The 72,089-nt window shown below is 34.6% G+C and overlaps 3 protein-coding genes across 6 annotated transcripts; all 3 read right to left on the reverse strand.

The window, feature by feature from the left end:
- Nucleotides 1-366: 366 nt before the first annotated feature.
- Nucleotides 367-3,201, reverse strand: LOC135598238 (uncharacterized). The gene has a single exon (XM_065091776.1). It carries the CDS (start codon nt 3,199-3,201, stop codon nt 367-369), a length of 2,835 nt encoding a protein of 944 aa, XP_064947848.1.
- Nucleotides 3,202-9,880: 6,679 nt separating this feature from the next.
- Nucleotides 9,881-15,497, reverse strand: LOC103973306 (probable inactive receptor kinase At5g58300). 4 transcript variants are annotated; one of them, XM_009387834.3, is made up of 4 exons: nt 15,212-15,497; nt 14,921-15,012; nt 12,539-13,884; nt 9,881-10,714 (listed from the first exon to the last, which is right to left on the reverse strand). In XM_009387834.3, the coding sequence occupies exons 3-4, from the start codon at nt 13,809-13,811 to the stop codon at nt 10,086-10,088; spliced, it is 1,902 nt and encodes a 633-aa protein (XP_009386109.1). In that variant the 5' UTR covers nt 13,812-13,884; nt 14,921-15,012; nt 15,212-15,497; the 3' UTR covers nt 9,881-10,085. The 4 variants fall into 4 exon arrangements, with proteins under 4 accessions (XP_009386109.1, XP_009386110.1, XP_009386111.1 ...); XM_009387835.3 differs by having other exon boundaries at nt 15,095-15,232; XM_009387836.3 differs by lacking the exons at nt 14,921-15,012; nt 15,212-15,497 and adding an exon at nt 14,514-14,803.
- Nucleotides 15,498-25,578: 10,081 nt separating this feature from the next.
- On the reverse strand, nt 25,579-29,208 carry LOC135598240 (uncharacterized). The gene is made up of 3 exons (XM_065091778.1): nt 29,143-29,208; nt 26,344-27,480; nt 25,579-26,181 (listed from the first exon to the last, which is right to left on the reverse strand). Exons 1-3 carry the CDS (start codon nt 29,206-29,208, stop codon nt 25,768-25,770), a joined length of 1,617 nt encoding a protein of 538 aa, XP_064947850.1. The 3' UTR covers nt 25,579-25,767.
- Between the last annotated feature and the right edge of the window lie 42,881 nt (nt 29,209-72,089).

A 72,089-nucleotide genomic window follows, 5' to 3' on the forward strand; every position in this document is an offset into this window, starting at 1 on the left:
CCCTTGGCCGGTTCCAGACGACCCATCCTGGGCTGGAAGTGGAAACGGATCCGTTTGTCTCGCATCCAGAGGATTTGGATGTGGACATGCCGGAGGACGTTCCCTTCGATGATGGCATGGGAGGACCAGACGGTTAAGGCGGCCCGGAGGTCAGCTCAGCCGAGCAATTTCTATACTTTGTAATTTTTGTGACCTTCGGGTCTGGTTACGGTTGTAACACCTTGCCTTATAAAGAAAACTTCCTTCCAATATGTCTTCCTGTTTTGAAAGTTGAGTCTTGTAATCCCATGCTTCGTGAATAAAAGCGTCTTTTAAGCTCCGGACATTGAATTGCACAACTTCGACTTGGGAGCCGGGGCATTGGCCTCAGACGAAGAACTTCTTAAGGTTCTGGATGTTCCATGTCCTCGGCAGGGAGGAACCGTCCATCATGGTGAGTCGATAAGTACCTGGTTGAACCACGCCGGTAACCCGGTAAGGTCCCTCCCACTTGGGAGCCAGCTTCCCCCTCGCTCGGGTTGGGTCGCTGACTTCGGCTCTTCGTAGGACTAGGTCGCCTAACCTGATTGGCCTGGGTCGTACCCTTCTGTTGTAGACCCTTGCGATGGCTCTCTGGTAAGAGAGGGCTTTCAGGTGTGCGTCAGTACGTCGCTCCTCGAGTACGTCGAGGTTGGCGCGAAGTCCCTGGTTCGAGGCCTCCTGATCATAGTTCCTCGTCCGAAGCGTGGCGACAGTCAGCTCGGGCGGTAGGACGGCCTCGGTCCCGAAAGCCAAGCTATAGGGGGATTCTCCGGTCGCGGCCTTGGGGGTGGTGCGCAGCGACCACAGCACGCTAGGGAGCTCGTCCGCCCAGGTCGATCGGGCCGCGGACACTCTTCTTCTGAGGCCATCCAGGATGGATCGGTTGGTTACCTCGGCCAGCCCGTTCGTTTGAGGATGGGCTACCGAACTGAACCTCAGTTGAATGCCATGGCCGGCGCAGAACTCCCGGAACCTCGTGCCGGCGAACTGTGGTCCGTTGTCGGTGACGATGGCTCTGGGCAACCCGAACCGGGTCACAAGCTTTTTCCAGACGAATTTCTCCATTTGGTGTTCCGTCGTCGTAGCCAGTGGCTCGGCCTCGACCCACTTCGTGAAGTAATCTACTCCCACGATTATATACTTCCGCTGCCCAGAGGCCGGTGGGAAGGGACCGAGGAGGTCCAGTCCCCAGCGGGCGAATGGCCATGCGCAGTCGATGGGACTGAGGGGGACCGCCGGTTGTCGGGGCGCGCGGGCGTGTTGCTGGCAAGAGCTGCACCGCTGCACGTAAGTTTTTGCGTCTCGACACATGGTTGGCCAGTAGTAGCCTTGGCGATGTATCTTGTGCGCCAGGGTCCGCCCGCCAATGTGTTCGCCGTAGATCCCCTCGTGAGTTTCAGCCAGGACGGTCTGGGCTTCGTCAGGCTCCAAACACCTCAGGAGGGGGTAGGTGAAGGATCGTCTGTACAGCCGGCCACTTTCCTCGGTGTACCAAGCATGTGTGCGGCGCAGACGCCGAGCTGCGACTTCGTCGAGGGGGAGGGCTCCATCTCGCTTGAAGCGCAGCAGCTCTTGCACCCACGTGGTCAGCGCACTGCCTGGGGCCGTGGTAGCTACCTCAATGGCGTGAGCGGGAAGCTCCTCTATCTCTGACCACGCTTCGGGGGTTCGTCTTGACGCCAGCTTAGCGAGCGCGTCGGCCCGTCCATTCTCCTCCCTCGGAACGTTAGACAATGTAAAGTAAGGGAATTTCACGGTTAGCTCCCTTACCCGCGCTAGATATTTGGCCATGGTTGCGTCACGAGCCTCGTATCCTCCGCTGAGCTGTTCGGCCACGAGTTGCGAGTCAGTGAGGACGTGTATTGCGGCCACCTGCATTTCGAGGGCCAGCCTCAATCCGGCTAGGAGCGCTTCGTACTCCGCCTCATTGTTGGTGGCTTTAAACCCGAAGCGAAGGGAGCGCTCGAACGAGCGTCCGTCGGGGGCGAGAAGGACCAGCCCAGCTCCGGCGCCCCCTGAGTTGGCCGAGCCGTCCACGTGTAGGGTCCAAGTCTCTGGTGTTCGCTCGAGGTCTTTGCCCACCCGAGCTAGTTCCACGATGAAGTCGGCTACCGCCTGGGCCTTAATGGCGGTCCTGGGTACGTAGCTGATGTCATGCTCTCCGAGCTCCACCGCCCATCTGAGAAGCCGACCTGCAACATCGAACTTTGTTAAGATCTGCCGGAGAGGTTGGTCGGTGACGACTTCCACCGAGTGTGCCTGGAAGTAAGGGCGCAACTTCCGGGCTGAGAGCACCAGGGCGAGTGCGAGTTTTTCTATTGGCGGGTAGCGCTCCTCGGGTCCACTCAGGACGTGGCTGACGTAGTAGATCGGGAGTTGTGTGCCGGAGCTTTCCTTGACGAGGACGGAGCTAACCGCGTACGGGGAGGCCGCCAGATAGAGCCCCAGCTTTTCGCCGGGGAAAACAGAGGCGAGTCGAGGGAGGCTGGCCAAGTGCTGCTTCATCCGTTTCAAAGCCTCCTCGCATTCTGACGTCCATTGGAAGTTCTTCGGGTCTTTGAGCGCCTTGAAGAAAGGGAGGCAGCGATCGCCCGATCGGGCGAGGAAGCGAGACAGGGCGACCAGTCTACCGTTGAGTCGCTGCAGGTCTTTAACTTTTCGGGGGGGCTGCATATCGATTATTGCCTGTACTTTCTCCGGGTTGGCGTCGATTCCTCTCTGGTGTACAATGAACCCCAGGAACTTCCCGGAGGTGACGCCGAAAGCGCACTTCGTGGGGTTGAGCCGCATGCCGAACTTGCGTAGCGTGTCGAAGGCTTCGGTTAGGTCGGCGAGGTGTGTCCCGGCCTCTCTGCATTTCACAATCATGTCGTCCACGTAGACTTCCATGTTCCTCCCGATTTGGGGGGCGAACATCTTGTTTACTGTCCTCTGGTATGTAGCTCCGGCATTTTTCAACCCGAACGGCATGACCCTGTAGAAGTATATCCCTTGATCGGTGAGGAAAGCCGTGTGTTCCCTGTCTTCGGGCGCCATTCTGATCTGATTGTATCCTGAATAGGCGTCCATAAAAGAGAGGCGCGCGTGCCCTGCTGTTGCGTCGACTAGCTGGTCGATCTTCAGGAGGGGGTAGCAGTCTTTAGGACACGCGCTGTTGAGGCTAGTGTAGTCAACGCACATCCTCCAGCTTCCATTGTGTTTTTTCACGAGGACTACATTGGACAACCACTGAGGATACTTGGCCTCTTCTATGAAGCCTGTTGCCAGGAGTCGGTCCACCTCCTCTTGTATGGCACGTTGCCGGTCAGGTGCGTGGCGACGGGGTTTTTTGCTTTACCGGTCGGGCGTCAGGTGGGATGTTGAGATGATGCTCTGCGACCTTGGGGTCGACTCCCTTCATGTCCGATGGGGACCAGGCGAAGATGTCGGCGTTCTCCCGCAGAAGGCCGACGAGCTGTTCCCGTTCCCGCTTGGGTAGCTCCGAGCCGACCCTGACCGTTTGATCCGGCCGTGCTCCCCGTAAGGGGATGTCAGCAGTGGATCTTCTCGGCCCAGGGTGAGGGGCCGACTTCTTTGCCTCCCGGGGATCTTCTAGAGGTGATTCTCCCTTGGCCCTTCTGCCCAATGAGACAGAGGTAAGGTAGCAGCGCCTGGACTCTTGGGGGCTTCCGGTGACTTCCCCGACCCCCTCCTGAGTCGGGAACTTGACGGTCCGGTAGTAGGTCGAGACGACGGCTCTGACCTTGTTGAGGGTTGGCCGGCCAAGTATGGCATTATAAGCGGTGGGAAGGTCGACTACCAGAAAGGTGGTCATGACCGTCTTTGATTTCGGCGGGGTTCCCAGAGTCAGAGGGAGGGTAATGGCCCCTAGAGGTGATATCGAATCTCCCGTGAAGCCGGTGAGTGCCGAGCACATAGGGCTTAAATCTTCCCTGGCTAGGGCCAGCTTCTGGAAGGCGCCAAAGTAGAGTATGTCGGCCGAGCTCCCCGTGTCGACCATGATTCTTCTCACTTGCGCGTTGGCTACCCTGGCCGATACTACCAGGGCGTCGTCGTGGTGGGGTCACTCAGCGGCTCCGGTTGGGAAGGTGATCTCGGGCTCAGGCTCACGTCCCGAGGCTTCGTCGGGGGCGGCCCGGGCGTAGGCCTTCCTGCCCGACATAGAGCTTCCTCCGGATGCGGGGCCCCCGGCTATGACATCGATGTGTCGCTCAACGGGGCCCTCCGGACGAGGAGACTGCTCTTTGCTCGGCCGGAGGTACTGGCCGAGATGGCCTCTGAGGATGAGCTCCTCGATTTGTCTTTTCAGCTCGTAACACTGTTCCGTGTCATGCCCGTGCTGTCGATGAAATCGGTAGTACTTTGAGCGATCTGCGAGCTCTCGCGGGTTCTTCATGGGGTGGGGGTCCCTGAGCAGCCCCTTCCCCTTTTCGTGTAGGAATATCTCCGTCTGGGAAGAGTTCAAGGCGGGAAGAGGGGGCCTGGGGTTAGGCCTGTCCAGCTTTCGCCGGGAGGTGGTGGGTTGCTGCTGTCGGGGCGGTTCCGACTTGACCTTTCTGTGTTCTTCTCGCTTTCCCACCATCCAGGTTTCTGCGGCGATGAACTGGCTAGCCCGTTGGAGCATCTCAGGGACCGCGACGAGGGGCCTCTCCACAAGCGACCAGAAGAACCTGGAGGGCCGCAGACCAGTCATAAAGGCCTGCATCAAGAGGGAGGGGTGAGCATCCGGTAATCCACGGATTTGCGTCGTAAACCGGTTCACAAAGTGAGAAAGGGGCTCATCCTCCTTCTGGTTGAGCCCCAGGAGCAACGCCATGGATGGCTTCGGTCGGGCATACGCTAGGAAGTTAAGCTCAAAATCCTTGGCGAGCTGGTCGAAGGAGGCGACGGTCCCTGACTTCAGGCCGCTGTACCATGCGCGGGCTGGTCCTCGCAAGGTCGTCGGGAACGCCCGGCACATCAGGGCGTCTGAAGTCCCGAACAGCGCCATCTGGGCCCGAAAAGCGGCCACGTGGTCCGCGGGGTCGGTTGCGCCATCATACGCGTCCAGGGAAGGGAGGCGGAAGTGCGGCGGGATCGCCTGATCCTGTATCTCGGGGGTGAACGGAGATCCTTGGTGTCCGTCCGTCCCGAGTTCTCCTTTTGATTTACGAACCTCCTGCTGTACCTCATCCAGCCTTTGACTGACGAGGCGCAGCTGGGCCCGCAGGGCGTTCGTCGAATCAGCAGTCGGGGCCTCCGGCTCGGGGCGGCTCGCCGTGTCCTCGGCTTCCCTACCTCCCGGTCGAGTCGCGGGGTTTCGAGGCGAGCCCGGAAGCTCTGGGAGTGGTACGTGGGTCCGGGCGAGGGTCTCCTGTTGCTGCGAGGGCCTCGCCGCATGCGGAGGGGTTCGTTGGGAGACAATGGTCTGCACCATGCTTGTTAGAGTTCGAACCTGGTGGGCGAGGTCATGAAAGGCCTCGGGCGACACTTGCGAGGAGTCGGCGGGCGCGCCGCCAGGGGGTGACAAGCCCGGGTCGTTGAATAACCGCCAATAGCGTTCTGACACCGCTGTGGGACGTTCATCGTGGGTTTCGTCACGCCGTTCCCCTAAGGCGGGGAGCTCCGCATTTGAGGATCCGCCGGGGTAAATTTGCTGATCGCTTGACATTTGGATCGGGCCCTCCTTCTAGCGCCAATCTGTTGTGGTAAATAACTTTCGGGCCGCGACTTTGGGGCTGGCGCGGTTGGTTCTGGGCTCCAAATGCCTGGGATTAGAGGTGTCCCCCTTTGTCGGGCTTTAGGTGGCGGATGTGAAGGATCTTGCTCGAGGAGTCCGCCTGGGCGAACCGGGTTGACGGCGGCTGGGTACCTGCACACAGGTCGGGTCGGTGGCTCGGCCCGACCCCTCCGATGATCAAGTCAGCGGAAGGGAGTGTTATGTTGGTTGAGAGAGAGAGAGAGAGAGTTTTCTTTTCCTTCCTTTCCCCCCTCCCGTGGCGTGGACCCGGGGGGGTATTTGTAAGGGGGGTTGATGTTACCTGATGGGCCATCCTGCCAGAGCAGGACCGTACCTCTGACGACGTCTGTTGCCGCTGTGGGCGTTGCGTGGAGAGCCGAGCTGCCGCAGGGTATGGGGGTGTCAGCTGGCGCCTCTGCCTGCCTCGGCCGGCTGCGAAGAGTCAGCCGAGGGGGTTGTTTGGGTACGGTGGGTATGGGCGTGCGTCGCGTCGTAGTTAATGCTATTTCCGTGGCAGAGCGCCGTACCGGGCGTCCGACGTGGGGGGGGGTGTATTACGTCAATTCTGGGGTGTTACATAAAAGTCAGTTTTTTACCCTTATCAATACCGATCATAAATGTTGTCTTCTATTCGAAGTAGTTCTCATTGTACATTGGCTACTCATGGAGCTGCTAACTCAGAGATTAGTAACTTTATTACATTTAATGCTACCAAGTTTTCGAGGATTTAACACAATATTTGTCAACGTCTTACAAATTCTTTATGATATATAGAAGTCAGAAGAGGAGGCTTGCTTCTTTATATAGAGAATAAAAAGGAAGAATACATGCATCTAGAACCTTTTTTTTCTCTTATATTTTAGTGAAAAGAAGAGACATACGAAGACATGCATGCCTACAAAAATAAGACCCTCGAGAAACAAGTCTAGCTTTTGATTGGTAAGACTAATGAAGCCTCTAAATTACGTACATAGGAAGCCGATCAGCGTATGGATGATGCTATTTTAGTACTGCCTGCAGCAGTCAATCGTACCTCCTGTTGTAAAAGAAGAAGTCACCTCGAAGGAGGTCGATGATGGTAATGACGACGATGGCTTTTGGACTTCTCGGTACGTCGGTGCAATGAAGGAGGATAACGTGGATGATGCATCAACGTCGACGGCAATTAGCACAGGAATGATGACGACACTTGTAATGTCAACGCAAGACGAAAGCATGCACCGGTTTCCACGTTCTATGAGCTTGGCATGGAATTGTTTGTCCCCTTGGCCAAATATCTAAGGTTGCAGGAACGGGGAAGAAGGAATGGAATATGACCGTGACTCATGGCTTCCTCACTTGGGTGGGACTCTCTAATGGATTCATTCCCATTGGTCTCCATCGTAGCGTCAGATGGATTACTCCGATCTTGTTCTCGAATTAATAATACATCATCATACTATTTATAGATTATTGTAATTGGGAAAGATCATTCGGACTTCGAAGTACTTCCATGTACATGTACTCTTGTTCTGGTGTTATGTTACCACCACCAACTCATCGAGATGTAACCTCGCATCACATTCACACACCTTGTCTAATACAAATATTTGACTTGTCAAGAACATGCGGATGGATGATTGGAGTGGATATTTTGTTTTCAGAAATAAAAGAAATCCAAAACAAAATTATAGTATTTCAGTTCAATTGAAATAATTATAGTATTTCAGTTCAATTGAACCATCTATAATGAATTAAGAACATTATAGCTCTATTCAAAGATGTTGTAACTCCGTCTTAATTAATTCAAATTCTCACAAACATTAATTATTAACCTTATTATATTTATTAAATTATATAAAATATTTTATTTTGAGAGTTCTTGAGTGATTTTGAATTGAAAAGTAGAATATTTTGACATATTCCAAAATAAATGGTGATAAGTTCTCTTTTTTTGTTTTTTACATAACCTTAGATTTAGGTATATAATTTTAAAAAATATTAAATATTTATTTTATTTAAAAAATAGTTTCTAATTAATTTTTTTTTAATAGACTTACAATAGCTTTATCAGTAAATTAAAATATCATAACTCTGATTTTAAAAAAACGTTGTAATTAAGCTTCAATTAATTGACGTTTTCACTAACAATAAATATCAACTTTACCATAGGTTTAGAGGTATTATCAAATTATTAATATGATAATTTGAATGATTTTGGATGAAAATTATAAATGTCTTGGCATATTTCAAAAGAAACTATGATAACAATTCTATTTTTTTTCCATTTTATCTAGAGCTTAGATCTAAATAATTTTAAAAAACTTATAATATTTATAATAATTTATTATGAAGGAATGATAATAAAAAATAATGAAACATTATCTAGTTTTTCATCTTAATTTGGCTCATATTATGTCTAATTACTCCATTGACCTAAATTAAATTATGTTAACTATTTAATTCTAGATAGCTACGTAATCAACAATCCAAAATATCTTATATGAACTGAGCTGGACTTGTTAATTGGTCAATAATGTATCAATTATCATCTTCATTTCGATCGATTTAACATGTAGATGAAAACAATCCTCGATAAATCTACTTGGACATTTGCTTTCTTAGATCCGATAATTATCATGTGAGTTTGGTCAAACTTTTTTTATTTTTTTTATTTTGCTTATATAATGTATCTTTTCCCTTTTTTTTCTATTTATCCTAAATTTTCTCTGTTTTTCAGATTTGGTTGAACTTTTGTCTCTTTCGTTAAGAAAAAGAGCCGGTTATAATAATAGTTCATCCAACTTGTCAAGAACAAAAATATGTTTTCCAATCATATGATAACAACATGACATCATATATCTTTTTTATATAAAAATAAACTATAAAAATATAAAATAAAGTATAAATTTTCACAAAGAATCTCTTATTTTACTTTTTTTCTCGATTACCACCCCTTTATTTCCTAATGGATGAGATTACCCTTCGCCTCCGTCTTTCGTCGTCATCCTCGCTTGCATGCTCTCATCGTCATCCTTGTCCGTACCCCTTCACCCTCATCGCCCATGCACTTGAGATGAGAAATGATTATAGCTTTTGGCTTTCTACAAAAGTGTTGGACGGAGGCAACAAGGCAATCCTCTCCTCTATGATAAAGTTTCAAACGTGAATGATATGCCTCACCAACGGTGTTTGGGAAGAGGAGAAAGATGGACGAGTATAGAACAACATAGAACAACATAGGGGCGATCGAAATACAATGGTCACTATGAGAGTGGATAATGAAGGTGGGAGCGAGGGTGCTGATTGAGGTAGTGGAGAACAGCAACGAGGGTGAGGTAGCCACGACGAGAGGCGAAAGCACAAATCAAGTGAAGGAGCAGATGTAGCATCTAGCAAGGAGAAGGTTAGGGACAATTTTATCCTTTAGAAAAAAAGAGGCACTCTACGAGAATAGTGAAAAAAAGATTATAATCGAGAAAAAAGAAAAAAATAAGAGACTTTTTTTAAAAAATAACCCTAAAATAAAAGAAAAAAATAAAAAAAAGAAACTATTGCACCAAATTTTTACTCTATTTTGAAAAACTTGTCCAAATATAGCATATTTGTTATTCTAAATTTTAATACAATCTATGTAAACCCCTCAAAATATTAAGACACTTTACATCTTGCCATTTATATCCATTCAAAAAATTCAATTAGTTTATTTAAGCCAAAAAAATGAAAAATAAAATACATTAGAACTCTTGAATTTTTAACATCAAAATCAGTTATAAAACTGTTAATCTAAACTAAAATTTTAACTAATAGATAATATGTTGTAGCTAATTGAGATTAACTAATATGAAAAATACATACATACATATAAAATGAATATAAAAACCACTGACTTTTGAAGGGTTATCAGCTGCCAGATTTATCACTCTCAAAGCCTTATATTTCATGTATCAACTCAAAAAATTACTACAGTTTCATTTCCCAAATCTTAATTGCCAAATTCACACACACACACAGCAACCTTACCATAAGGCTACAGTGACCATTTCTACAAAAAATGGTAGTTTTGTATCAACTTTGGAAGGATCCTTCAAGTATTACTTGATCTCCTTCAGAATTTTCCATGTCAGTATGTGAACGAATCAAATATAATATGACATGATGGAAACAAATAGAACAATGAAAATTATCAACCACAGTGTGTATAAATAAACCCAAAGCAACTACGACATTAATCAAGCTCAAAAGCCATGCATGTGTATCTCCCCAAGCACTCGTGCTATTATTTTGCTTGCACAACAAGTGATCAAACAAAATGAGATTTCTTGATAAGCAACTGCTAAATCACTGAAGCTGATACTGGCAGACCTCATGGTGTTAGGACATTGTCATCCTTAGCCTTCCCCTCCTCCGAGGATGGTCGGCTCTCTGAGTTCGAGTGCCGAACATCCTCAATCATCCTAACCACATCTTCCATCGTGGGTCGTCGATCTGGAACTCTTGCAACGCATTGCATTGCAACATGAAGCATCTGAACCATGTCCTCCTCGATATTGGGATACTTCATCAGCTCCACATCAAAAACTTCAGCAGTCCACTCTTCTCGGACCACAGATTGAACCCATCTAGGTAGGTCTACCACTTCATCATGGCCCGGAGTCTGAACTGGAGATTTCCCAGTGAGTAGCTCAAGCAGGAAAACTCCAAAGCTGTAGACATCAGACTTCTCAGTTGATTTTTGTTGCTCAAGGACTTCAGGTGCGCGGTAGCCCATAATTCTTGACGGTGTTGCTGCACAATTCATGAGCAGGGCAAGACCAAACTCAGAGACACAAGCACTGAGTTCTTGAGTCAGAAGCACGTTTGCTGATTTGATGTTGCCATGGATGAGCTTTCCACCTCCTTGAACATGAATATGGGCAATTCCTCGTGCTACACCGAGTGAGATCTTCACCCTGGAGTCCCAGTCCAAGGGAGCTTTTGCAGCATCTCTACTTCCTGCACATTACAGTGGACAAACAGGAATGATCTCTCAGATATTCAAGAATTATGGTAACGCAGGAAATTTGATGTTTAAAACTCCAATCCGAATAGCAATTCATTCCGTTTAAGTTTCATTTTATATGGAAGTAGGTATTCTATGTCAAAAGAGAAATCTTCAAAATTCAGTATAAATGGAAACTCTGATGATAAATTACACTTGGACATATCTTATTAACATGGTTCATCTAACAAGCATAGAAAATATCATGAAGCATGAATTTTGGTTGAATGTGCATTTTACATATTATATCTCCGTCGTTTATCCCATCTGGTCACAACTTATGTCTGACATTCCCTAGCAATTATAAACTAAATTTCATTTTCTATAATTTCCCCTCTTGAGTTATATTTGAAAAGATTATGCATGTATTACAGACACTGTTAAATATCCGCAATTCAAATCAAAACCAATTCAACTTGGGTTTGATTGTGTTTTGTAAGGTGTGTTCGCTGAAAAGGTACCCAAGCAGACCTTAATAATATGTACACTTAGCAGCTTCAAGTACAAACATGTCTTCCATGAATTAGATCCGGCTACTAAGACTCCTGACAAGTTTTAGATGTTTAAAATTAGTAGTGGATAGGAACTTGGATAAAATGTAAGACCTTGTTCCAGCAGATCTACAAAGAAATAGCAAGAAAAGGAAGCAAAATTAAAATATACTGGAACCTCACTAGTGCATCTAAGAAAGTCATTCTCCTAACAAGGACCCTGAAGATATAATAAAATAGACCATATGATCCTGCATCAATGATCTCAGCTATGGAGTTTCATCACTCTGTTTTAGCAGAAAAAGATGCTCCCTTTTTCTTAACTAGCTCACAATCCCTTCAAATGAAGAAGAATACATTAAATAGCAAGTAGGACATATAAATTACAGTAGAAGTCTTGAACAATGAATTAAATATAATGTAGTCCAAAATGTGATGAGAAAGAAGTCTCAGTGACCATAAACGACATTCATGTCCCAAGTGCAGATGATACTCCTCTTAATTGAATTATGATTCAAGTATGATAGAGGCTAGAGATAAATTGTCTAGAAAGTTGAAAGGTAGGAGTAATTCTGAGATCCTCCTTTTTATTTTTGTGTTTGATGGATTTAAGTATTCTGCATTTAGCTTTGTGCTAATTTGGTGGTCTCATGGTAGAAATGTTCTAAGTTCACAATAAAAATGATCCTGAACTTCAGCACCCTAAACAGCAGAAACTAATGATTTTAACATGCAATTTGCACAAAAGAAGTTTCTATGTTCAACATGTAAATTATCGGTATCTTCAATTACGAAAATGCCCTCAATTATTGATGTACTTGTTTCCACACTAGAAGGTAGAATTATGATAATTTGTTAGTTAAATGGAAAATAACATCTATCATACTGAATCATTATTCTATGGGTCACAAAAGAGAGAGAGAGAGAGAACATGAGAACTTGCAGGCATCAAAGAGGGTCAGCTTAAAGGTGACTTAGTAACCATGCATTCTATTGGGTGAGGAATCTTAGCATTCATCATATAGAGAAACACAAGCTTAGCATAATGTATGCAAAACAAAACTCAAATAACATAATCAAACAGCCACTATATATATCAATCAGACTTCTAATTTTGCATAGTAATTTCATATAAAAGCAGGAGTATTTGACTCTTATATGTGCAATTTATGATGCAAACTTGGTTAAGAACTTCAATGTAACATTAAGGGACAGCATTGGTTTCAAACAAAATTTTTATCAAACTAAACATTCGAGAGAAGCAGAGTAGGTTTTTGGAAATTATACCATGCAACAGCGCAGAGAGGTTCCCGCAAGGGGCATAGTCATAGACCAAAAGCTTCTCATCCTTGGAGTAGTAAAAAGAACGAAGTGGCACTACATTTTGGTGTTGCCCAATCCTTCCTATTATTTCCATCTGCTGCTCAAACTCTCTCTTCCCCACCCCCACCTCCTTTAACCTCTTCACCACCACTGTCACCCCATCTTCAAGAACGGCTCTATACGTTGTCCCATAACTTCCTTTTCCAAGAACTTCAGCAGAAGCTCTTAACAGATCTTCTAAGTCAAAACTGTGAGTACATCCCTCAAAGAAAACCAACTTATTCTTCTCTGCCTCCATAGCACTACTGCTGTATTCCTCAGTTTTCTCACTTCTTCCACTGACCGAAGCCTTTCCTTTTGGTGCACCACTGCCATCTTTACTTTTTCTCTTCGAAAGGCATCCCAGGATTATAATCAGCAGCAGAAATAGAAGGCTTGATCCTCCAGCAGCAATAGTTATTATAACCCCTGTGCTTAGTTTCTTCCAAAAACTCTTTTTGGGCTTTATAGGTAGTGCAGTTGGTGATAATCGTGGAGATGGAGGAATTGCAAAGCATTGTGCTAGAGAAGTCCCACAGAGGAGAGGGTTCCCCAAGAACGACTCGGCAGGGAACTTCTGGAGGGATACTGGTATAGGCCCACTAAAATTGTTGTAGCTTAGATTCAGATGCTGTAGCATGGGAAGTTGAAGATCAGGGATGGGTCCAGAAAGAGAATTGTTCTCGAGATACAATGCAGTAAGCTGAGTAAGATTTCGAATTGTCAATGGAATTTCTCCGATGAAAGAGTTGTAGGAGAGGTCGAGGAATGTGAGATTGGAAGAGAGGGAAGAAGGTATAATTCCAGATATATTATTGTGCTGAAGATACAAAGAACGAAGAGAAGGAATGTATGGGACATCGGCAGGGAGATCTCCAACAAGGTGGTTGGATCGAAGACTTAAGGTATCCAGGGCACCAAGCTCACCTAGTGTGTCAGCAGGGATTTGGCCAAAGAGCCCAATCCCTGGCAGATGGAGGCTCCGCACACGGGTTCTATCTGGTGTGCATGTGATGCCAACCCAAGAGGTGCAGACCGGTGTCCGAGAACTCCAGTTTAGTTTCCGGCCATGAGGTACAGATGCAGCAAACTTAAGGAGGGCTTGCATATCAGAAGTCAAGTTACCAGCAGCCGAAGTTTGAAGACATAGCAGGAGGACAAACAAAGGAATCGATAAGAAAACAATCCGGTGATCCATAGCTAACCAGAAGTGATTGACACGAGAACATCAACTGCAATCAATTGAAATTATACACATTCATCCCTGACTACTGCAAACAGAAGAAAAAGAAAAGGAATTAGAACATGCTCACAGCAGTAGCGTCAAATATAACCTTAAAAGAAATAAGTCAGAAGAAAAGAGTGATCGAATTCATTAAAGCTAAAAAGTAGCCCTACTTGATTGCCAACACTAAAGAGAAGTATATACTTCTACAATGAATCTATTAATCAACAAAGAAATAAAAATATTTCACTATAACAATGACCAGTACCTATATTATCTCCAATTCTCCTTCATGATCTTCTCAAACATCCTAAGTTCTACTTCCCTGTATAAGCACAAAGTTCACTAGCCGAAAAAGATCCTCTTTACGAATGTAAATACACTTTTCCTAATAATTGCTAGGTGGGAAGCCACCTCAAACTGCAGATTGTTCAAATATTTATTTCCTAAGAAAGCAGTCTTCTCTTTGTCTGGTATCTCTAGTATTCCTTAGATAACCTGGTCTAGTTGCACTAGATTATGAACTACTAAAGGGGAAAATTCATCATTTTTTGAAGATGAAGAACAAGATTCTTCTCAAAGAGAACACCAGAATTTTAGGTAAGGGAGAAAAAGAAGCCACAAATAAGATTTTGATTATAAAGCATATAGAAAGCTTGGCCAAAGAATTTGTACCAGCATGCAACAAGACGAAAGAGGAGCAAACCTGCAACAAGCCTTTCCACATAATCTACCCTCCGTTGAATCTAATCCACTAAAGTGAAGCGTCATTTGAGAAAAGAAACAATCACTACACTACAAGATCATCCTATATCAAAAGCAGAGGCATATTCTTATTTCTCTTTTCCCCTTTTCTTACCAACAAAAGGAAAAAGAGCTTGGAGTTTGCTTTGGACCAAGCAGGGGGACTCAACCAACCGATGGATGTGGTAACATGAACCAGCCTGGCTCATGGTAGACCCACCCATCAAAAAGGCACACAGAGAAACCACCAGAGAGAGAGAGAGAGAGAGAGAGAGAGAAGGATAAGCATAGTTGAATCACATTTTCTAATAGAAGGAGCTCAAGCCTTGGACTCTGACCTGATTCAAAGAGGAGAACATGGTCATACAATTGTTTCCCTTAAGCATTTCGCAGAGGAATCACCAGTACAGCTCTCGAGATCTGCAGGAACCTGCAAGCAGAGACGCAGACGTTCGAGACACATTCGAAGAAAGAAGACTGTAAAGGTCACTGAACACTGAATTGGAACATACCGACCAAAACCTTGAAGCTGAAACTAGTAAAGAACTATGAACAGACCAGCGCAATATAATTGCTCCACAGTTAGTGTACTCCACCAAGATACGAAGAAAGAAACGGGGGGTTCTTACCGGAACCTCGACTTCGCCTCGAAAACCACACCAATCACCGTAGAGTCCACGGAGCTAATCTAAAAACGAGATTGTTTAGAGCTTCCGATCGGCCACTGGAGCCGAAATGGAAGACGTCTCACGGAACCCGCAGACACCGCATCAAAATCCCACCTTTAGATATCTCCCCACGGCCCGAGCTACGAACGAAGCTTTCCCGCCCTCGAGATCCTCTTTCCACATCTCTCCCGAGATCCGCTCCTCAAGCAACCGAGTCCACCACCGGAGCTCGACTCGGAGCCGCTCTAAAGACAGAAGGGTGGTAAAAGGAGACAGGCGGCTTCTCAGGAAAATGCCCGAGAAAGATAAGTAAATTACCATTTTGGCATTGCATTCGATCACGTGCATGACACGAGTCGGAAATCACGATACGGAGGTGATCGTAGCCGTCAGATTGGCGACCTTTTGGTGGTTACGAGTCATGGACTTGGTGGTAGTAGTAGTCGTAGTAGAACACAACTCATCATTGGGTTGGAAGTCCACAGCATGACACCAAAGATCCTTTGTACTGCCACTGTTGGCAATGTGATCACATAAATTGTTTTGTGGTTAGAAAGAGGGAAAAAAACAAGAAACAAATCCCATGGTGTGAGGATATATAAATGCATTAATTTTTAGATGCTGACATGTGTGTGTTTTGGTTGTATCCTTTTGAATCTTAGTGATGCCATAGTAGAAAATTGGAGGAAGACAAGAGAACTTATTGGCTTTCTCAACCATACACTTTGTTTATGACAGTGATTTGTCAAACAAAATAAGTCAATGGAGGGGATTAGGTAATCTCATTGGCATTGTGAAAGCTACTGGTACATGATCTGTATGAGTTACAGTAGGAGCTGAAAGCCATTAAGTTATTGGTGATGGATGATGACACTTGCATTTCTTTTGTTTAAGCACAATTATTGGTACTGATCCCATCTTATTAAATGCTTGATCACATACTTTGCCTATCTACTCATTGCATAGAAGAGATTAATTTGCTTATTGATCTACTTGATTGTCAAATAAATGCATATTACATGCTTATGTGTTGTAATCAATAAAATCATCTTATTGTGTTTAATTATTAAAGAATAATATCATAATTAATTGTAATACTAATAGTGTTTCTGCTTCTACCAATATGAATATGTACATTAATCTATGTACTGTGTTATACTCATTAGAGTTAATCATACTTAAACTCATAATACAAATAGTGTTTCTGCTCATAGTTTTAACTATTCTATAGAAGCTATCTAGCTCTTGCATCAATTAAATGGACCTTGTATTCCATTATGATTAACATGATTTTCTTACGTATATTATGACTCCAAACTAAAGAATGCAATGGTTTGACTAAGCACATTTACCTAAGAGTACATTTATGAATATATATATATTATAGCTAAAAGAAAAATGTCATTGAAGCTAGTAGCAGATGAAGAATGAATGAAGGACCACCTGCTTGTCCTTGACTTTGTGATAATGGATTGTGAAACAAGTTACTGGAACATGAAGATGGAGATGACAGCATAGTTAGGGCATCTGAGCATGGTGCTATAAATTATGTCCTCGATTCTGTACTAACCCGCCTTTGTTAATGTGCCTTCCTACCCTAAGAATTAATTGTCCTACTTAATTTTCCTTAACAACTCAACCACTTCTCATAAGATAGTTCTCTAGGTGAAAAGGAATATTTAGGCCATTAGATGGTATAATATATACCTCAAAAGTCATGGATTGAAAATGCATATAAAATGTTGAGAGATTGCCTTAAAAATATCTTTAAAATTAATTTTTTTTTTTAAACATCCCTTATTTATTTATTCCCATAGAGAGTCTCATTTTTCTAAAAAAAGCAAAATAGTCTTGGATTTAGTATTGAGAAGATAATAGTGATTTGAATCAAATTAGGTAAAAACTCAACTACTTATGTGACTTTCTCCTAGATGCAATATTTTTCTTCTAAAGTTATATTGACATTTGAGCTATCATCCTAGATTTGTCTTCATATATACTATTCATTGATGACATCTTTGTTTAGACATCTTCATCTTTTATCTCTTTATCTTTGTCTTGGATCTCCAATATGGAAAAGCCTAAGAGGAAGTGTCGTAAGGTCTTTATTGATAGTATTTCCCTTTGGAAGCTATATCCCTACAATTAACCCTATAGGGTTTTCTCAACATTTGTAAAAATCCTAAATTGATTCCTACAAACCAAACTTCTTATAAATAGTCATTTCATATAAATATCTGTGTACTTTAATGAAATTTGATGACCAGAGATATTAAGTAGGTATTTCATATAAATTTATGTGTATTTTATTGAAATTTGATAGCAAAGGGGAAATTATAGTTAATTTTTTTGTAATTTATTCTTAGTTAACTTTAGGCATTTAAGGATCTAATAACTATAAATTTATCATTGTTAATTAATTTTAGTCATGTTATTTAGAGCTTATTATATTCATAGGAGCTATAAAGGATAATATTAAGGATATTTGAGACTTTTATCAAATGTACATATTATATATATATATATATATATATATATATATATATATATATATATATATCTTATTTTTTCAAAGTATTTACAACTTGTTGGTTTCATTATTATCAATTATTGATAATTTAAATGAGTTCAACTGGATGGTAATTTTTTTATTTTTAGAAAAAATTTAATAAGTAGAGATAGAATATATAGAGTCAAATGAAATAAGATGGTATCTGTCGATTATTTAAGAGAGTGCTTACCCCTATTACAGGTATGATGAATTAATATTTTCATAAACATCTTTCTATCAAGTATGTTAACATTTATCTTGATGGCCGATGGTTTTGTAAGCTTGTATTGTGCTTGGCAAATATTCATATCATTTGTTATCATCATACATGGCGTTATTATGATATTAAGGTGATTTAACCCTTTACCTATTATATAGGATATACAAGTTGATGATGTATCACAAAAAGATTTTTCAATAGAGAAAGGCCAATTACGGATGTTGCACCTGAGGTTGTCCTAATAGCAAAGTCAACTCTATGTGATGCTACTTCCAAATGCCAATCTTGTGATCGATATCATGGGAAGCCTAGCAGGTTTCTTATAACCTTAGTAAACATGAGCTCAATGATATTATTATCGAATTCCTCCGTAAAGAGGAGAATTTAGAATAAAAATGAATTATATATCTAATAAAATTAAGTAGAGGTCGTAGTCCTAATAATTTGAGGAAGTAAAGAAAAAGAAAAACTAAGAAGAGCTGTTGTGTTGAGAAGAAGAATAAGAAGATTGAGTTAGATAAAACTATCACAAAATTTGAGGGAGATAAAATTGGGTTCAAGGTAGTTATTATGGTGAAAATTTTGGATGAACAAAAATGGAAGAAAGTGTCAAGGAGATTCTTATAATTGTTCATGAGGGCATTAGAAACCATGAGGAGAATATGGAGGAGAAGAATAAAGTTAATGATATGACTATATGATACTATGACATGATGACAAAACTTTGGAAAAAAAAATATATAAACATGGATATCATTATTAAGATAAGTTTAATAATTTGTTAACAATGATTAATAGTTTTTTTTTCAATATTATTATGTTAGATAGAAATGCATATTTTTTATATATGAATGATTGATCACAGTTGAACTAAATAATTATACCCTGGTTTAACTTACTTAAAATGTCATGGATGAAAATTATAAAAATCTATCGAGTAACTGTGTCCAAAACAAAATGCTTTGTAAGTATTACATAATTCTAAAATTTTTCGTTTAAATAATATATCAATCTAATGATTATGTAATTTTTATCATGAATGATTCGTATACTATTTGGGTTTGGCACTCTATCAACTTATAATTGTTCGAAGAGAATAAAAGATACAAATTATAGAAGAAGCTGTATTACATTGACATGTTCTCTCCCTATTTATATAGGTTAAGAGGGAGGATTTCCGTCAACAGAATAAAGAGATTTCCTCGTACAATTATGAAAATTTTATCTGCTATTAATAACCATCTCTTAGATAGAAGTTTTGATAGAGTTACACTTTTATTGCAATAAATACAACTCAGAAAGGATAAATTAATTTACTATTATTATGAATTTAAAGTGTCTAAATAAAAAATAAAATGAAAGATTCTAGGTAATGATTGCTCAGAAATTATCATACGATAAGCATGGATAGATCACACTCTCGATAGAATATAGGTTGTTATCAATTCTCTCTCTTTCTTCCCTCTTTTTACTAATCTGATAATACCTCAATAGGACTATTATTTGTTAAGATTGCTATTATATCTTTGGATGTCAAAGACAAAGATAAAGTTATTAGTTTTGTAAAGGTTCTTTGGTGTAGAATTCCATGACAGATCATAAGATTGTTGCTAGAAAAAGGCCACTAAGGCTTTCTTCCTCTTCTCCTCTTCTTCTACTACTCTTAGTTAGGAAATTGTCCAAGGTTAGCTAAAAGGCTAGATAGAAGAAAGAAGGGCATTGCTATTGTCCTCCTCTTCTCTTTCTTTTCTTCTCTCCTCTCTTCTCAGCTTAGGGTTGGTTGGATGATGACTTAGATTACTTTAAAATATTTCTGATGGAACTCTCCTCCTTTTATAACTTGAGATAGGTGTGGAGTCCTAGCTAGTTAGGCTATGGAGAGTTCTAATATCTTTAGAACTTCAAGAATCTTAATGCATTTAGGATTTGGAGCTACATTGATTCTAGTTGGACCTAACCTCTTTAGATTTGAATGAGCTCAAGGTGGGTCTAACCAAATTAGATTTGAATTGGAGTTTAAGCTGAATTGGACTTCCATCGGAACTCAATTTGAGCTGAATTTAAGTGAGGCTTGAGCTAACTTGAATCTAATCTTTGTGCTTGATTAGGCTTGAGCTAACTTGATTTTAGCTTGATAGGATCTAATTGAAATCCGATTCAAACTCGAATTGGGTCAAATTGAGTTTGGCTTATAAAGTACATGTGAGTATTTGCTTTTCGAATTTTCACTAAAACTCAAGTAGGAGAACATGAAAGGATTCCAATTGCAGAATGCAGATTCAATGTTGATGGATAAATATTTTTTGAAATATTTAGCGACTTCTGTAACTAAATTATGGCTCTTGATTTGACATTGATTTATAGCTGATGTAGAACTAAATTATTGTAAGTGATTTGTAAAGTAACAAGAAAGTATATTGAAAAGTTAGGTAATGAATATGTTGATGGACAATTATTTGAAAGTGAGATTTTGTGTAATTATTTTGTAAATATGTTGACTAATCTAATAGATATATTTGTCAAAAGACATATTTCTGGATAAATATTTGCAAGTGATTTGTAAGATCAATGTAAATCTATTCAAAATCAATGTAATTGGCTTAGTTTTTTTAGTTTTGATTTCAAACCTTTAGAAAACCTTGAAAATGAGTCCTAAACGAGCCTTTTTTTGAGTTTCTAAAATATTAATATCTCATTTTGAAAAGGTCCAGTAATAAATAGGTTATTTTTTTCTAAAAAAACACACTTATAGAGTATTTGGAGGTTTCAAGTTGAACTTTTTACATGCAACATCTTAATTATGTCAATTTATTCATATGAGATAAGTTGTACCTTCTAAAAATCAATTTAAGCCCAATTAAATTGGTTTTAAATGGGATTATACTTTTTTTAAACAGGACCCAAAATTAGTGTAAACCTATTCAAAATGATATTTTTATCTTTTGGAAACATTAATAACTAACTTCTTTTGAAAAATCTAGCCATAAATAGGCTAAAATTCTTCAAAAAAATCATAATTATGAACATCTTGATTATGTCTAGTGGTATGTTTGTACCTTAAAACAATAACTTTGAACCCAATTACACATATTTTGAATAGGGTTATACCCTTTTTTAGTATGATCTCAAAATTAGTATAGCCTTCTTTAAACTAAGTGTAACTGGTCTCAATTTTTTGAGTTTTGATTTCAAACCTTTAGAAAATCTTGAAAATAACTTATGAGGGCCTGAATGATACTTTTTTTTTATTTTTTCAAACATTTATAACTCTTTTTTGTAAAATCCAATCATAAATAGGTTAAAATTTTCAAAAATGACCCAAAATACATTATCGTATTCAAATGCCTCAAAATTATATAATGAAACAAAAAATAATATTGTTATCAATTCTTACAGAGGTGAAAATTTATGAGTGATGATTATGTTCATATTGTTAGCATGTGCAACAATTTCTCGTAGATTCAGTCATTATTTTCTTTTTTTCTTACGGCCTATACTATATATCTCAATGATAATAATATAAAATTATCTTCTTGTTATATCTAATACTATTTAATTTTAGTGAAAAAGATTTTATCATTATAGACCATCCTATAAGTTTCAGTTGTATAATATTTTTCACAAAATAAATATGAATTAATATTTTTATATCCAATAGTTAACATGACATGACATGAGACCATAGTATTCCATAGATATCAAAATGACTACATGAATAATATTTTTTGTCCATATCTACCATAACCGTCTCACACAATATCTACTTATGATTCATTATTGGAACGAGGAAAACTCTACAATTTTTAATCTGTCACCTATTAGGTAATACAGATAGAACCATTTGACCAATATTTTTTTTATAATTTCAATCATATAAGAAATAAGTAACCCACGGACAATTCAATAATGAATTTATAATTTTCGGTCACAAAATTTTTCAAACGATGAAAAAACTATGTGATAAGTATGATTTGCTTTTAAAAAAATCTCCTTTACAAGTTAAAACATTCAATGATACACATATTCTCAATTAACGCAAGAATCACTCTCATGAATTTTTACTTTCAATCTCGATGATAGCAAATATAATTAGAAAATATTTATTAGCTTCATCGATAATTATAATCATCATTAAACTACTATGTTCAATATCAATATTAGAAACAAGTCGCATATAATTCTTAAAACTCTTAAGACATGCTCAAAATATTCTTTATAAATAATTCTAATGTCATTAGTATTTCAATATGAGTATTGTAGTAATGAATTTATAACTCCTTTACAAATGAAATTACATTATCATATGAGTAGTTTGAAGTCACCATAAACTTTCTTAAATGCAATATCTCATATAAGCCTTTTGTAAGATATGTAATAATCATTTGTCAAAACTTATTCTTTAATTTGCTTTGTAATGAAAAGAAATATTGCATTCTTTTGATTCCTATTTAATCTTGACAAATTATATTGGTGCACTTTTATAAACTTTGTAATTTTGAAACTATCTGATTCCATCACAAGTTACTATTATCCAAATTAGGTTTTTTTTATCTTATACCATCTACTTGCAATATGTTTGATCTTAAAGTTTATATGAATAACATACTCATTCAATACTTTTTTGAATTAATCTTTATCTAAAAATACCTGTACAAAATTAAAATTAGATAAGACATTATTGTATAACCTAATATCATTAATAACATGTATATATCACATATACCTAACAAATGGAAAGATTATTTGAGGCAAATTCATCGTCTTCAGCATAAGGAATCATCATAGCTTTTAATATCAAGCCATCATCTTGACTAGTAAGTACTATATTCAGCCGTCGTTCCTTCATAGTTATTATTATACATATCTTGACTAACAACATCAAATAGACTAAATATTAATGTTTATGTCACCTTCATTCACTTGTCTTATCCTTTCTTCATCAGCCACTTTTGTTTTCAGACAAATCATCATCTTCATCATAATAAAATGAACAATTCAAGTCCAAATTTTGTGAGCTATCAGCAGGCACTTCTTTAACATAACCTTAATGTCTCACATAGATTCTATAGCTATCAATGTCATAAAGAACAAAAAAATACTGGATGGATCATCCCTACAATGAGATCATTAGAACATAGTACTAATAATAAATACAAGAAGATAAGTAACTTTTTCACATAAATCATTTTAATATAATAAAAAAATAATAAATTAGTTAAATAGTAATAAAACATTAATATATCAAATAAAATAGTAAAAAAAAGAATAAAATAAATAAGGCCATAGGAACCCTAGCTAGATATTTATCATGCTACTATATTTTTGAAACCCTACTATATTCATCGAATATACACCTAAACTTGAACAATATACTACTTACATTGATGTTTCACGTATAATAATGATTCCAGGAAGAAGACCAAGGAGAAGAAAGATGAGAAGAACTAAAAGTGTGAGAAGGAGAAGGGAAGGATCTCAAATAAAAGGATAGCAACCACATCTCAAACCGCTCGATCCCAAACTAAAAGGAAGGTATAATCTGTTCATTAATATGATATACATCAACCCAAACTAAACCAAGCAATCTCTCGATCAGACCAAACCCATCTGAAACGATTGAATAGAAAGCTGATTAGCACAAAGGTAAAATTATGAAGTGAGACAAAAATAAGACTCTTTGCAAAGTCATGAATCATACATATATAAAGTTCATTATAGTCCTCAAACTCATGACAGAATTTAATTCAATCGAGAGTCCTTCTCGAAGATACAACTGAAGGAAGCAACTCTAATACCCAATGCAACACCAACAGCTAAGATTGTTGTTAAGATATTAGCGTACCATACATTTGAACCACACTATGAGGATGGAAAGGAAGGAGAAAGCTAAAGACTTTCCATTTGATGCACAAGTTAACGGTAAATATGATTCTTCTTTGAGGTGAATATGATCCAAAGCTTTATCTGTGCATATATATCCTTGGTAAATAATGTCAGATTTATCTGAAAAGGAAACAGGTTTCTCATTGTCATGAAAGATACCTATGACAACTCAAGATTCTGAGATTGTTTATGAGCATTTCACTGATGCTTTGGAGTTATGATGACAGTGGCGGAAGAGGGGCATAGGTTGCAGCTCTTAACTCCAACACCAAGTTCACAGTGTTCAAGGAGGGTCAATCGACTTGGACGTCATTGCCATGTGAACACAGAATACAATGAAAAATAATAATCCATTACACCAAACATCATCGGCTCATTTGCTAACCTTAATTTCATCAGATGAATGCTAAGGTAGCCTACCTACTATGCCTCTTTCATAATCACCTTGTTATCATGCTAATTACTTTTTATCCATAAATAATTATAATTAATGTAAGGGTTGATAAGTATTTGATGAGTTTTAATTAGATTCAAATTACTTGCATGAGTCATTCTAGTTTATTGTAATACTAGGATTAAGATTATAGATTCGAATAGTAAAAGAACTTTTTAGTGTATTATAATTTGTACACCATAAAAACCAAGATTTTGGTGAGAGAAGGAGAGAGAAAAACACTATTGATACTCTTGCGTTATTCCTCGTAGATCTAGTGGATTGAGATAATAGTTTTTCAAATTTTATCTGTGACTCATTATATTTATTTATTTTTATATAGTGAATAATTTAGTTTTCTTCTGTCAGCTTTCTAGTATATTCTTTTATTGTTAATTTCTAAAATTTTCTCCTAAAATTTTATTGTTTATATTCTTTCTAGTATATATATATATATATGTGTGGGGGTGTGTGTGGTTTTTTTAGTAGTAGAGCGTCCCAAGTTTGAAAAATTCCCATCCTAATAATATGAAAAGACTATTTTATCCTCGTAACTTGAAATATTTTCATCACAATTCTCAATATAGCAATATCCCTACTCACTTCTAGACGCTTAGGCTATTGGCTGATCAATCATGACCCTCACGTGAAGGCATAGGTGACTAACATTATCAACTCACATGCGAGGCAAGTGGTTAGAGAAGGAGAGGGAGACAATCAATGTTGCTTACTAGCCCATGTGTGGAGATGTAGGAGAGGTGAGGTTGGGCGAGGACCACAATCGACCATGACGAGAGGGCAAGGGTTTACCGGGAATAAAGGTCTCATTAATGCAGGAATCTAGCTAGATTCTATGTAATCTTGCAAGTAAAAAAAAAAAAAGGTTGTTTATGCGCTCGTGAATGTGAGCTACATGTGATCAGTAAAGAGTATCCTAATTTACACAAGTTTGACCATTTGCAATTAGTCATCTTCGCTAGTAATATGGCATTGCCTCTCAAGGCAGTCCATAGTTTATGTTACTTTGCAATAATTGTTTTGCCAACTTCCTCAATCCTTATCGCAATAATTGTTGGTAGTCAGCCCTATCAAGGAAGCTTCTACAACATGGAATGCTTCCTGAGGAGGTTTTAAGGAGTCAGTGTTGACAATATTGCATTCTCGTTGATAGCAAGCACCCAACTACAAGGAAACCAATGTTCTCCAGCAAATACAAAGTCCAAAAGCCATGATGGGATATCTACTATATACATTATGGACTGGATCAAGAATTGTGGTCTATTCATATCAATTGGATAAAAAATATATCAACATCAGCATCCTCTTGTTGTAAGCAAAAACAGGCCTTTGAGAGAACACCAATCACAAATCAACAAAACAGACTATTATGAATGAAAAAGTAACATGCACAGATAACAAGAACAAACTTGCTATAGGGGATCAAAGAGTTCAGGCGGAGGCTCAAATCGGTGATCAAACACCGAGCCCTGGTCAGATTTATCGTCAGCACCAAGAAGCCAGCTTGTGTTCTTCAAGTCCTCTTTCATCAAGATCACGTCATACTTGTGGCTACCATGTAGATCTGCATCATCCATTCTCTCCCTTGTCATGAGGTTTTCCCAATCTGAAGATCTGGAACCAGTGTTCATGTTGCACGATACTGCTCCGTTGAAGGCCCCAGATGTTTCCTTATGACCACCATTTTCAACAAGAATTCCATCATTAGTGACAGGAACAGTCGTCTTTGATGCTCCAACAGTTCGGCCACTGGACATCGTAGACTGAATACTATGAGGAAAAACTGATGCACCCCGAATGCCTCCAAAGCTCTTCTGGCGGATGTCCTACACTCACATATTGAAGACATAGGAGTGTGATCTACTATTCATTAAGCATGTATGACCTTATAGCTTTGTCTAATCTTAGTTCAATTTAGGAGGCAAGCACTCCTGTAAGAAGTTAAATGCTTGATGAAAATATTATGCCATGCACAAAATGGAACAGACCATATGCTTAATAGCCATGTCGAGTGATGACTTTGAAATTGTTCTTCCAAATCCAGTGCTCTCTGTAGCAGAAGCCAGTTTAGCAGTCCTGCAAGGTCCAGCTTCAGATCCCATAGGCTTTTGGTCCTCAGGTGAATTGGAGTGAAGTGTGTTGCTGTGTAGAGGAGCCTTTGGTGTATTTTCTGGGAACTTGCTCCGAGATTCAAATGGTACAGAAATTTTTCGTTTTGAACTGGAAGGAACCACTGCTTCAGAATTTGAATTTGCCCGGACAGCAAGTGCCATTCCTGGTCGTGCCCTGCTGGCAGATAGAGAACGTTCAGGCAAATTTGTCCTAAGATTTGGTGGCACATCAATAGGAAAATCTGGAAGATCAATTGGCTGCACTGGAGCCCGAGGTCGGGGGGAGCTGGGACGAGAAAAAGATGGTGAAGAAACTGGAGCCCGAGACCATGAGGAGACGGGACGAGAAGAAAATGCTGCTGAACCTTTTGGAACTTGAGGCTGTCGATTTGGGGAGCTGGGACAGGAAGAAGATGCCGAATGTGGAATTCGACCATTACTAGCCGAAAGCCGCCCAACAGATGGAGAGCGCTGTACTGTCGAGGCCGATGTTGTTGCCCGAGAAATTGGCAGGCAAGTGGCCGTTGATGGTCGGGAAATTGAATGGGCTGCCACCAAACTAGAGTTTGAGTTTGCACTAGTAGAGAATTGAGATCTAGAAGTTGGAGTTGCAGGCCTAGAATTATGTGATGGTTCAGGTTTAATACATGGAGGGCCAGAGGTTGATCGAGTTTTGACAAGAGTGAATGAACGTGTTTGCAATGGATAAGAGACTGGTATCAATGTCTTTGCAGTAGAAGGGGTTACTGGCTGTTTGATTGGGGTTGATGGTATTGAGGTGACTGAGATAGAGTTTGTATTAAGGACCAAGGTTTTGTTATGATCAGATATATAGCAAGATGAGAGAGAAGCATGAGTGACCGAACTACTTCTGGCAGGTCTTGCAGAATGGCCATTCTCTGTTTGAGATGCAGAAAGCTGCACAGTAGACAGTAGAAGAGCAAGATATTCAATAAATTCTCCTTGAGCAAGAATTTTCAATATACAAACAAACAGGGTTAAAGGAGTTTGGCACTTTCAAGTGGTTCACAAAATTGCAGAAAAGAATTAACATGTTGATTTCATCTCCTTATGTTCTTTCTATCTCAGATTTATGTTCAACTATGAGTTCTTTTATTTTTCAAGAAATGCCAATATGAATGAAAAAGGAAACTTTTGTCAAAGTGATTTTGTGACATGAAAAATTTTTTCGTTCAACAACAAAATTACAAGTTAAATACTTGATGCCATATAAAGCATCTCAATCCAATAAATAGGGGAAAAAGTAACTTCAAAAGAAAGAAAATACTTCAAAATAATTACCATAAAGCATAACCTCAATAAAAATTAGTGGACTTGTGTTAGTCGGAAAATAACGGCAACATACTACTCCAAACTTCTACCAAAACAATGGCAACATAGTGCTCCAAACTTTTACCATCCTTCTGGGTAAGTGCATGTAAATACCTCCTGTATAGGCCTACTTGCAAGACAATAACTCACTCATGGTTTTGAAAATCACTAAATCTCAAAGATTATCCTTCAGTAAAATTATGCATATCCAGTCCAAAAAGTTGGAAAGAAAAAAGGACTGAATGATTGTCTGATATAACTTAGAAGCTGGTCCAAACATGCAGGTAGGCATGATGTTCATCAATTCATGAAGAATATGAGCAATCAGATGGAGGTTAGCGTTAGGATCATAAAGGCACTAAGAGGGGGAGGGTGAATTAGTGCTTTCGAAACAAAGTTCCAATTTGAAAATTTCGATCGATAAAACCCGTAATGGAAATGTGTTTAACTAAAAATATGAGTAAGGGTAGTAAGTAAGCAAATCAGTAAGTAATGACAAGGGGAAGCAAGAAAATGATGCAAATTTATTTATAATGGTTCGATCGTCCCGACCTATGTCCACTCTCGATTCCTCTTCCCTCGAGGCCACAGGCTTTCACTACTGATCTTCTTTTCAACGGGCGAAGATCAACTACCCTTGTTACAACCCTTCTCCTTTTCACAGGCTTAGGAGAGAACCTTTACACCTCTCTTCTCATTTTAACAAACTTAGGAAAGAACCTTTACACCTCTCTTTTACACAAGGCTTCAGACCTCTTTAGTATAACCTCTACACTCAAGGAGGAAGAGACTCAAACACTTTTCAAGAGACTTTACAACACTTTTATGCTCAAGAATTTCTGCTCCATCAAGCAAGCATGAGTGAGATATTTATAAACCCCAAATGGCTTCAAAAATAGAGCAAAAAATTCAAATTCCCGAGTTTTTGAGGTACTAATAGTGCTACCGTCGACGTCGGGCGATCCTACCGTCGAACAAAGCACGAGAATCTAGGCTCTGGCGGTACCACCACCAGCCTGGGCGATACTACCACCGACACTAGCGGTACTACCGTCAGGATTCTCGGAAAAGCACAAATAGTGCTTTTCGACTGGTACCGCCTGAGCTTGGCGGTGCCACTACCCAACCCAAGCCCAAGTCACTTAATTGGCCTTCCAACATGCCCAATTCGATCCTGGTTCAAGCCCAATGGGCTCCTAATCAAGTTGGCATGGTTACGCCCCAAAACCAACTCAAGTAGACTCTAAACTACTTCGATCAAGACTTAACAACTCTAATTACAATCATGAAGTCTTCAACTTGTTGTTCGGCATGTCATCTGTTCATCTGGCACTTCGTCCGAACCTCCGATGCATCGTCCTTTCCTTCAGCATATTGCCAATCCATCAGCATATTAACCTCCCACAACATCCGATCTTCTTGGCGCAATACCTGATTCTTCCGACCCGATGCCTGAACTCATAGCATGAAGTCTATCCTCCGGCACATCTACCAATCTTTCGGCTCGATGTCCAATTTCTGACATGATGCTCTCCAACCCAACGTTTGATTCTCCTACTTCAACAATTTATCTTTCGATGGTTCAAGTCCATAATTGAAGTTTCTCTTGCGTTACTTATCTCAAACTCTTATTAGTCCATAAACTCATCAATCGATTTTATCATCAAAATCCGGGTTCAACAATCTCTCCCTTTTTTATGATGACAACTAATTGATGACAGAGTTTTAACTAAACTCCCCCTGTTTATATGTCATTTTGAAATGAACTCGAATTCAAAAAATGATAACATTTCAATGCTACTCTTTGAATTCAAGTCGAAAGAATTTTAATCAGAAATCATAGTAAGTTTCAATAATAATCATTGCAAAGATCATATGCAAAACATCATAGTTAAAATGTCAAAATAATCATTGCACACTTCATATACATAGTTAAAATGTCAAAGTAATCATTGCATATATCATATGCATAATTCCAAATCATCGTAAGTTAAAACATCATAATTTTTTATGTCATCAAAGAGTACAATCAACTTCTCCCAATTTGTCATCAACAAAATGGAGAAATGTGCAAGTTACTACTTCTCTTTGAAATGTACAAGCTACTACTTCTCTCTCCCCCTTTGTCATCATAAAAAAGAAGAGAATGATACCATGGTATCATAGTGCTACTTCTCTCCCTTTACATAAATGTTCCAATCATAACATGAAAGATAAGTTCAAGTTATGAGAGGTCAATTGATGATGGGGTATTAACAAAACTCCTTTTTTATGTCATCTTAAAAATGTGATTATCTTGAATTCAAAATAGAACTTTTTCAATAGTACTCTTAAATTCAAGTTGAGATAATTTCGAATTGATATATCATTAGAAGCCCAAATATTTAATCATGCTTCAAAAAATAACTAGTAAAATTTAGGCATGAGTCTTTACTAATGAAAAGTTATAAACGCATTATAAGTCTTCTTGTTCGACATAATCGCTATTTCTCCTGTTTTGTCATCAACACAAATATGAGCGAGCTTCTTCTTCTCGTTTGTTATCAACAAATTGGAGTTTATAAGTCGTAAATACAAAAGAATCGTACATAATAAATATCAAGTCGTAATCATCAAGATTTATATAAAATAATAGGAGAATAAATATCATGATTCATTTGGATAAATCTCTTATAGCAAAAAGAATCATACGAGAACAAATAATAAAATATCTTGATTCATATAAAATAAATCTCAAGTTATAAATATCAAGTGAAAGATCATGATTCATTTGGATAAATCTCCTTCTTAGCCATTAACGAAAAGAAAGAATCATAGGAGATCGAATATAAAATAAATCTTAAGTCATGAATCTCAAGAAGTTAAGTGAAAGATCATAATTCATTTAGATATATATTCTCTTTAGTAAATAACAAAAAGAATCATAGTAGAACAAATAATAAAATATCTTGATTCATATAAAATAAATCTCAAGTTATAAATATCATGATTCGTTTGGATAAATATTCTCTTTAGTAAAAAGAAAGAATCATACAAGAACAAATAGTAAAAGTTCTCGATTCATGCATTTGAATAAATATTTTTCAATGAAGAGCAAGTTTGAACACCTTTTTGATATATCTCCAATAATTAGCTCCTTAGGATGTGCATCTACATGCTTCCATTCCTTGAGTAAGGTTTCTTTGAAAATAGATGTGTCTAAGTTGCTTTGGAGAGAAGAATTCAAATTAAAATTCAAATTATCAAATTCAAAATCATCATCAAAATCATTTTTCTTACCTTTGAGAAATTTATTGAAAACAACGTAGATATATTCCTATAAAATTAAAAAAAACTAAAGTTCTTTAGTTCCAATTTGTGAGATTAATTTCATACTTGCATGGCCTAATCTCTTAGGCTAGAGCCATGCATCATCGTTTAAAACCGAAAAATAAATTTCGTCATGAAAATCATCAAGATCAATAGTATAAACATTATCGCTCCTTAAAGCAATCATAGATTTATTTTCATGTGGTATCTCTATGATGCAAGTATTATATTCAAATTTAGTTTTATATCCCTTATCACACAATTGACTAATGCTTAATAAGTTTATGTTTTAAGCCATCTACTAACAAAATATCTTCAACAAAAAAATTTGATTTGTTACCAATATTTCCTTTGCCGATAATTTTCCCTTTATTATTGTCTCTGAAGGTGACATCCTCCATCTCGACTACTGAGCTTTGAGAAATGTGTTGAATCTCCGGTCATGTGCCTTGGGCATCCACTATTAAGATACCATCTCTTGCTCCTAGCTCTTGTTTGGAGACATACTTACAAGAAAGAGAGGTTTGCTTTAGGTACCCATTTAACTTTAGATCCTTCATGGTTAGATCTATATTTCTTAGCTTTTGGCATTAAATCATTTATGGTTCTTTTAGGAACCCATACTAATTTATAAGAGCTATATTTTTTAAATGAACATGTATAAGCATAATGACCACATCTTCTACAAAAATTACATTTAACTTTAGGGGGAACATATAATATGGGTCCTTTTACAAACGTAGTTAACTTTTGTTAAGTGTTGTTGCTCACAAAACCGATTCCTTCCTTTCTATGTACATAATCTCTATTAGCAAGATTCATATTTAATGATTTGTTTCCAATTTTAAATTTTTTTAATGTTTGTTGTAATAACATAGTTTCCTTTTTGAGTGAGTCTATTTCTTTACATTTAGTACAAGATGTTAGCATGCAATTGTCATATTTATTTTTCAATCCATCAAATTCATTAGAGAGAGATACATGATCTTTTTTTAACAATTTATATTTCTTATCGATTGTTTTAAGTTTATCATATAAATAATGAAATGCATCAAATAATTCATTATAAGGTAAAGAAATTTCAGTTGAGTCACGTACATCATCGCTGAAAGTCATCAATGCATAGTTTGCTACTTCGTCTTTATTGGTTTGCTCTTCGTTTTCTGATGTACTTGATTCATCCCAAGTTGCCTTGAGTGATTTCTTCTTCTTTTGTGCTAATAGCTTCTTCAATTGTAGATACTCATTTTTGAAGTGCTCTAGCTTTTTGCATTCATAACAAATTATTGTATCCTTTTTAAGCTCATTTTGTTTCTTAGATTCCTGTCTTACAGAATTTGTTTTGTTCTTTTTCATGAACTTTTTAAATTTTCTTGTGAGAAGGTCATCATCATTAAGCTTTCTCTCGAGTGATCTTCTTTGGTTTTAAGTGTAATATCCTTCTTATTCTTTGGAAGGTTTTCCTCTTGTTCGTCATGTGCCTTGCAAGTCATTTCATAGGTCATTAATGATCCTATGAGTTCTTCAAGAGGAAAGTTGTTGAAGTCCTTTGCTTCTTGAATTGCAGTTACCTTTGGATCCCAATTTTTTGGAATAGATGTTAAAATTTTATTAACTAATTCAAGATTAGTATAACATTTACCAGCTTTCAAACCATTGACAACATCAGTAAAGCGGGTATATATGTCACCAATGGTTTCGCTTAACTTCATTCTAAATAATCAATAATTATATACCAAAAGATTAATCTTAGATTCTTTTACTTTATTTGTACCTTCATAAGTAACTTCAAGTGTGTGCCAAATATCATTTCATTCATTTATCGATTTAGAAGATTTTTGAAAACCACATTCAACGACATTCCACAAATCAAAATCTATAAAAATCAAGAAAATCTGCATTTGTGTCTTCCAATAAGTATAGTCCGTCCTAATAAATATAGGAGGACGAGTGATAGAGTGATCATCTTGATTGTAAAAAAAAATCATTTAATCTCTCTTAGGTGTTAAACCAATTGAGAGAACTATGCTCTGATACCAACTGTTAGGATCGTAAAGGCACTAAGAGAGGGGGATGAATTAATGCTTTCGAAATAAAGTTCCGATTTAAAAATTTTGATCGATAAAACCTGTATCGAAAATGTGTTGAACTAAAAATATGAGTAAGGGTAGTAAGTAAGTAAATCAGTAAGTAATGATAAGGGAAGATAAGAAAAGGATGCAAATCGATTTGTAGTGGTTCGGTCGTCCTAACCTACGTCCACTCCCGATTCTTCTTCTCTCGAGGCCATCGATTTTTACTACCGATATTTTTTTCAATGGGCGAAGATCAACTACCCTTATTACAACCCTTCTCGTTTTCACAGGCTTAGGAGAGAACTTTCCTCTTTTACACAAGACCTCACACCTCCTTAGTATAACCTCTACACTCAAGGAGGAAGAGACTCAAACACTTTTCAAGAGAGTTTACAACACTTTTATGCTCTAGAATTTTTGCTCCATCAAGTAAGCATGAGTGAGATATTTATAGACCCCAAATGGTTTCAAAAATGGAGCAAAAAATTCAAATCCTTGAGTTTTCGGGGTACTAGCGATACTACCGTCGGTGCCGGGCGGTACTACCGCCGAACAGAGCCTAGGAATCTGGGCTCTGGCAATACCACTGTCGGCCTGGGCAATACCATGCCGACTCTAGCGGTACTACCACCGGGATTCTCGGAAAAGCACAAATAGTGCTTTCCGGCTCTCATGCGGTAGTTTTAACTACATCAAGCTCTAGTTAGAAATTATGGAAATAGGGGCCATCACGAAAAGATATGTGTATTTGCGATCATAGGTAGATGTCTATATTTTACCACCGTGATTCAGCTGCAATAATAGATGATTTTTTTCTTATAAATGAAAACGGCCTCGAAATGAAAATTAATTGATGAATTAATGATATAATCCATGTGTTAGAAAAAGTGATATAAGACTAACTACAATCGTGAAAAGATAAAACAATTAAAGAAGAATCGAATATTAAGCCGGAGTCAAAGATCAAGTATTGGGCTGGAAGAATCGAGGGATACACTGAAGGTTCAGACGATGCATCGGGAGCTTATCAGAATATCGTCGAGAGTACGTCAGAAGTTTCGCTGGGAGTTCGAATGAACAATTGACATACCAGACAACTACGATTGCTTGCATTGTAATTGTTTAGTCTTTGTAGTTAGGATTTCAATTTGAGTTAGTTTTAGGAGAAATCCTACTAACTCAATTAGGGGCCAACAAGACCCGAATTAAGACTGAATTGGGCTTGTTGTTTGGCTTATTCAATGATCCTTAGTTGGCCTAGTAGTGGCACCACTTAAGGCTCAGCCTCCCAAGGAGTCAAGGTAGTGGTACCGCCCTATCAAGTAGTGGTATCACCCTATCAAGCGGTGGTACTTCCAAAGCCTAGTCTTTGAGGCCCTTTCAAGCGATCGTATCACTTAGGTTGAGCGATGATACCACCCAATATCAGAGAGTAATGATGGTGGTACTAGTAGTACCCCGAGAACCCAAGATGAGACATTTTTTGGCTCCATTTTTCAAGTCATTTAGAATATATAAATATCTCTCTCATCCCTACTAAGCATACACAACATCTTGAATGAAAATTAGAATGAAACACTATTGTAATTCCTAAAAGTTCCATTTCTCTTACTCTAAGTTTTGAATTTAGTTTGAGAGAAGGGTGAGTGAATTATAAAAGTTGTCTCTATGAAAAGGAGAAAAGGTTCGTAAGAGGGTAGTGTTGAATCTCGGATTTTGATGATGAAACCAATCGATAAGTGTTTATGTTTTAATCTGCATTTTGAGTGACGTAGGATGCTTCGATTAGGATGAGACAATTAAAGTAGGAAAAATCATATTGGGCCAAAAGAAAATATGTCAGAAGATTTGGGCCAGGGGAATGGTCGACATATTGACAAAAGGCTTCGGGCCATGGATTCGAGCATCGGGCTAAGAAAAGTGGATATTGCACCAAGGATATCGGAGTTGTGAAGTCAACTAGCCGATTGGGCAATAGGCCGCAAGAGAAGACGATGCGTCGAAGAATCGAACGAAGCGTCGAGGGACCAATGACATGCCGGACAACATGATTAAATGCTTAGTATTAATTGTCTAGATTGAAGTATATTTTACATGTGCAGGATTAACTACGATAGCAAGGCATAAAGCAAAATGAAGTCCCGGAGTCAAGAACGTGATTTCGTTGGGAGTTCGAGAGTTCGTCAGAAGTTCAAACGTTTGTCAGAAGTTCTGTTGGAATTAACTGAGAAGTCCCGAAGCTTGCCAAAGAAGCTCATCAGAACTCACCAAAAAAAATCATCATAAAGTCCAGGAGCTTTTTGGGAGTCCGTTGGAATATTGTCGAGAGATCATCGGAAGTTCATCGAAAGATCGTCGGAAGCTCATCGGAAGAAAACTTGACTTACAGACTCTATTTAGCTTAGTAAATGTTTGAAAATTCATAGTTAGCACATAATTGAGATTAGAATTGGGCAAACCCAATTAGGGGACAGTTGAGCCCAATTTTGGGTTGGTTGGGCTAAGAGAAAAGCCCAAATAGTGACCAAACAGGTGAAACCATCATGGTACAGTCTCCGAGACTGTGTCAGGCGACGGTACTACTAGTCTGGGTGGTGGTACCACCCAACATAGTCTTCTAGGCAGTGGTACCACCAGACTAGGTGGTGGTACCACCCAATGTCAGACTGCAGGCGGTGGTACCGCCCAGAATAGGTGGTGGTATCGCTTGTACGCTAAAATTTTGGGAGTTTGAATTTTGGGTTCCAAATTTGAATCCATTTGGAGCCTATAAATATCTCAACTATTTCTGCATAGATAAGTAAGAAATATTGAGCAAAACCCTATGATTCTAAAGTTGTAGACCTTAGAAAGTTGAGTTCCCTCCTCCCAAAGCTTAGAGAGAGTTTCTAAGGGAGGTGTGAGAGGGATACATTGTAAAAGAGAGTTGTAAAAGGTTGTCTCCTAAACCTATGAAAAGGAGAAGAGAGGTCTAAAAGAGTAGTTGGTCTTTGCCCATTGAAAGAATACCGATAGTAGATGCTGGTGGCCTCGACGGAAGAGGAATCGGCGAAGTGGATGTAAGTCACGACAACCGAACCACTCTAAAATCTGGTTTGCTTTTCCTTTGAGCAATTTACTTTAAACTGCAAACCATTTTACTTGCTTACTGCTTTCAATATTTTTACAAACTCACTTTCAAGTCAAGCATATTTTCGAGATTGGTTTTCAATGAACGAGAAAATTTCAGAACTGACGTGATTTTTACCGCTGTACTAATTCACCCCCCTCTTAGTGTCGATTGCTTTCCTAATAATTGGTATCAGAGCATCATTTTCTAATTTGGTTTAACAACCAAATAGAAATGACTCTTTTTGGCTTTCAAGAGGGTCACTCTCTCATTCGTCTTCCCTTTTTCAATGGGATGAACTACACATATTGGAAAACTCGAATGAGAGTTTTCTTGCTTTCTTTGGATTTGAATTTATGGCACATAATTGAATTTGGTTTTCAATTGTCTTCTCTTCCAATAAACTATTGGAATGATTTGGAGAAGAAGACATTTTCTCTAAATGCTAGAGCTATGAATGCTCTATTTTGTGCCTTAGACAAAAACGAATTTAATCGGATTTCTTTGTGCGAAACGACTTTCGATATTTGGCACATTCTTGAAACCACACACGAAGGCATAAGTAGTGTTAAGGATTCAAAAATTAACTTTTTGATGCATGATTTTGAACTTTTTCGAATGAAGCCAAGTGAAACCGTTGTTGACATGTACACCCGTTTTACGGATGTCGTCAATGGTTTAAAAGTACTTGGTAAAAGCTTTTCGAATTTTAAACTTGTAAACAAAGTTTTACGCTCACTTTCTAAAACTTGGGACTTTAAAGTAACGGCCATATAAGAGGCCAATGATTTGAACCGTTTTCCACTCGAAGAACTAATAGGGTCCTTGATGACCTATGAAATGATGTGCAATATACATAAAGAACTTAAGAACCACCTTCTAAAGAACAGAAAGGATTTGGGACATATAACAATTGAAGACCACTCGAGAATAAGCTCAAGTGATGGTGAACTTGAACTCCTCACAAATAAATTTAAAAAGTTAATAAAATAAAAAATAAAAAGAATGCAACTACTTGCTTTGAATGCAAGAAGAAAAACACAAATTGGGATGAATCGAGCTCCTCCGAAGACGGAGAAAAACAAGAAAGACGAAGTAGCAAATTACTCAACAACTTTCGATGATGAGATAATCAAAATGCCTTTAATTTATTTCAAAATTACATGATATTTTTCATGAGTTATTTTTAATTTAGTTTAGAATTAATTTTCTTGAAAAGTACATGTTTAATAATGAAAATGCAAAAAATTAGGAATCATGCTTATCATTCTAGTAATTTTGAAAATAATCATGAAAATTACATGTTTATGATAAACAAAATGATTTTGATTAAAAATACCTTATGAAATCATGTTTGATGATATCATGCTTAATAAATTTCAAAATTATGCATGATGATTATTGAGATTTATGGATTATCGATTTTTACAGTAATGAAAATGGCCTTTTCGATTTTAAACATTGATGCATGTTTTTATTTAGCACAAATGAAAAAGGCACGCTTCTATGAAATAAATCACATGAATTGAAACAACTAAAAAGAAAAAAAGTATTTTTCTTGAAAATTCTTTTTCTCTATCTTATCGACTTTGATGAATCTATTTGATTATCTTTTTATGAATCTCTTGAAAATGATTTTGATTTGACGATTTGAATTTGAATGAGTTTTTATTCAAATCATAATCTTGATATTTTGGAATTACTTGAGATTTTTTTCAAGATCTCTTCTTTATACTCCTATAATTATTTTTGATATTTTATAGGAGATTTACTATATAAATCATGTCTTTTGGTTTTTATATTGTCTTATCTTTCATGACATGATTTCTTTGTATTTATGGCTTATATGCCTTGAAATGATTAAAATATTTTATACCATTATGTTCTTCCCTTCTTCTTTCTTGCTTATAATGATAAAATGGGAAGAAGTTTTGATCATACATGTTAGGATATAATTTGACAAAATTAATACCATCATGATTTGAAATGCTATGATTTATTACCAAAATGATGTATCATGAATGCTTGAATATCATGTACGATATGCCCATAGTGATGATTGATTTATTTTTGGTATCATGCATAAAATAAGAATGATATGTAAAGTTTTAAAATTATGTATGTTGTAAATTAAAAATATAATGATGCACAAACAAGATTGATACTTTACCTTTGTCATAATATGAAAATTGATATAAAGAGTCTTCCCTTATTTTTGACAATGACAAAGGGGGAGATAAAAGTTGCTAGCTCATAAATTGCAAGAAGAAAAACTTTCTAGGAAGTAAAGTTGCTAGCTTATTAAAAAATGATGCATGCAATACTTATGATTTTATTATGATGATATATTTGATGTATTGCATATCATGTATGAGAATCATGATTAAAATTGTATTGACTTGAATTAAATTTAAATTCAAGGTTTATCTCAATTATGACATATTGAAATAAGAATGACACTTTATTTTTGTCATAATTTAAAAATTGATGAATTACACCATTGTTTAGTTATTCCTCTCTTTTTGCCAATGACAGAGGGGGAGAAATAATTTCTAGCATGCACATCATGAAAAGAGGCAAACTTGTTAGCTTGCATAAGTCAAAAAGATGCAAAACATGCTAACTTGCACTTTGCAATGAAAGAAAAATTGCTAGCTCAAACATTATAAAGGAAGCAAAAATTTGCTAGCTTGCAACTTGCATATTTCAAGAAGCAAGAGTTGCTTTCTTGAACATCTCTAATTTGCTAGCTTGTATGATGTAGAACTTGCTATCTTGAATATTACAAAGAAGTGTTATCTTGCCTATCTCAAGAAGCAAAAATGCTAAACTTGCACATCTTTAATTATTGCCATCTTGCATAATGATCAAATTAGAAATTATGTTTATTATGCAATGATTTGAACTTCTATATCTCAAACATTTGATAGTTGAAACTTCTCCTTTTTGTTGATGACAAAGGGGGAGAAGTATGTTGATGTCATGCATGATTTTATCATGACATGTTTGCTTGGATTTTTGAATCCAATAGTTTCTATCAATATGACATATTGATAGGGGGAGTTTGTTTAAACTCCGGGAGTTTGTTTTAACTCCGTCGTCGATTGGTTGTCATTATCAAAAAGGGAGAGATTGTTGAATCTCAGATTTTGATGATGAAACCAATCGATAAGTGTTTATGTTTTAATCTGCATTTTGAGTGATGCAGGATGCTTTGATTAGGATGAGACAATTAAAGAAAAAAAAATCATGTTGGGCCGGGAGAAAACATGTTAGAAGATTGGACGTCGGGTTGGAGGAACGGTCGACGTATCAACAGAAGGCTTCGAGCTATGGATTCGGGCATCAAGCCAAGAAGATTGGATATTACGCTAAGGATATTAGAGTTGCAGAGTCAACTAATCGATTAGGTAATGGATCGTAAGAGAGGACGATGCGTCGAAGAATCGAACGAAGCGTCGAGGGACCAATGACATGCCGAACAACATGATTAAATACATAGTATTAATTGTCTAGATTAAAGTATGTTTTACATATGTAGGATTAACTATGACAGCAAGACATAAAGCAAAATGAAGTCCCAGAGTCAAGAACGCGATTTCATTGGGAGTTCGAGAGTTCGTCGGAAGTTCGGACGTTCGTCAAAAGTTCTTTCGAAATTGATCTAGAAGTCCCAGAGCTTGCCAAAGAAGCTCATCGGAACTCACCAAGAAGATTATCGTGAAGTTTAGGAGCTTTCCGAGAGTCCGCTGGAACATTGCCGAGAGATCGTCGGAAGTTCGCCGAAAGATCGTCGGAAGCTCACCGGAAGAAAACTTGACTTACGGACTTTGTTTAGCTTATTAAATGTTTTAAAATTCATAGTTAGTATATAATTAAGATTAAAATTGGGCAAACCCAATTAGGGGACAGTTGGGCCTAATTTTGGACTGGTTGGGCCAAGAGAAAGGCCCAAACAGTGACCAAATAGGTGAAACCGTCGTAGTACAGTCTCCGAGACTGTGTTAGGTGGTGGTACCACCCAGCACAGTCTTTTAGGCGATGGTACCACCAGATTGGGTGGTGGTACCACCCAGTGTCAGACTGCAGGTAGTGGTACCACCCAAAACAGGTGATGGTACCGCTCGTACCCTGAAATTTTGGGGGTTTGAATTTTGGGCTCCAAATTTGAATCCATTTGGGGCCTATAAATACCCTAGATATTCTTGCATGGATAAGTAAGAAATATTAAGCAAAACCCTGTGAATCTAAAGTTATAAACCTTAGAAAGTTGAGTTCCCTCCTCCCAAAGCTTAGAGAGAGTTCTAAGGGATGTGTGAGAGGGATACCTTTTAAAAGAGGGTTGTAAAAGGTTGTCTCCTAAACCTATGAAAAGGAAAAGAGGGGTGTAAAAAGGTAGTTGGTCTTCGCCCATTGAAAGAAGACCGATAGTAGATGCTGGTGGCCTCGACGGAAGAGGAATTGACGAAGTGGATGAAGGTCACGATGACCGAACCACTCTAAAATCTGGTTTGCTTTTCCTTTGAGCAATTTAGTAGCTTTTAATACTTTTATGAACTTGCTTTCAAGTCAAGCATATTTTCAAGATCGGTTTTCAATGAACGAAAAAATTTCAGAACCGTTGTGATTTTTACCGCTGCACTAATTCACCCCCCTCTTAGTGCCGATTGCTTTCCTAACAGGTAGTTGGTCTTTGCTCATTGAAAGAAGATAGTTAGTAGACGCTTGTGGCCTCAATGGAGGAGGAATAGGGAGTGGACGTAGGTCACGATGATTGAACCGCTATAAATTTGGTGTGATATTCTTTTTGCTCTTTATTATTATTATTTTTCTACTTTAATTGCATATTATATTTACTCTAAGTGAAGTACACTTCCATATCATTTCTGATATGGTTTCATTGAATCAAGTTTTTCCAGATCATTGAAGTTTTTCGAATTGACACCATTTTCCTAAAGCACTAATTTATCCCCCCTCTTAGTGTCTATTTGGGTCCTAACAGTTGGTATCAAAACCAAGGCTTTTCTCGTTTAGTTTAACACCAAAGACAAATGGCTTTTACCGGTAATCAAGAGGGTCTTTCTATTACTCATCCTCCTATGTTCAATAGGATGGACTACTCGTATTGGAAAACTAGAATAAGAATTTTCTTGATTTCCATGAATTTTAATTTATGGAACATTATTAAAAGTAATTTTGAAAAATCTTCCAAATCAATGAACAAATGGAATGATTTGAAGAAGAAAACTCTCTTTGAATGCTAAAGTGATGAACGCTTTATTTTGTGCTGTTGATAAAAATGAATTTAATCGGATTTCTATATGCGCATATAAGATTTGACACACACTCGAAGTCACACACGAAGGTACAAATAGGGTTAAAGAATAAAAAATTAATCTTTTGGTTCATAGCTATGAGTTGTTTTGTATGAAACCAAGCAAGACTATTGGAGACATGTACACCCGTTTTACGGATATCGTCAATGGTCTAAAAACACTTAGTAAAAGTTTTTCTAATTTTGAATTTGTTAATAAAATATTAAGATCCCTTCCAAAAAGTTGAGATCCTAAAGTAACAACAATACAAGAAGTAATAACTTGAATAAATTTTCACTCGAAGAACTTATTGGGTTGACCTATGAAATGACATGTATTGCATATGATGAACTTGAGAATAACTTTCCAAAGAACAAGAAGGACTTGACACTTAGAACCAAAGAAGATTACTTGGGAGAAAACTCAAGTGACGATGATGATGATGACTTGGCACTTCTTACAAGAAAGTTTAAAAAATTCTTATAAAAGAATAAAACAAAATAAGACACTAAGAACAAAAGTGAATTTAAAAAGGACCAAATAATTTACTATGAATGCAAGAAGCCAAGACACTTTAAAAATGAATGTCCTCAAGTGAAGAGGAAGCTATCAAAGAAAAAGAAATCGTTCAAAGCTACTTGGGATGACTCAACTGCATTCGAAGACGACGAGCCTACCAACAAAGAATAAGTTAAAAATTACACATTAATGACATTTGGTAATGAGGTATGTAACTCAAACGAATCTTCTTTATGTTACAATAAATTATTTAATGCCTTTAATGATTTGTTTGATGATTTTAAATTAGCTAGTAAAAAGTATAAATTGTTAAAAATGGAGCATGCTTCTGTTGTTAGTGAATTTGATAAATTAAAAAATGAGTATGATGATAGTATATTAGTTCCTTGCACTAAGTGTGAAGAGATAGAATCACTTAAGAAAGAAAATGTTTTACCATAAGAAATATTAAAAAAATTAAAATAGATAATAAATCTCTAAACTTAATTCTTGCTAATAAGGGTCATGTTCATAGAAAGGAAGGAATTGGCTTTGTGAGTAACACTCAACAAAAACCAACTATCTTCGTTAAAGGATTTATATTACATCTTTCACCTAGAGATAAATATAATTTTTGTGAAAAATATGGACATTATGCCTATAGATGTTCTTTTAAAATGTATAGTCCACAAAAATTAGTTATGGTTCCTAAAGGAACCTTAAATAACTCAACGCCAATAATTAAAATAGGTAGATCTATTAATGAGGGACCTAAATTTAAATGTGTACCTAAAAGAAAACTTTATTTCTTATAAATATGTTTACAATTAAAAGCTAAAAGCAAGAGATGGTACCTTGATAGTAGATGCTCAAGGCACATAACCAAAGATCCAACACACTTTTCTAAGCTCACTAGCCAAGATAAAGAGTACATCACTTTCAAAGACAACAACAAAGGGAAAATTATTGATAAAGGGACCATAAGTAACAAGTCAAACCTTTTAATTAAAGATTTATTATTAGTAGATGGTTTAAAATATAATTTAGTAACCATTAGTTAATTATGTGATAAAGGATATACTATCAAATTTGAATCTAATGCTTCTATAATTGAAATATCACACAAAAATAGATCTATGGTTGCCTTAAAAAATAATAATGTATATACTATTGAAATTGATGAGTTTTGCAATGAAACGTATTTTTCGACTTTAAACAATGATGCATGACTTTGACATAGGAGACTAGGTCGTGCTAGCATGAAACTAATCTCATAAATTTTAATTAGAGAACTAGTAAGAGGAATGTCTAGTATCAAATTTGTCAAAGACAAAGTTTGTGATGCATGCCAACTAGGTAAACAAACAAAAAGTAGCTTTAAATCTAAAAATCAAATAAATACCTCTAGACTACTACAAATAATCCACATGGATTTATTTGGACCAATTGATATAACTAGTCTAGGATGCAGTAAATACGATTTTGTTATAATTGATGATTATAGTAGATATACGTGAATATACTTCTTGGCACATAAAAGTGATTTCTTTAAATATTTTTTAAAATTTTGTAAACTAGTTCAAAATAAAAAAGATTTTATGATTTCTTCTATTCAAAGTGATCATGGAGGTAAATTTCAAAACCATGAATTTTAAAGTTTTTATGATTTAAATGGGTATAATCATAATTTTTCCACTCTAAGAAACCCATAAGAAAATGGAGTAGTTGAGAAAAAAAATAGAAGCTTACGAGAAATGGTAAAAATATATTAAACGAATATAGCTTACCCAAATATTTTTGGGTCGAAGCCATTAACACGACATGCTATGTCATGAATAGGGTTCTCGTAAGACCATTACTTTCTAAAACTCCTTATGAATTGTAGAATAATAAAAGACATAATATATCATATTTTAAAATTTTTTATTGTAAATGCTATATTTTAAATGAAAATAATGCCTTAGGAAAATTTAATGTAAAATTCGATGAAGGTATCTTTCTTGGATATTCCTCCATTTCTAAAGCTTTTTATGTTTTCAATAAAAGAACTTTAGTTATTGAAGAATCCATCCATATTGTTTTTAATGAGATTTTTAAAATTAAAAAAAATAATTTTGATGATGATTTTAATTTTGATGCTTTAAATTTGAATGAAAACTCTCCTCCCTTAAGCAACTTGGATGCATCTTCTTCCAAAGAATCCTTACCTAAGGAAAGGAAGTATATAGATGCTTATCCTAATGAGATAATCATTGGAGATAGTGTTTAAATATGTGTTCTTCTTTTAAAAAAATTTTATGCAAATGTGGCCATTTTGTCTCAAATTGAACCGAAATATATTGATAAAACCTTAAAAGATGATTTATGAGTTATTTCTACTAGTCAATAGGTGCTCTACAAGCCAATCACATGAGTGATGGCATGTGTGACATGATACATATTTTTTTGCTTATTATATTTTAATATTTTATCACTTTATATTGCTTATTGCATATATGCATATATATTATGATATCAATGGATCTATGCAATGAGAATCAAATCGTGATAAGATCATAATAATAAGACCGATTCACATTTAAATACAAACCTTAAATAATCTTAATCATAGGTTACTTAAAAGGGACATCAAAATAATCAAATAGATTAGTGTGTTGTACACTCATCCATATGATAGAGGTAACTGGTCTCATAACTGTTTGTGTGAGGACACTAGGGCTATAGTGCACGTGCTCATTGGAGAATAAGTTCACTGATTGATCCGCTCATAGAATGCTGAATGGTTAATAATACCTCATTGTCAAACAACGGTTCCATTGTCACAATGGTGTACCTGGTCCTTAGACTTGGGACATCAATGATGTCTTGTATAAGTACTCCACTCTTTAATACTAGACTTATAGGCTTGGAAGTTCCAAACCTAGCACACTCGATCATCGGGAGTGGTAGCTAATCTTACGAGGACTATTGAGTATCGATAGAGGATCATCCACTCTTGGTATCATGAGAGGAATATCCTATGTGTTCTTGCTTAGATAAATCCCTAGCCAAGGTTATTTGGATTGAAGAGAAATAGTTCTCCGAGAGAATTCGATTAGAGTGAGACTCGAGTAGAATCTATATGAGTCTGACAGCACCATGCCCGGTATACGGTCTCAAGGATATTAGATGGATGAGAGACTCTAAATATATGGTATCTGAGGATAAATAGATCCAAAGGATTAAATTCCCCTGTATCGTCTAGGGATTACGGCATAGTGGCCTAGTACGTCTATAATCGATGAGTCGAATGAATTATTATGAAGATAATAATTCATTAAGCTAGAAGGAGTTCTAATAGGTATGACTCATGGTCAGCTCAATATTGGACCTAGAGGGTATACATATAGAGGATGTTGCAGTGAGTAGAGGTTCAAATATAAGATATCCATTGTAGCCCCTATCTTATTGGATATCTAATAAGCCTTTGAATTATTGCATCATATGCATGAGATCCAATAAGAGCCACTGAGAGATTATTGGATAGAAATCTATTAATCTAAATGGCTTAGGTAGTTGGATAGAGATCTAGTACCGAATAGGATAGGATTCATTAGGGTTAAATTGATAGGGGCCTCTATAAATAGGAGGGAACCAAACACCTATAAGCTAGAGGTTTCTTGGTTCCCACCTCCTATTCTCCTCTCCCCTTCTTCTCTTAAGATAGTAGGTGTGGAGTTTTGGGTAGTGATTGGAGGAGCGTCGTCGCAGCACTATTGTGTGGATCACCACTAGAGAGGAGAGCGCTTGACCTCCTTCATCCTCTCCTACAGATTTGTAGGGATTCAGGGATATACGATTTCCAAGGTAAAACATAATCTTTTATATATAAAGTTTTCAATTTTGCAGATTTTGTACATCAATCTTCGCATGACGATGAACACATCATTGAGAAATTTGGGGATATTTATTTTTTGTTCTTCTGCTATGTATGTGCTATCGCCCATAGATTTTCTAACAATTGTAATGTAAGATGAGTTAAATCAATTTGAGAGAAATAAGGTGTGGAAACTTATTCCTAGACCTAGTGATCATTTAGTAATTGGTACTAAATTGGTCTTTAGAAACAATGCTAGATTAGTGGTCAAAGGTTTCAACCAAGAAAAAAGGATCGATAATGAAGAAATCTTCGCACCTATGACCAGATTAGAAGCCATAAGGTTACTGTAATAATTTTAAGTTATTTCAAATGGATGTTAAAAGTGCTTTTCTAAATGACTTTATTTCTGAAGAAGTTTATATTAAACAATCACCTGGATTTGAGAATGCTCTTTTTTCTAACCATGTGTTTAAGTTATCTAAGGCTCTCTATAGATTGAAACAAGCCCTAAGGTCTTGGTACGAGAGACTTAGTTCTTTCCTTATTCAAAATAATTTCTCAAAAGGCAAAGTCGGTACTATGTTATTTATTAGAAATTCTAAAAATAATTTTCTTGTTGTTCAAATTTATGTTGATAATATTATTTTTGGTTCTACGAATGAGTCTTTATATGAATCTTTTGCTAAAAGTATAAGTCAAAAATTTAAAATGAGCTTAATGTGTGAATTAACATTTTTCTTAGGATTGTAAATTAAGCAACTAAGTGATAGAATTTTTATTAGTCAAACTAAATATACTTTAGATCTATTAAAATGATTCAATATGGATAGTTATAAGGCTATTAACATATCAATGAGTACTTTCACAAAGTTAGATATGGACCATGATGGAGAAAATTTTGATCAAAAGATTTATAGGGATATGATAGATAGTTTACTATATCTCATTGTAACTAGACCGAACATTATGTTTAGTGTTAGACTTTATGCTAGATTTAAATCTAATCCCAGGTAATCTCACCTTAAAGCTGTTAAAAGGATTTTTAGATACCTAAAAGGAACTCCTAATTTAGGTTTATGGTATCCAAAATCTAAAAACTTTAAATTAATTGCTTATGTCGATGCAAATTTTGTTGGATGTAGAATAGATAAAAAAGCACATCTGGAACATGTTAACTCTTAGGTCATGCACTTGTCTCTTGGTCTTCAAAGAAACAAAACTCGGTTGCATTATCTATAGTCGAAGTTGAGTATATAGCAGTAGATGCACATTGTGCACAAGTTATATGGATAAAAAATACTTTAGAAGATTATGTAATTCACTTTAAAAAATCTCTATAAAATACGATAATACTAGTACAATATGGTTAACAAAAATTCTCATTAAACACTCTAAAACTAAACATATTGATATTATGTATCATTTTATTAAAGATCATGCTAATAACCATGATATATCTTTAGAATTTATTAATACAAAATATCAATTAGCTGATATTTTTATAAAACCTTTGAATGAGGAACAATTTGATTTTATTAGAAGAGAATTATGCATGTTAAATCTTTTGAATGTATGAGTTCCTCTTATACCTTTTCTAGATTTTTTTTTGTATAACTTGAGTTTCCTTTTAAATCGAGATCGTTTCTGATCTGATTCACAAAAGAAGAGATTTGATTCATGGATTTTGGGCATACTTGATCTTTTATGTGATGATCATTTCCTTGAATCCTTTCTCCTTAAGAAAGTAAAAAATTTATTCATGGACTTTTGGTATACTTGATTTTTTATGAGATGATCATTTTCATATGAATCCTTCCTCTTTCTATTTATGAAAGTAAAACCTTGATTCATATACTTTTGATACTTATGACTTGACGTGATGAATGAATTCCTCTCTACTTCTTCTTCTTATTTTTTATGACAAAGGAGGGGAAAGAAACTTGCTAGCATATCAAGAAACACAAAAATATTAGCTTGTATATCTTAAGAAGAACCAAAAGTGCTTGCACATCTAAAGAGAAGTGCTAAGTTACCTATTTCAAGAAGCAAAAGTTCCTATCTTGCACGTCTCAAAAGTTGCTACTTTGTTTAACTTCATTTGCTAGCTTGCATATTCTAAAGTGATGTAAAACTTACATATATAGTTCAAATATTTGTTGAATTTTTCTTATTTTTGTTGATGACAAAGGGGGAGAAATGATGAATGTTTGGTATCATGAAATAATGAATGGTATCATGCCCAAAATGATATTAATTTTGGTAACATGCATGAAATGATGAATGCTTTAGTATCATATATGTTATATCCAAAATGATATTAATTTTGGTATCATGCATGAAATGATGAATGCTTTCGTATCATGTTATACTCAAAATGATGTTAATTTTGGTATCATGCATGAAATGATGAATGCTTTAGTATCATGTATGTTATGCCCAAAGTGATGTTGATCTATTTTTTGTTTCATGCATGTAGTGATGATAAATTGTAATGTTTTGAAATTGTGCATGTTATATTTTGATAATTTGAAACTATAATGATGCTGTATGAAATTTTGATATGATATATTACATTTGATCACTATAATCGAAATTGTTTCACTTAAATTCAAAAGATTATGATTCTTTTTGAATACAAGCTTACATTATCTAAATATGGCATATAGATAGGGGGAGTTAAGGTTAACTCCATCATCAATTGGTTGTTATCATAAAAAAAGGGGAGATTATTGAATCTCAGATTTTGATGATGAATCAATTGATGAATTAATGATCTAATCCATGTGTTGAGAAAAGTGATGCAGGACTAATTATGATCGTGAAAAGATAAAACAATTAAAGAAGAATTGAATATTGGGCTAGAGTCAAAGATCGGGCATCGGGCCAGAAGAATCGGGGGGATACACTGAAGGTTCGAACGATGTGTCGGAAGTTCACTTGGAGTTCGTCGAAAGCTCATCGGATAATCGACAAGATTACGCTGGAAGTTTCACCGGGAGTTCGAATGAACAATTGATATGTTGGACAACTAGGATTGCTTGTATTGTAATTGTTTAGCTTTAATTATTATAGTTAGGGTTTTAATTTGAGTTAATTTTGGGAGAAATTCTACTAACTTAACTAGGAGCCAATTGGGCTCGAATTAGGACTGCATTGGGCCTGATGTTTAGCCCAATCAGTGATCCTTAGCTGGCCCAGGTAGTGGCCGTTAGAAAATCATTGGGGGCGACATCACATGTGTAGTAGAAGAATAGAAAACAAAATCCCCAATTTCCTTAAGATTTGTTGGTCATCGTCCGAAGATTGGTGCGTAAATCCATAAAATAAAAAACTAGGTATAGTAAAGATTGTGTTACCTATGGAGATTATATATTCCTGAATCCTTACAAATCTCTAGTAGAGGGTGAAGGAGGTTAAGCGCCCTCCTCTCTAGTGGTGATCCACACAATAGGGCTACGACAATGCTCCTCAAAACTCCAAACCTACTTTGAGGTGGAGAGGGGGAGGAGAATAAGAGAGGCAAGAAAATACTCTAGCCTATGAATCACTAAATCCCTCCTATTTATAGAGGTCTCCTATCAACTTAACCCTAATGAATCCTCCCCTATTGGGTATTGGATCTTCATCCAACTACCCAAGCCTCTTAGATTAGTGGATCTCTATCCAATAATCTCTCATGGACTTTTATTGTATCTCGTCCATGGGATCCAATAATTTAGAGGCTTATTGGATATCCAATAAGATAGGAGCTCCAATGGATATCTCATATCAGAACCTCTACTCATCATAACATCTACCATATATGTGCGACTCTCTAGGCCCAATATTGAGCTGGCCGTAAGTTATACCTATCAGAACTCCTTCTAGCTCAATGAATTATTATCTTCATAATAACTCACTCGACTCATCGATTACAGATGTACTAGGCCAGTATGCCATAGTCCCTAAACGATATAAGGGAATCCAATCCATTGGACCTATCTGTCCTCAGTTACCATGTAACTATAGTCTCTTATCCATTTAATATCCCAGAGACCATACACTGGGCATGGTGCTATCAAACCCATATAGTTTATTCTCAAGTCTTGCTCTAATTGGATTCTCCCGGAGGACTTTTTCTCTCTCAATCTGAATGACCCTAGCCAGAGATTTATTTGAGCAAGAACACATAAGATATTTCTCTCATAACACCGAGAGTGGATGATCCTCTATCGACACTCAATAGCCCTCGTAAGGTTGACTGTCACTCCCGATGACCGATTATACTAGATCTGGGATATCCAAAACTATAAGTCCAATATCAAAGAATAGAGTACTCATATAGGATATCCTTGGTGTCTCAAGTCTAAGGAGTAGATACACCATTAGGACCATAGAATCATTGGTTGACAATAAGGTATCATCAATCATCCAACATTCCATAAGCGGATCAATCAGTGAACTCATTCTAAAATGAGCACCTATACTGTATCCCTAGTGTCCCCACATGAGCAGCTATAGGACCAGCTGCATTCATTATATAGATGGGTATATAGCACACCAGTCTCTCTGGTTATCTCGATGTCTCTCTCGAGTAACTAATGATCGGGATTATTTAAGATATGTGTTTAAAGGTAAATCATTCTCATTATCGTGATCTCATCATGATCCGATTCCCATTATACAGATCCAAGGACATCACAATATATATATACATATATGAAATAGTCAATATAAAGTGATAAATGCCAAAATATAATAAGCAAAATGATTACGTGTCAAGTCACACATGCCATCACTCACGTGATTGGCTTGTTGGGCACCTATGACTAGCAATCTGCCACTTGATCTAAAGCCAATCAGCTTTGTGTCTGATCCCCATCAGACCCTTGTGACGCTTAATGACAAATTGAGATAATAGCTTTGTCAATGGATCTGCAATGTTATCTTCGGATGGAACTCTTTCCACTACTACATCTCCTTGGGTCATGATATCTCTAATAAGTTGAAACATTCTCAGAATACTTCTGATAAGACTTGGGTTCCCTTATTTGAGCAATCCCTTGTAGTTGTCGCAATATAAGGGAATCGTCTCCTTGCTGCCTAGCACGACTTCTAGATCTGTGATGAACTTCTTTATCTAAACTCCCTCTTTTGTTGCCTCTACTACAGCAATGTACTCTGCCTCTGTGGTCGAGTTAACAATAGTATGTTACTTGGACTCTTCCAACACAGTGCTCCTCCATTCAAGGTGTACACATACCCTGAATTCGACTTATTATCATCGACATTAGATTAAAAGCTCGAGTCTGTGTAGCCTTCAACCCTGAGGCTACTACCTTCATATACTAGTAAAATATTCTTAGTCCTTCTCAAGTACTAAAGGATACACTTTATTGCTTTCTAATGCTCCAAGCCTGGATTCGTCTGATACCTGCTCGTGTAATCAAAGCATGTGCTATATTAGGCCTAGTACATAGCATGACATATATAATAAACCCTATCGCTGAAGCATAATGTATCATATCCATTTTCGCCCTTTCTTCAGGAGTCTTTGGGGACATACTCCTAGAAAGCGATATCTTATGTTTCATCGGTATGAGACGTCTCTTGATGTTTTTCATACCAAACCTTTTGACAATGGTGTCTATATAGCTGGACTAGGATAAGTCAAGCATCTTCTTGGATCTATCTCTATAGATCTGAATTCCCAAGATATAGGATGCTTCCCCTAAATCCTTCATGGTGGAGAGTCTAGATAATCAAGCTTTTACTATGGATAGCATTCCTATATCATTCCCAATGATTAGGATGTCATCCACATATAACACTAAAAAGGTGATAGTGCTCCCACTTACCTTCCTGTACACACAAGGCTCATCTTCATTCTTAATGAAGTCATAAGATCTGATTGCCTTATCAAATATTATGTTCCAACTTCGGAAAGCTTGCTTTAGTCCATAAATGGATCTAAGTAACCTGCATGCCTTATCTGGGCAGTCCTTGGATACGAATCCCTCTGGTTTAATCATATACACCTCCTTCTCGAGGTTCCCATTGAGGAATGCAGTTTTCACATCCATCTGCTAGATTTTATAATCATAGTGTGCTATAATAGCCAATAGAATTTGAATGGATTTTAGCATTGCTACGGGTGAGAAAGTTTCAACATAGTCAATACCTTTCCTTTGATGATACCCCTTAGTCACTAGCCTTGCTTTATATATCTACCTTTCCATATACTCTGATCTTTTTCTTAAAGATCCACTTGCAACCGATGGGTAAAATACCTTCGGGCGCATCAACTAGGTTCCAAACCTTATTTGAGTACATAGAATCCATCTCAGAATTCATGGTTTCTTGCCACTTCCCAGTGTCTATACTCATAATAGTCTCCTCATAGGTTTGAGGATCAATATCCTCAACATTCTCTCCTCTAATATGTCCCACGTATCTCTCAGGAGGATGAGATACTCTGCCAGACCTATGTCAAGTTGAAACTTATGTATTAGGTATCTGAACAGACTTGAGCTGTAGAGTGGTGCTTGAGCTAGGTTTTCCAATCTCGTTTAACTCTATCATGTTAGGATCAAGAGCACTAAGAGAGGGGGGGGGGGGGGGGGGGGGTGGGGGGGTGGGGTGAATTAATGCAGCGGAAAACTTTCGACGATTTAAAACGATGTTCGTATGATAAAAACGATTTCGGTATGAAAGGTGATTCAGAAGTTGCTTTAACTTAGATTAGGCGAAGTGCAGTTAAAGTAAAGCTATGGAGGCAGTTTGCAGTTAAGATAGAGAACAAAAAGTAAATGCAAACTGAGATTTAGAGTGGTTCGGTCAATCTTGACCTACATCCACTTTTGGCTTCCTCCTCCGATGAGGTCACCGACGTCCACTAGAGGCTTTCCTTCAATAGGCGAAGGCCAACTACCCTTTTATAGTTTCACTCCTTTTGATGGGCTTAGGAGACAACCCTTACAAACTTTTTTCTCCTCTCTTGAAAGATCAAAACTTGGAAGAAAAGAGGGAGGAGAACTTCTAGCCTTTACAACACTTTTAAGCTCTAAAAATCACAAAGTAAGATTGGATTTTTGGTACCTTTGGTTGCCCTTTCATGCAGGAAAGGATGGGGTTTATATAGGACCCAAACTGGTTTGAATTTGGAGCTCAAAAGTGTCTTTTCCCGAATTTTCGGGGTCCTGGCGGTACTACCTCCTGACTGGGGCGGTACTACCGCTTGGCTGCTTGGAGATTGAGCCTCTGGGCGGTGCCACCGCTTGATAGAGGCGGTTGCACCGCCCAGTCTCACTTGGAGATTGAGCCCAAGCGGTGCCACCGCTTGACTGGGGCGGTTGCACCACCTAGTCTCGCTCGGAGACTGAGCCCAAGCGGTGCCACTGCCTAACCTGGGCGGTTGCACTGCCCAGCTTTCCTGGGAGACCATCTCCTGGGCGGTGCCACCGCCTAGCAGGAATTCTGGTCCGAATGGGTTGATCCATTCGACCCAATTGGGTCTATCAAGGGCCCAATTGCCCCCAGATTAAGTTAATAGGATCACCTCCCATTCCTAACTTAATCTATATGCTAACTATGATATTTCTTAAGATATTTACTACAACTTGCTCCGGTGCGTCAATCACTTCTTCCGACGAGCTTTCGGCGAATATCCAACGAACCTTCGACGATGCTCCGGTGGACTTTCGGCAAACTCCTGGACTTGCGACGATCCACTTAGCGAGTTCCGATGAGCTTCTTTGGCAAGCTCCTGGACTTCTCGGATTTGTTCCTACAGAACCTCCTACGACCATCCGGACTTCCGTCGAACTCTCGAACTCCCAACGTGATCATAGTCTTAACTCCGGCGCAACTCCTGTTGCATATCTTACTTCCATCATAGTTAATCCTGCATATGTAAAAGAAAACTTCGATCGAGACAATTAATCCTAAGCAATTAACCAAGTTGTTCGGCATGTCATTGGTCCCTCGACGCTTCGTCCAATTCTTCGGCGCATCGTCCTCTCTTACGGCTTATTGCCCAATCGGCCAATTGACTCTGCAACTCTAATATCCTTGGCACAATACCTGCTCTTCTTGGCCCGATGCCCGAGTCCACGGCCCGAAGCCTTCTATCGATACGCCGACCGATCCACCGGCCTGACGTCCAATCTTCTGACATGTTCCTTCGGCCCAACATGATTTTTCCTACATTAATTGTCTCATCCTGATCGAAGTATCCTGCGTCACTCAAAACGTAGATTAAATCATAAACATATATTAAGTGGTTTCATCATCAAAATATGAGATTCAACAATCTCCCCCTTTTTGATGATGACAACCACTCGATGACGGAGTTAACCTGAACTCCTAGAGTTTAAAAAAACTCCCCCTATCAATATGCCATATTGATAGAACCTTGAATTCAAACTGAATTCAAGTCATTGCAATATTCATCATGAATACTTGCAACACGTTATCATGAACTTATGCATAAACTTATGCATAACATCCTACTTCTCTCCTTTTGTCATCAACAAAAAGGAGAAGTTCCAACTCTAATGTGTTTGTAATATAAGTTTAACTCATTGCATGAAAAACATAATATCAGGTTTTATCATCATGCAACCTAGCAATTAAAGATGTGTAAGTTTTAGCATGTTTGCTTTTCTTGAGATAGCAACTGTTTGCTTCTCTTTAGACTACAAGCTAGTAATTTTTACGATATGCAAGTGTTACTACATACAAGCTAGCTTTTCATCACAACATATAAGCACAAAAGCATAGCAAAATTCTTAAGTTCAATCATGGCAATTCAACACTTGCTTCTTGTGCAAGATTGCACTTTGCTTTTCTTTGTATGTTCTAACTAGCAAAAGCTTTCTCCCCTTTGTTTTTGTCGAAAAGAAGGGAAGAGTACAAGCTAGCCAGCATTTGCCTTGAGCTAGCAATCTTTCTCCCCCTATGTCATTGCCAAAACGAAGGAGAGGAACCAATGATTTAGATTTTTACATAAACTATGAATTTGCATCAATCAATATTTCAATCATCACATGATACATACAAGACAATAATACAAAGACATCAATTGTTAAACATGATATGATAATAGTCTCAAAAATTTCAATTTGCGATACATGTGATACATTATGATACACTAAAAAATTTAATGCGATGCTTTTAAGGATATCAACCTATTTTTGATACAAAGCATGGCAAGAGCAATTATATTGCAAGTTTTCTAAGTTTTGCAATTTTTGCTTCTTTCGAGATAGCAATTCTTTGCTTCTCTTTATATTGCAAGATTTGCAATTCATTGGTAGTGTTCATGATAGCAAGTTCTTTCAATGAAATGATCGAGCTAGCAAATTTTCCTTCCTTTGAAATATGCAGGCTAGTAAACTAACTCCCCCTTTATCATTATCGAAAAGAAGGGAGAAATCAATGGCTAAAAAATTTAATTATTATACAAGCCATATTACAAACTTATGTCATGATATCAAGAAAATTCAAGAAGGACATGATTCATTTGACAAATCTTTTTAATAGAGCAAAAGAATTATACAACCAAGGATCATGATTAAAATATATCAATATCATAGATCAAGTCATAATTCGTGATTCATCAAAAAGCAAATTAATTTTCAATCATCACATAAGGCATTTAAAGAATTTTTGAAACATAGGAGAATGATTAATTTAAGCATGCAATGTTTCAATCAAATTCAAGTCATGAATACCAATACTTTCATATTGTGAGTATCAATTCATGAATACCAAAAGATATTATTTGTGATTCCAATTTTGCAAGATCAAGATTATGATTTAGATAAAACTCATTCAAGTCAAATCGTTAACTTGAAACTCATAATCAAGTCATCAAAATCAATTTCAAGATTCACAAAATATCATGAAATCATTAATCTCGATCAGATGGGAAAGACATTTTCTAAATGATTCTTTTTCATCTAAGCATGCCTTAGTCTTTATATGCCAAATCAAGATAAGCATGAAAGTTCAAGACGTAATGTGTAGATGGATAAATTATTCATCACAAGAGTGAGGTAATATAAAGAATAGGGTCAATTGAATTTTAAGCATAAGGCTATATTATTTTAACACTTTTCATGTAAACTGAAATCTTCATTGTATATAGAAACTTCCGTAGTATCTAATAATGTATAAAATGGAAGAAGTGAAATGTATAAAAGTTGAATAAAAAATTGTGACATCATACAATTTATAAACGATGCTTGTTATATCTATAAAGTAAATATTTTATAAGAATATTATCATATTTTGACATGATACTAATAGTTTATATAACACTATTAAAATTTAAATTTAAAAAAAAATATTTCATATCTTTCATGTGCATAAAACTAACTAAGAGAGTAATTAAAGTTTACTTTGTGAATTACAAATTAATACCTTAGTACTTTAATATGATATGCACTTCTTGAGATGAAGTATATAAAGCATGGTGTAAAACTCTCCACACAGAATTCTTATTTGAAAAGAGACCCAACTTAATTTTTTATATTATCAATTTAGTATTTATGTAATAAGTAAAAATATAAATGTGGATTGAAAATTCTCACTATTACAATTTTATATTTGAATAATATCTTGTTCGCCTTGTTAAGGAATATAGTTGATGATCCTCTTCGTACAAGTTAAAAATATTAAACTACAGATGTATTGATTGTCAACTTGACTTGTTTGAGTCATTTGTTGATTATTTTATATCAAAAGAATAATATTTTATAATAAACATCTATTATCTCATGATAATTTAAATCAAAATATGATGTTATCAATATTGTATTTATGGATAATAAACCTGAAAATATTTGTAATTATTTATCTTTGCTTTTATGTTAATTCTTTTTCTCAAATACTGAAAAAGATAAATTTTAATAATGTATTGTTAAAAGGAGTGAACTAAAAAGTCAAACATATTTAAAAAAAAATAACAATTGTATAAAAATTTTACAAAACTTTAGTTTTACCTACTCTAAAATGATAACCACTTAAAGTTCAGGATGAGTGCATTTTAATGGTCCAATGCTAGTTTATCATGAGCAACTAATAATGTATTTATACTCTCTTTTTATAGCAATGCTTCAACTCATTACCAACTAGTGATTTGAAATTAAAATTTTTTCATTTTTATATCATGTAAGCTATCATCATTAAAATATAAGAGCTTAGAATATTGTTATAATATAATGGAGTGAGGATTTTGTGTGTTGCTCTACTTTTGTAGTGGAAATTTGAACTCTAACCCGCTCTCACAAATTATCGATTTAATGCAATAAACAAGATAATTAAATAATATTAGCAAACAATACATTATATTGGAACAATTATGTAATATAATGACATAACTATATTTTATGTGGTAATAGTTACATCCAACCTTCTTTTCAAGAAAACATGGAACCGATTGTTATAAAAATGCTTTTCACGGATGAAAGTTTATATTTGAAATTTCATTTGGGTTATCTTTTCTACAAGCTCACATTTATCCATTTTAAATTTATAGGTAATATTTTAGAGACATGTATTTTAATAATTTTTAGTTCATCTCGAAGTAAAATAATGATAACGTATAATGCATTATTGTTTCTTGTTTATGATTTGAAGACAATGAGCCTATAGGACTATAGGGACTACAAGATTAAATAGAGGAGGAATGATAAATGGTTTTATATCGAATGATTTGATATCATCTCCAACTATAGCCTCTTTGATAGCAATGGCTAAAGAACAAAATTAATTCAATTAGTAAAATATTTTGAAACAAGATCTAAATTTTAACAAGCATATAAAGCAATAAAAGCTATTGTCGAATATAGCAAAATTAGTAAAAGAAACAAGCTTTTAGATTTTCATGAAAAGAATTGAAGATAACTCTTCACTAACCTATTTCCTATATGGTCCACATTTAGTAGAACTTAGTGTTATTTATCATTAGTTTTAATATCAAAACTACAATAATGCTAGATCATACGCTTTCAAATACTATAAACAAATAAATAATAATTATTACTGACCTAAGATTTTTGTCAACTCTTCTAATATTGAATATAATGTTGAAGCAAACTCATTAGAAGTTACCGGGAAAAATTACATTGTCGTTAAGAGGAGGAAGACCATTAGGCTAATGAGAAGTTGTCTTTGAAACATGATGGGCCAACACTTGATTATTTGTAAAAAAAAATTTAAAATATTAAAATAATATATCTTGATTGATGAATTGTTCATTACAAGAGTGAGTTGCTTTAAAGATTATGATCAATTAAACTTTATGCATAAGGTTTTATTTTTTTAAAACTGACCATTGTCGTCTAAAAACTGAAATCTTCATTGTATTTTGTAACTTTCTTTGTATGCAATAATATATCTCATGGTAGAAGGGAAATGTATATAAATTAAAAAAAGAATTGTGACCTTATACACTATGCTTGTTATAAATGTTAATTAAATATTTTATAGAAATAATGTCATCTTTTAACATAATGCTTATACTTTATGTAACAATATAAGATTGTTATATGTTAAGTTGAAAAAAATATATTACTTATCCTTCAAGTGCATAAATATAATTGAGAGAGGAATAAGCATCTCTTTTGTAAATTGGCTAGTAATCCAATACTTTATGCTCTTTTTGTAATCAATTACAAGAGGCATGGTTCTAAACTCCACACAAAATTCTTATTTGAAAATAGAACCAATTTTATTTTTTTGACGATAACTTTCTTGTAATTTCTGAAAATCTAAACATGGTGCAAAAATTCTCACTCTTAGAAATTATGATTTGAATAATTTTTAGTTCACCTTCTTCATGAACCTAGTTGATTATATTATTCGTACAAGTTAAAAATATCAAAATGTGGATGAAATAATTGTCAATTTGTCTTATTCGAGATGTTTGTTCATTATTGTTAATTTGTTTCCCTCATGCTACTATCATCTTTTGACATGATACTAATAGTTTATATAACACTATTAAGATTTAAATTTTAAAAAAAATATTTCATATCTTTCATGTGAATACAACTAACTAAGAGAGTAATTAAAGTTTACTTTGTGAATTATAAATTAATACCTTAGTACTTTAATATGTTATGCACTTCTTGAGATGAAGTATATAAAGCATGGTGTAAAACTCTCCATGCATAGAATTCTTATTTGAAAAGAGACCCAACTTAATATTTTATATTATAAATTTAGTATTCATGTAATATATAAAAATCTAACTGTGGATTGAAAATTATCACTATTACAATTTTATATTTGAATAATATCTTATTCACCTTATTCAGGAATATAGTTAATGATCCTCTTCGTTCAAGTTAAAAATATTAAAATACATATGTATTGATTATCAACTTGACTTATTCGAGTCCTTTATTGATTATTTTATATCAAAAAAATAATATTTTACAATAAACATCTATTATCTCATGATAATTTAAATCAAAATATGATGTTATCAATATTGTATTTATTGATAATAAATTTAAAAATATTTGTAATTATTTATCTTTGCTTTTATGTTAATTCTTTTACTCAAATCCTAAAAAAGATAAATTTTAATAATGTATTGTTAAAATGAATGAACTAAAAAGTCAAACATATTAAAAATAAAAAATGTAACAATTGTATAAAAATTTTACAAAACTTTAGTTTTGCCTAATCTAAGATGATAACCAAAGTTCAGGATGAGTGTATTTTAATGGTCCAAATCTAGTTTATCATGGGTTACTAATAATGTATTTATACTTTCTTTTAATAGCAATGTTTCAACTCATTACCAACTAGTGATTTGAAATTAAATTTTTTTCATTTATCTATCATGTAAGTTATTCATTATTAAAATATAAGAGCTTAGAATATTGTTATAATATAATGGAGTGAGGATTTTGTGTGTTGCTCTATTGGAAATTTTAACTCTATCCCGCTCTCACAAATTATCGATTTAGTGCAATAGATAATATAATTAAATAATATTGAGAAACAATACATTATATTGGAACAATTATGTAATATAATGACAAAATTATATTTTATGTGCTAATAGTTATTTCTAACCTTCTTTTTAAGAAAACATGGAACCGATTGTTATAATAATGCTTTTCACGGATGAAAGTTAATATTTGAAATTTCATTTGAGTTGTCTTTTCTACAAGCTCAAATTTAACCATTTTAATTTTATCGATAATATTTGAGAGACATGTATTTTAATAATTTTTAGTTTATCTCAAAGTAAAATAATGACAACGCATAATGCATTACAGTTTATTGTTTATGATTTTAAGACAATGAGCCTATAGGACTATAGGGACTACAGGATTATGTAGAGGAGGAATGATAAATGGTTTTATATCGAATGATTTGATGCCATCTCCAGCTATAGCCTCTTTGATAGCAATGGCTAAAGAACAAAATTAATTCAATTAGTAAAATATTTTAAAACAATATCTAAATTTTAACAAGCATACGAAGCAATAAAAACTATTATCGTATATAGCAAAATTAGTAAAAGAAACAAGCTTTTAGATTTGCATAAAAAGTATCGATGATAACTCTTCACTAACATATTTCCTATATGGTCACTCCAAGTACCGAGACAAGGCTGAAGGGCAGAGGCCGAGGAACTTCGTAAGACCGGTGTCAATGAGCTTCTCATCAAGTTAGCCGAAAGTGAAGGACTTTGGGTCATGCAAGAGTGTATAACCAAGGAACGAAGCAGGCAGTACGCGGTGCTGTACCTTTGCTACTCAGTGGAGTAGACGGCAGGGTTAATGAAGAAGACGGTACAATCCCAGAGGCGACCAAACCTATGAGAGAATTACTCCAAGTTGGGGTAAAAACTTCCCGCATTCCAGAAGTTCGATGGCATTGAGAAGGTGAATCACAGTAGCTAACTCAACGCAAGGAGTGCAAACACTTCAAGTGCTTCAGAAGTGTGAGCAAAGAGCAGGCGAAGGCTAGTAACCAGCTCGATGCATGGAGTACAACCTCGAGGAGGCGGGCGAAGTCAAGTAACCTTTGCCTTCTCAACTCTTAAGAGAATGGGCGAAACCGAGTACCCCAATTCTCTTACCTATCCAGCAGAGGAGCTCTGCACAAGTTCAAAGACCCTTCGAAGATAATAGAAGATAATGATTGTCAAATCCTCACCAACGGTGATCAGTGCCACTGAGAGTAGATTGTTCGCTTCATTTCCCAACGAAATGCCAATCGAAAGCGGAAGTGATGCGAACCTACTTGGTATTATTTATCATTAGTTTTAATATCAAAACTATAATAATGCTGGATCATACGCTTTCAAATACTATAAACAAAAAAATAATTATTATAACTGACCTAAGATTTTTGCCAACTCTTCTAATGTTGAAGATGATGTAGGAGCAAGCTCATTAGAAGCTACCGGGAAAAATTACATTGTCGTTAAGAGGAGGAAGACCATCAGGCTAATGAGAAGTTGTCTTAGAAAAATGATGAGCCAACACTTGATTATTTATAAAAATAATTTAAAATATTGAAGTAATATATCTTGATGGATGAATTGTTCATTACAAGAGTGCGTTGCTTTAAAGATTAGGATCAATTAAACGTTATGCATAAGGTTTTAGTTTTTTGAAACTGACCATGGCCGTCTAGAAACTGAAATCTTCATTGTATTTAACAACTTTCTTTGTATGCAATAACATATCTCTTGGTAGATGGGAAATGTATATAAATTAAAAAAAGAATTGTGACCTTATATACTATGCTTATTATATTTATTAATTAAATATTTTATAGAAATAATGTCATCTTTTAACATAATGCTTATACTTTATGTAATAATATAAGATTGTTATATGGTAAGTGAAAAAAATCTATTACTTATCCTTGAGAGAGGAATAAGCATCTTTTTTGTAAATTGGCTAGTAATCCTTTAGTTATCCAATACTTTATGCTCTTTTTGTGATCAATTACAGGAGGCATGGTTCTAAACTCCACACATAGAAATCTTATTTGAAAATAGAACCAACTTTCTTTCTATACAAAAACATATCTCATGGTAGAAGGGAAATGTATATAAATTAAAAAAAGGATTGTGACCTTATACACTATGCTTGTTATATTTATTAATTAAATATTTTATAGAAATAATGTCATCTTTTAACATAATGGTTATACTTTATGTAACAATATAAGATTGTTATATGGTAAGTTGAAAAAAATCTATTACTTATCCTTCAAGTGCGTAAATATAATTGAGAGAGGAATAAGAATCTCTTTTGTAAATTGTCTAGTAATCCTTTAGTCATCCAATACTTTATGGTCTTTTTGTGATCAATTACAGGAGGCATGGTTCTAAACTCCACACATAGAAATCTTATTTGAAAATAGAACCAACTTAATTTTTTTGACGATAACTTTCTTGTAATTTCTGAAAATCTAAACATGGTGCAAAAATTCTCACTCTTAGAAATTATGATTTGAATAATATCTAGTTCACCTTCTTCATGAACCTAGTTGATTATATTATTCGTACAAGTTAAAAATATCAAAATGTGGATGAAATTATTGTCAATTTGTCTTATTTGAGATGTTTGTTCATTATTGTGAATTTAGTGTTAACTTGTTTCCCTCATGCTAAATAACAAAGAGGAATTTTAATAATCAATTGTCTAAAGGTATGAACTAAAAAGTCCAACATAATCAAAATATAAGGCAAATTTGATATTTTATTAAAATATATGAAATATTTGTTTTGCCAACATTGACATTAACATCACTGAAATTTTAAGATGAGCAAAGTTTAATGCTCTAAGATTATTTTATTATAGGTAACTTATAATGTATTGAGAATTTCTTTTTATAGAAATGTTTCAACTTTGTACATGATAGTGACTTGAACTGAGAATTTGTTCATTTAACTAATGACTACGTTATTCATTATCAAAATCTAGTAGCTAATAAAATAATTGTACTTTAATAAAGTTAGAGTTTTGTACATTGGTTTACATTTGTAGAGGAAATTGAAAATCTACCCCTAATACAAGAATTGCACATTTACAATAATAACCTATATAATTGAATAATATCAAAAAAAAAATCAATCTTTTTGGAAAATTTCTGGAACATAATGATATAACTTGATTTCATGTGGTAATAGTGATGTCAAAACTTTTTTCTTATAAAATTGGATGTTTCTGTTTCTAGAAATTGAAAGAGAGCATTCTTTGATATAATAATATTTGTCATGATTATGGACAATCTATAGCTGATAAACATTGATATTTATAATTTCATTTGGGTCATTTTTTTCCTTAAGTTGATATCTAAACATATCAATTTTATCGAAAGTATTAGAGACTTTTATTTTATCATTTTTTATTCATCACATATTATGATAATGATAATGATAATGCATTAAAATTTATTTTTTATGAAATTAGAAAAAAATAGCTCAAGGAGATGTAAGGTGTACTGGATTATAAAGGGGAGGTATGATTAAAGGTTTAACATCAATCATTCTAATCTCATCCCCAACTTTCGACTCTTTCATAGCAATGGCTAAAAAATAAAAGTAATTCAAGTTAGTTAAATATTTTGAAAAAATATCTAAATTTTAATAATCAAATGATATTATCTAAAATGTTGAATAATATAGCATAATTAATTTAAGTCAAAGCTAACTTGATGTTATTAAAAAAACTAGACAGATTTTCACAAACCACTTATTTTTATGGTCCATATTGAGCTGTACTTGGTGTTATTAATCATAAGTTTTAACATCGAAACAAGCATAATACGTGATCGTATATTTTTCCAAATATCTTAAGCAAGTGAAACTATTTTATTACTAATATATAATTTTAGCCAACTATTCTAATTCTGAAGATGATGTTGGAGCAATCTTTTTATATGCTAGTACAAAAAATTACATTATCGTTAAAAGTAGAAAGATCGTTAGGCCAATAAGAAGTTGTCTTCGAAACGTGATGGACTAACATTTCATTATTCATAAAAAAATAAATTTTATATTATTAAAGTAATGTGTAGATGGATGAATTATTCATCACAAGAGTGAGGTAATATAAAGATTCGGGTCAAATGAATTTTATGCATAAGACTATATTATTTTTAACACTTTTTATGTAAATTGAAATCTTCATTATATATAGCAAATTCCGTAGTATCTAATAATGTATAAAATGGAAGAAGTGAAATGTATAAAAGTTGAATAAAGAATCGTGACATCATACAATTGATAAACTATGTTTGTTATATCCATAAAATAAATATTTTATAAGAATATTATAATCTATTGACATGATACTTATAGTTTATATAACACTATTAAGATTTAAATTAAAAAAAATTATTTCATATCTTTCATGTGCATAAAACTAAGAGAGGAATTAAAGTTTATGTTGTGAATTACAAATTAATACCTTAGTAGTTTAATATGTTATGCATTTCTTGAGATGAAGTTTATAAAGCATGGTGTAAAACTCTCTACGCATAGAATTCTTATTTGAAAAGAGACCCAACTTAATTTTTTATATTATAAATTTAGAATTCATGTAATATATAAAAATCTAAATGTGGACTGAAAATTATCACTATTACAATTTTATATTTGAATAATATCTTATTCACCTTGTTCAAGAATATAATTGATGATCCTCTTCGTACAAGTTAAAAATATTAAAATACATATGTATTGATTGTCAACTTGACTTGTTCGAGTCCTTTGTTGATTATTTTATATCAGAAAAATAATATTTTATAATAAACAACTAATATCTCATGATAATTTAAATCAAAATATGATTTTATCAATATTATATTTGTTGATAAAAAACCTGAAAATATTTGTAATTATTTATCTTTGCTTTTATGTTAATTCTTTTACTCAAATCCTATGAAAGATAAATTTTAATAATGTATTGTTAAAATGAGTGAACTAAATACTCAAACATATTAAAAATAAAAAATGTAACAATTGTATAAAAATTTTACAAAACTTTAGTTTTGCTTACTCTAAGATGATAACCACTTAAAGTTCAGGATGAGTGTATTTTAATGGTCTAATGCTAGTTTATCATTGGTAACTAATAATGTATTTATACTTTCTTTTTATAGCAATATTTCAACTCATTACCAACTAGTGATTTGAAATTAAATTTTTTTCATTTATCTATCCTGTAAGTTATTTATCATTAAAATATAAGAGCTTAGAATATTGTTATAATATAATGGAGTGAGGATTTTGTGTATTGCTCTACTTTTATAGTGGAAATTTGAACTCTATCCCGCTCTCACAAATTATCGATTTAGTGCAATAGACAATATAATTAAATAATATTGAGAAACAATACATTATATTGGAACAATTATGTAATATAATGACATAACTATATTTTATGTGGTAATATATATCCAACCTTCTTTTCAAGAAAACATGGAACCGATTGTTATAATAATGCTTTTCACGGATGAAAGTTAATATTTGAAATTTCATTTTGGTTATCTTTTCTTCAAGCTCACATTTAACCATTTCAATTTTATCGATAATATTTGAGAGACATATATTTTAATAATTTTTAGTTCATCTCAAAGTAAAATAATGACAACGCATAATGCATTGCAGTTTATTGCTTATGATTTGAAGACAATGAGCCTATAGGACTATAGGGACTACAGGATTATGTAGAGGAGGAATGATAAATGGTTTTATATCGAATGATTTGATGTTATCTCCAGCTATAGCCTCTTTGATTGCAATGGCTAAAGAACAAAATTAATTCAATTAGTAAAATATTTTGAAACAAGATCTAAATTTTAACAAGCATACGAAGCAATAAAAACTATTATCGAATATAGCAAAATTAGTAAAAGAAACAAGCTTGTTCAGGAATATAGTTGATGATCCTCTTTGTACAAGTTAAAAATATTAAAATACATATGTATTGATTGTTAACTTGACTTGTTCGAGTCCTTTATTGATTATTTTATATCAAAAAAATAATATTTTACAATAAACATCTATTATCTCATGATAATTTAAATCAAAATATGATGTTATCAATATTATATTTATTGATAATAAACCTGAAAAGATTTATAATTATTTATCTTTGCTTTTATGTTAATTCTTTTTCTAAAATCCTAAAAAAGATAAATTTTAATAATGTATTGTTAAAATAAGTGAACTAAAAAGTCTATTAAAAATAAAAAAAATGTAACAATTTTATAAAAATTTTACGAAACTTTAGTTTTGTCTACTCTAAGATGATAACCACTTAAAGTTTAGGATAAGTGTCGTTTAATGGTCCAATGCTAGTTTATCATGGGTAACTAATAATGTATTTATACTTTCTTTTTATAACAATGTTTCAACTCATTACCAACTAGTGATTTGAAATTAAAATTTTTTTATTTATCTATCATTTAAGTTATTCAACATTAAAATATAAGAGCATAGAATATTGTTATAATATAATGGAGTGATGATTTTGTTTGTTGCTCTACTTTTGTAGTGGAAATTTGAACTCTATCTCGCTCTCACAAATTATCGATTTAGTGCAATAGTAAATATAATTAAATAATATTGAGAAACAATACATTATATTAGAATAATTATTTAATATAATGATATAACTATATTTTATGTGGTAATAGTTATATCCAACATTTCTTATAAGACAACATGGAACCGATTGTTATAATAATGCTTTTCTTGGATGAAAGTAAATATTTAAAATTTCATTTGGGTTATATTTTCTACAAGCTCACATTTAACCATTTCAATTTTATCGATACTATTTGAGAGACATGTATTTTAATAATTTTTAGTTTATCTCAAAGTAAAATAATGACAACGCATAATGCATTACAGTTTATTGTTTATGATTTTAAGACAATGAGCCTATAGGACTATAGGGACTACAGGATTATGTAGAGGAGGAATGATAAATGGTTTTATATCGAATGATTTGATGTCATCTCCAGCTATAGCCTCTTTGATAGCAATGGCTAAAGAACAAAATTAATTTAATTAGTAAAATATTTTGAAACAAGATCTAAATTTTAATAAGCAAACGAAGCAAAAAAAACTATTATCAAATATAGCAAAATTAGTAAAAGAAATTAGCTTTTAGATTTGCATATAAAAAGTATCGATGATAACTCTTCACTAATATATTTCCTATATGGTCCACATTTAGTAGAACTTGGTATTATTTATCATTAGTTTTAATATCAAAACTATAATAATGCTAGATCATACGCTTTCAAATACTATAAACAAAAAAATAATAATTATAACTGACCTAAGATTTTTGCCAACTCTTCTAATGTTGAAGATGATGTTGGAGCAAGCTCATTAGAAGCTACCGGGTAAAATTGCATTGTCGTTAAGAGGAGGAAGATCATCAGGCTAATTAGAAGTTGTCTTAGAAACATGATGAGCCAACACTTGATTATTTATAAAACTAATTTAAAATATTGAAGTAATATATCTTGATGGATGAATTGTTTATCACAAGAGTGAGTTGCTTTAAAAATTAGGATCAATTAAACGTTATGCATAAGGTTTTAGTTTTTTGAAACTGACCATGGCCGTCTAGAAACTGAAATCTTTATTGTATTTTGTAACTTTCTTTGTATGCAATAACATATCTCATGGTAGAAGGGAAATGTATATATATTAAAAAAAGAATTATGACATTATACACTATGCTTGTTATATATATTAATTAAATATTTTATAGAAATAATGTCATCTTTTAACATAATGTTTATACTTTAGGTAACAATATAAGATTGTTATATGGTAAGTTGAAAAAAAAGCTATTACTTATCTTTCAATTGTATAAATATAATTGAGAGAGGAATAAGCATCTCTTTTGTAAATTGGCTAGTAATCCTTTAGTCGACCAATACTTTATGTTCTTTTTCTGATCAATTATTGGAGGCATGGTTCTTAACTCCACACATAGAAATATTATTTGAAAATAGAACCAACTTAATTTTTTTGACGATAACTTTCTTGTAATTTCTGAAAATCTAAACATGGTGCAAAAATTATCACTCTTAGAAATTATGATTTGAATAATATCTAGTTCACCTTCTTCATGAACCTAGTTGATTATATTATTCGTACAAGTTAAAAATATCAAAATGTGGATGAAATTATTGTCAATTTGTCTTATTCGAGATGTTTTTTCATTATTGTGAATTTAGTGTTAATTTGTTTCCCTCATGCTAAATAACAAAGAGGAATTTTAATAATCAATTGTCTAAAGGTATAAATTAAAAAATCCAACATAATCAAAATCTATGGCAAATTTGATATTTTATTAAAATATCTTAAATATTTGTTTTACCAACATTGACATTACATTCACTGAAATTTTAAGATGTGCAAATTTTAATGCTCTAAGATTATTTTATTATAGATAACTTATAATGTATAGAGTGTTTCTTTTTATAGAAATGTTTCGACTTAGTACATGATAGTGACTTGAACTGAGAATTTGTTCATTTAACTAATAACTACGTTATTCATTATCAAAATCTAGTAGCTAATAATATAATTGTACTTTAATAGAGTTAGAGTTATGTACATTGGTTTGAATTTGTAGAGGAAATTGAAAATCTACCCGTAATACAAGAATTGCACATTTACAATAATAAACTATATAATTGAATAATATCGAAAAAAAACATCAATCTTGTTGGAAAATTTCTGCAACATAATGATATAACTTGATTTTATGTGGGTAATAGTGAAGTCAAAACTTCTTTTCTTATAAAATTGGATGTTTCTATTTCTAGAAATTGAAAGAGAGCATTTTTTGATATAGTAATACTTGTCATGATTATAGACAATCTATAGCTGATAAACATTGATATTTATAATTTCATTTGGGTCATTTTTTTCCTCAAGTTGATATCTAACCAAATCAATTTTATCGATAGTATTAGAGACTTTTATTTTATCATTTTTTATTCATCACATATTATGATAATGATAATGATAATGTATTAAAATTTATTTTTTATGAAATTAGAAAAAAATAGCTCAAGGAGATGTAAGGTGTACTGGATTATAAAGGGGAGGTATTATTGAAGGTTTAATATCAATCATTCTAATCTCATCCCTAACTTTCGCCTCTTTGATAGCAATGGCTAAAAAATAAAAGTAATTCATGCTAGTAAAATATTTTGAAAAAATATTTAACTTTTAATAATCAAATGATATTATCTAAAATATTGAATAATATAGCATAATTAATTTAAATCAAAGCTAACTTGATGGCATTAAAAAAACTAGACAAATTTTCACAAACCACTTATTTTTATGGTCCACATTGAGCTGTACTTGATGTTATTAATCATAAGTTTTAACATCGAAACAAGCATAATACGTGATCGTATATTTTTCCAAATATCTTAAGCAAGTGAAACTATTTTATTACTAATATATGATTTTAGCCAACTATTCTAATTCTCAAGATGATGTTGGAGCAATCTCTTTATATGCTAGTGCAAAAAATTGCATTGTCGTTAAAAGTAGGAAGATCGTGAGGCCAATAAGACATTGTCTTCGAAACGTGATGGACTAACATTTCATTATTCATTAAAAAAATAAATTTTGATTTATGAAAGTAATGTGTAGATGGATGAATTATTCATCACAAGAGTGAGGTAATTTAAAGATTCGGGTCAAATGAATTTTTTGCATAAGACTATATTATTTTTAACACTTTTCATGTAAACTGAAATCTTCATTATATATAGCAAATTCCGTAGTATCTAATAATGTATAAAATGGAAGAAGTGAAATGTATAAAAGTTGAATAAAGAATCGTGACATCATACAATTGATAAACTATGCTTGTTATATCCATAAAGTAAATATTTTATAAGAATATTATCATCTTTTGACATGATACTTATAGTTTATATAACACTATTAAGATTTAAATTAAAAAAAATATATTTCATATCTTTCATGTGCATAAAACTAAGAGAGGAATTAAAGTTTATATTGTGAATTACAAATTAATACCTTAGTAGTTTAATATGTTATGCACTTCTTGAGATGATGTTTATAAAGTATGGTGTAAAACTCTCAACGCATAGAATTCTTATTTGAAAAGAGACCCAACTTAATTTTTTATATTATAAATTTAGTATTATGTAATATATAAAAATATAAATGTGGATTAAAAATTATCACTATTACAATTTTATATTAGAATAATATCTTATTCACCTTGTTCAGGAATATAGTTGATGATCCTCTTCGTACAAGTTAAAAATATTATAATACATATTTATTGATTGTCAAATTGACTTGTTTTTGTTAATTATTTTATATCAGAAAAATAATATTTTACAATAAACATCTATTATCTCATGATAATTTAAATCAAAATATGGTTTTATCAATATTGTATTTATTGATAATAAAGCTGAAAATGTTTGTAATTATTTATCTTTGCTTTTATGTTAATTCTTTTACTCAAATCTTAAAAAAGATAAATTTTAATATTGTATTATTAAAATGAATGAACTAAAAAGGCAAACATATTAAAAATAAAAAATATAACAATTGTATAAAAATTTTATAAAACTTTAGTTTTGCCTATTCTAAGATGATAACCACTTAAAGTTCAGGAAGAGTGTATTTTAATGGTCCAATGCTAGTTTATCATGGGTAACTAATAATGTATTTATACTTTCTTTTTATAGCAATGTTTCAACTCATTACCAACTAGTGATTTGAAATTAAAATTTTTTCATTTATCTATCATGTAAGTTATTAATCATTAAAATATAAGAACTTAGAATATTGTTATAGTATAATGGAGTGAGGATTTTGTGTGTTGCTCTACTTTTGTACTGGAAATTTGAACTCTATCCCGCTCTAAAAAATTATCGATTTAGTGCAATATATTATATAATTAAATAATATTGAGAAACAATACATTATATTGGAACAATTATGTAATATAATGACATAACTATATTTTATGTGGTAATAGTTATATCCAACCTTATTTTCAAGAAAACATAGAACCGATTGTTTTAATAATGCTTTTCACGGATGAAAGTTAATATTTGAAATTTCATTTGGGTTATATTTTCTACAAGCTCACATTTAACCATTTCAATTTTGTCGATAATATTTGAGAGACATGTATTTTAATAATTTTTAGATCATCTGAAAGTAAAATAATGACATAGCATAATGTATTACAGTTTATTGTTTATGATTTTAAGACAATGTGCCTATAGGACTTTAGGTACTACAGGATTATGTAGAGGAGGAATGATAAATGGTTTTATATCGAATGATTTGATGTCATCTCCAGCTATAACCTCTTTGATAGCAATGGCTAAAGAACAAAATTAATTCAATTAGTAAAATATTTTAAAACAAGATCTAAATTTTAACAAGCATACGAAGCAATAAAAACTATTTTCGAATATAGAAAAATTAGTAAAAGAAACAAGCTTTTAGATTTGCATAAAAAGTATCGATGATAACTCTTCACTAATATATCTCAAAACTATAATAATGCTGGATCATACGCTTTCAAATACTATAAACAAAAAAATAATAATTATAACTGACCTAAGATTTTTTCCAACTCTTCTAATGTTGAAGATGATGTTGGAGTAAGCTCATTAGGAGCAACTGGGTAAAATTGCATTGTCGTTAAGAGGAGGAAGACCATCAGGCTAATGAGAAGTTGTCTTAGAAACATGATGAGCCAACACTTGATTATTTGTAAAAATAATTTAAAATATTGAAGTAATATATCTTGATGGATGAATTGATAATCACAAGAGTGAGTTGCTTTAAAAATTAGGATCAATTAAATGTTATGCATAAGGTTTTAGTTTTTTGAAACTAACCATTGCCGTCTAGAAACTGAAATCTTCATTGTATTTTATAACTTTCTTTGTCTGCAATAACATATCTCATGGTAGAAGAGAAATGTATATAAATTAAAAAAATAATTGTGAACTTATACACTATGCTTGTTATATTTATTAATTAAATATTTTATAGAAATAATGTCATCTTTTAACATAATGCTTATACTTTAGCTAACAATATA

The sequence above is a fragment of the Musa acuminata genome, chromosome BXJ2-1 (genome assembly GCF_036884655.1).
Source record: "Musa acuminata AAA Group cultivar baxijiao chromosome BXJ2-1, Cavendish_Baxijiao_AAA, whole genome shotgun sequence".
In the NCBI taxonomy this organism is placed as follows: Eukaryota; Viridiplantae; Streptophyta; class Magnoliopsida; order Zingiberales; family Musaceae; genus Musa; species Musa acuminata.

Bases quoted from the DNA above. Each gene is read 5' to 3' on its own strand.
- LOC135598240 (XM_065091778.1), bottom strand. From the start codon at position 29,208: ATGTTGTGGGAGGTTAATATGCTGATGGATTGGCAATATGCTGAAGGA. The intron at 27,481-29,142 runs GTTCGGACGAAG...ACCACTTGAAAG, and splicing joins GAAAGGACGATGCATCGGAG to TGCCAAACTCCTTTAACCCT. The intron at 26,182-26,343 runs GTCTGTTCCATT...ATGTGAGTGTAG, and splicing joins ACATGGCTATTAAGCATATG to GACATCCGCCAGAAGAGCTT.
- LOC135598238 (XM_065091776.1), bottom strand. From the start codon at position 3,201: ATGTGCGTTGACTACACTAGCCTCAACAGCGCGTGTCCTAAAGACTGC.
- LOC103973306 (XM_009387834.3), bottom strand. From the start codon at position 13,811: ATGGATCACCGGATTGTTTTCTTATCGATTCCTTTGTTTGTCCTCCTG. The intron at 10,715-12,538 runs GTATAATTTCCA...TGTAATGTGCAG, and splicing joins CCTCTCTGCGCTGTTGCATG to GAAGTAGAGATGCTGCAAAA.